At 40.9% G+C, this 66,619-nt stretch overlaps 2 protein-coding genes across 3 annotated transcripts; both read right to left on the reverse strand.

Moving 5' to 3' along the window:
* Positions 1 to 29,013: 29,013 nt before the first annotated feature.
* sult1st4 (sulfotransferase family 1, cytosolic sulfotransferase 4) lies at positions 29,014 to 56,565 on the reverse strand. The gene is made up of 8 exons (XM_056246951.1): positions 56,479 to 56,565; positions 38,444 to 38,582; positions 38,134 to 38,262; positions 33,490 to 33,596; positions 29,771 to 29,897; positions 29,523 to 29,620; positions 29,260 to 29,434; positions 29,014 to 29,170 (listed from the first exon to the last, which is right to left on the reverse strand). Exons 1-8 carry the CDS (start codon positions 56,500 to 56,502, stop codon positions 29,058 to 29,060), a joined length of 912 nt encoding a protein of 303 aa, XP_056102926.1. The 5' UTR covers positions 56,503 to 56,565; the 3' UTR covers positions 29,014 to 29,057.
* On the reverse strand, positions 51,438 to 56,565 carry LOC130082162 (cytosolic sulfotransferase 3-like). Of its 2 annotated transcripts, none has more exons than XM_056246953.1 (8): positions 56,479 to 56,565; positions 55,878 to 56,016; positions 55,564 to 55,692; positions 53,134 to 53,234; positions 52,446 to 52,572; positions 52,168 to 52,265; positions 51,905 to 52,079; positions 51,438 to 51,815 (listed from the first exon to the last, which is right to left on the reverse strand). In XM_056246953.1, exons 1-8 carry the CDS (start codon positions 56,500 to 56,502, stop codon positions 51,703 to 51,705), a joined length of 906 nt encoding a protein of 301 aa, XP_056102928.1. In that variant the 5' UTR covers positions 56,503 to 56,565; the 3' UTR covers positions 51,438 to 51,702. The 2 variants fall into 2 exon arrangements, with proteins under 2 accessions (XP_056102928.1, XP_056102927.1); XM_056246952.1 differs by having other exon boundaries at positions 53,134 to 53,240.
* Positions 56,566 to 66,619: the final 10,054 nt, after the last annotated feature.

The following is a 66,619-nucleotide window of genomic DNA, read 5'->3' on the forward strand; positions in this document are numbered from 1 at the left end:
TGTGTTGCTGTTTGGAGATGAAGTACGTCCTTCTGCCTGGTCACTATATCTTTTTAGATTTCTGTTGTGGCAAACAAAATGATATCACTGAATAAGAGACAAACATGTCCAATTGTCTTTAAAGATGATTTATTTCCTTGCAAGAAAAGGTCAGCAGTCATACAGAGTGGCACTGAAGAAAGGGCATCCTTTCTCCTTTATAGTTTGAAAATGGCACAATCTGGTGAAAAAAACATTAAAAAGTAAAAAAAAAATTTTTTAAGCCTTGCTAACAGAATGAAAGCCTATTAACTACGAATGCATCATTTTATAATTAAAAAAATTGCAGTTTTAATGGGAAAATGTTTGTCCAAAAGGTCTTGAGAGGAACTATTTTGTGTTACTAGTCTAAAACAGATTTTTCAAAGGAAATGGGGGTGAAATAGTAAAATTCCAATAAAAACACACACCTGTGCCAAAATGTATGCACTTGAACACAGGCAAAATTATAAAAAATAAACTGAAAAAGACAATGTCCATAAGGTTGCACAAGGGGCCGTAAGAATGTCCTCTAGCTCTCCTCTTCTCTGTACTGTGTCATTACACCAAGTAGAGTACGCATTCAAGGTTTTATTAAATCTTATGCCCTGACCTAACCCTGTCCAATCTTCAGACTCAACACAGCGCTTCACAAAAGTCGTGATATCAGGAGTCGTGATATCTGTGCTCTGTGGTTTAACCCGGTCCTTTTTCCCTTTGACACATAAATTAAGCCCGTTTTATGTCTTTAACACCCCATTCATAAGCCCATAGTGGAGTTTCTAACAAGCAACAGGGCTGGAAATCAATGTCAGGCCCAAAGTACACATTAAATCTCGTCCCATTAAGGGAGTAGGACATGACATCATGAATTCATGAGTTTACCCATTTAAGCCCACTGGCAACTATAGTTGCCGCAGTGTATAGTTGTCATTTTCCTTCTTTAAGAATTTTTTTTTATATTTTTTTTTATTGTTTTATTTCTCAATGACATGCAAGCAAACAACCAAATAAAGGATAAAAAAAAGTATTTATTTCCTTCCTGTCACATGAGCCTGTCGACTTCTTACCTCTTCTTCCAAGAAACATGGCGAAGGCTAACCCTCCCAAAGAAAGGTCATTTTCATTTTACGAAGAAGTATTTTTGGTTGACATATATATATATATACATAATCATGAAGGTCTTTAGAATCATCCAAACAAAACAAATCTTACAAGAGATTTATAGTTTTTTGTATACCTAGTCAAAAGTCCAAGCTGGGCAAATGCCTTGCAAGTACATACAGGTGAAACTCGAAAAAATGAGAATATCGTGCAACAGTTCATGTATTTCAGTAATTCAAATTAAAAGGTGAAACTAATATTTAGTATAACTATATACATATGCATGATTATACTTTTCAGAGGGCCGACATTTCTGTATTTAAAATCCTTTTTTTTATTGATTTCATGTAATATTCTAATTTTCTGAGATTTTGAATTTGGGGTTTTTATAAGCTGTAAGCCATAATCATCACAATCATAACTTTTGCACGATATTCTAATTTTTCGAGTTTCACCTGTATATCATGGGGAAATGGGGTATACTGTGTTAATAGGTTAATAAATCAAGGTTTAGTGCTATATCCTACCTAAAACCCTTTAACTAACATCTCTACTGTCCAGTAGACCTTAATTTGATACATTTTGATCATTTGAAAAAAAAAATTTTTGTTGTTTGTTATTTTATTTGTTTTTTTGTTATACATATAAAAGTAATTTTTTCTTCATTATATTTATTTTTATTGATTTATTTTCATATTTGTTTCATTAACTTTTTTTTATAGATATTTGATACACAATGCCCTGTTGGGGTAACGTAATCGCTGCACTTTGTTCTGCACTATGTTCCACCGCTTTAAGACAAATGTATTTGTTGTTTGTTTTGTTTATCATACACAAGAGATTATAAGCTAGATGCAGCTTTTTTTGGGTTCGCATCAAATATTCTTTGACTGTTATACATAATAAATGTGTTTATGAATAAAGATTGATCTACTGAAAGCAGTTATTTTGAGTTAGATGCCAAATGTTCTCCTCCTATTGAAATTTGACATTGAAGGGGGGCATACAACATATTTGCCCACCGGCAACACGTTCAAATACAATTTTCAAGAAAAGAAAAAAAAAACCTGGGGAAAATAAATGCAGAACATGTTCACAGAGGACACTATTAACACAACTATATGCATGAAACATTCAGAAAAATTTGGGCACAAATGGGTTAAAGTGTGCCGCACAATTTAGAGGTTCAGTGAAACTATCAGTAATTTGATGTCCTGAAGCAGAAATGGACAGATGAATATTACACTATTAGACATTGGCAGTAAACACTGCAAAACACATGGTTGTATATCACTTCTGCAGGCACCGCCATCTACGGTAACCAATACCATGAACCCTCTAGTAAAATAGGATACTTTTGTAATTTAAGAAAGGCTTCATCTTTATACAATTGCCATATGGCATCAGATATGAGAGAAACATAGCAAGCATTTTCGTCATTGCAGAGTGTAATGGAAATTCTACATTTAGATGTGTTTCTACTTTTAGATGTGTTCTTTTATCTCTTAGATGTGTGCAACTTTTATTAACGTTGAGGATTTATGTACTCATAAGCATTTAAAGAAAGATGTTCATATAAGCTAAAGGACGACATTATTAAAGATATAAATCATTATTAAAGATATAACCCATTATTAAAGATATAACCAATCTGTTAGAAGTGCATAAGTTAAGATAAGCTTTCTGGAACAAATTGTATGTTTGACAATAAAAACCAAGTGGCAAAGGAACTATGTGTACTCCAAGTGACCTATTGTGTACTTCAAGTGTGAAATGTATGTGTGCAGCTTTTGATTAAACCAGAGATAGGCAAAAGGTGTGAATTCGAACAGTAGCTGAAAACAGGAAACTTTAACGAAGATGTCATTGTTCTGTCTAGACAATTTATGTCCAACGAGAGATCTTGAACAAACACGCTTCCTTTTAAGGCAACAAAGGCAATCTTCTGAAACAGATGCAGCCTACTCAGGATGTGTTAGGGTATATAACCTGGCGAAAGGGATCAGCCCTTCGCCTTCTCATATAGATGCTGTCTATGTGTGAATGCCAATTCAATTTTACTTCTTGCAAGAAATAAAAACATTTGATACTTTGACTTTTCAAAGGTTTCCACTTGTCTCCTTCCTACTAACTTTTCGAGTAGAATTATTTCCACGACAAGAGTGCCAAATCAGTGTATGTGTGTGTTTAGTTATGGTGTTTTCCCTTATCTCTGATAGCTGTCTTCGCGCCCAGACCTCCTCCCTCCTGCGCTCCGTCTCCTCTCTCTCAGTTTGCTTCGGCACTGTTAGGACAGTCAGCCGCCCAGTGCCCGTCTTCTTTGCACAGTCTACACTTGGTGCAGTCTCTGCAGTTATGGTCTTGTGCTTTGCAAGTAAAGCATCCTTTGGGGGTAAAGTTTCCCCCTCCTCTTCTTCCAGACGGTTGACCCCTCTGATGATTGCTGTTGCCATATTGTGATAACGCCTGTATCAAGGCAAGATGCAGGTCTTTCTCTCGTTTCATCCTGCTTTTCTCCTCCATTGCCAGCTGTTGTTTTTCTGCGTGCAATGCATGAGCTAGAACAACATCAATTTTTCCGTACCTCCAATCAATGTACTTTGCTTTTACAGCTTGTGTGATCTCTTGTCTCATTCCATCCATGAAACGGATTATCAGGAAACATTCCCAGAGGCCTGTTCCGTCGCCTCTGTTTTGAGGCTCTTCAATCCCGCTATGTTTGTTGAAAACATCACGTAGTCGGACATAATAGTCCTGGACAGATTCCTCTCTGCCCTGGCAGCAGTTGTTTATCTTTGACATGTCTACTCTGACTGGGAACGCAGCTTTAAAAGCATTCGCCAAGTCTCCAATGGCTCCTCGATAGGCAGCGTTTGCTGGATTCTCCCACTCCGGGTGTTTACGCCTGATGTCCGCGGTGGACACTTTACCACTCACTTTATGCCAGTCAGTCGCTCCCAGTCTCACAGGCAACAGTCTCCTCAGTTCCAGCAAGGTGGGGCTGAATTCTTTACAGAAAATAGTCAGATGCTCAGAAAATCTTTCCCCGGAGTCACTGGGCCTGGGCAGATGGACCATTGCTTCTTTTATCTCAGTTATAGTCCATGGTCGAAAGACCATTATTGAGTCCTCTGGTCCAGCCACGTCTATCATTGGGCACTTTTTCAGTTTCAGGGGTTTCAGATTTGGAGGAGAGCAGTCGAGGTCTGGGTCCATGTTTAGCGCTTGCAGCTTAGCCACAGGATACAGATAGGCTGGTGGTGATGAAACAGACAGAACAAGCGAAGAGTTAATAGGTTTTTCTTCATTTTTAATTATTTCCCCAACTTTCCTACATGGCAGTTTCTTCTGCATCGACTTTCTCTGCGTTCTGCCTCTTCTAACCAGCACAATATTGTTGGCCTACAATCCACACACACACGTTTAGCACAACAACAGCCCTTCTGGTTTTCACTCCCCTCTACAACAGAGTCTTTCACTACTGTCAGCCTAGTGACACTTAAAGTTCCTTCTATAGGGAAACCATGGTATTTAATTAACCCTTCAATACCCCTCATACATTTGAACCCGTGCACTTTCCTCATAAGACAAAACACCGGTGTATCATATTGTTCATTTTTACTCTGGGACTTCCCCATGATGGTTGGTTATTCTCTGTGGTTATTTTATATAACTCTAGACGCCTCTCATCAAATTTTCACCTAAATTGGGCAGGGGAGCTCTAAGCTCGTTTGGTCCTAGACCTTGAGTTCACGAAGGCCAAATTCACACATAGCCGGGTGTTTAGAGAAACGAATATTTCCCCCCCCCTCCGTTTTCAATAATAACATTGTGCACACAACATCGTTTTCAAAAAAGTTGTCATTTACATCAACCCGCATAAAATACATCGAGCGCCATCATAACTCTGCCAAACTGGGCGCTCACATGACGCTAAGCATTTTTGGCGCATAATGTGACGTTTGAGAACCTAAAACCCCGTTTCTCCCAGTTGACACGGCAACACATAACCGGCGTTATCAGAAATCTCTACTTTGGCCGGAGTTTTTAGAAATAATAGTTTTCTGTGATAACAACAGGGTTTTCGTGTAAATGAGAGGCCAAACCGCAGGGAAATATCTGCGTCTTCCCTTCGTGTAAATGGGGCATAAAACCCACAACTCTCTGTAGTCCTGGATTAACCTGGATCCATTTGACTAGTATCCCTGTCACTACAGAGTTAATCCACCATTAATCACTCCCTCTCAGGTACCTATAAATTTTAGTTTTGTCTCTCACCAGTCTTAGTTTGTGCTACTTCAGTTCTTTTGAATACGAGGAAGGGCTGGAACTGCTCAGTTCAGGATAATCAGTCACAGTCCAAGTCTAGTCAGATCAGTCTAGTGTCCAAGAGGCACATCCAAGAAATCCTGCCGACTACGCCAAAATGTTGTGGCAAACAAAATTATATCACTGAATAAGAGACAAACATGTCCAATTGTCTTTAAAGATGATTTATTTCCTTGCAAGAAAAGGTCAGCATTCATACAGAGTGCCAGCAGAGTGTGACTGTGAAGGAAGGGCATTCTTCTCTTTTATAGTTGGGAGTCTCAGAATATTATCTCTCAAGGTCCCATATTTTCAACAATGCGTGGAACATTTTTAGACTTGTTCATCATATTCTATCCTTGAGTGAAGGCCCTCGTCATACCAACACTCTTCTATTGTCATATGATGGTCGCGCATTTCTTATTTTCTGCATTATAATGGTCATATACATCCATAAGATCAATAACTGTTTTTTGTTCTATTAAAACAGAAGGGAAGCATGTGACGCCTCATGCAGTCCTCGTGCAAATTATCAAATTGTCTAGTTGCCTTTCTGTTGTGGCAAAAATTAACAAACCATCATCACTGCGTAAGAGAGACTCTGAAACCAAACTGTCTTTTAAAAGGTATTTAGTCTTGCAAGAAGGACTCAGTCGCCACACAGAAGTTACGCTGTAAAGTGAGTGAGACAAACCCCTCGCCCCAAAGGACTTCTTTCTTATCGAATTCTTTAGATAAACAGAGCTATGGCTTCTGGCTACTTATTGGCCTAAATGGCCCCCCTTTACTTAATGACCTCTGCTCCCCAGGGGGCAAAAGTCTCCACTCAGCCGTTCCCGATGTGTCACTCTCCTGTATTTCAGATGTATATACAATTAGGGCTTGGTCAATCCTACTGCAGGATGGGTAAGATAGATTTTCAAGCTATCTCTTGTCAGCTGTTGTTTAGACAACATGATCAAAAGGAACTTTATGGCTCCACTCAGGATCTCTTCATCACTGGGGTCAGATTGCCCAACCATCTCCTTACTATCTTACCCAACTCTTAGGCCCCATCCACACTACGTTTTAGTTTAGAAACGGAGACCTTTTGCTACGTTTGCACCTCCCGTCCAGACTAAAACGGCAAAAACGAAGACCTAAAACGGAAAAGTTTAGAAACACTGCCGACCCCGTTTTGAGTTTTGAATCTCCGGAGGGCATTTCAGTAGCCTGGGTGCCAGCCCGAACCCCGCCCACAACATTTTTTGATCGGGAAGTTCGGTCTGGACTTGCTCCATTGAGGAGTAATTATGATCGGTTCAGAAATCGTCGGGCCAATCAAATTGCCAGGGCGGGCTTTATCCGATGATGGACAGATGATCTGCAGGGACGTAATCCTCACGTTATCAAAGAGCGCTTGGGTTGAACTGGTTTCCCTCAGAGATGACTGCAGCTGGAGAACTGAGATGTAGAGATTCCGCTATCGCGTCCGTTGTAAAAGAAATCGACAGCGCATTCATTTTAAAAGACGAACATAGAACTGCAATCAAGGCATTTGTTGATCGGAAAGATGTGTTTGCCGTCCTTCCTATGGGATTCGGCAAAAGTTTAATTTATCAGCTGGCTCCGATGGTAACTAAGAAGATGGGACGCAATGAAAACCCTGTGGTCGTTGTGGTTTCTCCTTTGGTCGCACTCATAGAGGACCAAGTAAAAGAAGCAACACTCGTTATTTTACTTCTTCCAGCGTGCGTGCATTTGAGTTCTGTAGTTGACAACTGTGCTATGCAAAGTAGTTGACTTACTGCGTTGCTCTCATTGGTTGTAGGTCTATCCAATTGAGAGCAGAGTTTTTTTTTTTTTCCTGGTTCGGTTAAGACACGCCTCATAATCAAAGCCCTATGAAGCAGTATCAGACTCACATTCTGACTAGAATATGAGTATGACGAAGTCAGGCTAGCATTTCAGTGAAGATGGGTCAAAACGGAGGACTTTAGAAACGATGACGCAGAGGGTCACGCTCGGCTCTCTGATTGGGTGTCATACAACTTAGGGCTGTGCAATTAATCAAATTTCGATTTCAATTTCGATTTTGGCTCCCAACAATCTCCAAAATAGTACAATCGAGTAAAAACGATTATTTTGCCATGTTCTGTTTTGCAAGAACACTCTTATTTTGTCTTGTGTTCTGAATGACTCTCGCACACGCACATCCGCCCCTCCCGAAGCCATAAACTCTCTCAGCCTATCCAGTCATAAATTGGAAGCACCATAAACTTCACAATAATAGTTGGCTTAATTAATATAGACTGGAGTGAGACCATAGACGTCTCTCGAGCTGTCGCGATCTCTTTCTGCTCGATCACTGTAGCGCCTCAGTTCAAGCGAACGGCACATGACCTGATAATCTGTTCCGCTTTACAGCGCGAAACAAATTGAGAATGAACAGTCACAGGGCGCGACATTAACACTTGTCTGCTTGTCCGGGAAAAGGGGATTTTTAAGTTTCAAGTGAAAGAGAGTTTTACTTGCCCGACCGATCGAAACGCGAGATGGTTTTTTTGATCTTATGCAGTCAGTGTAAACAGAGATTGGTAATGGATAGTTTCTGGAAGCTGTGCTGCTTGTCTATTTGTGAGAGAGACATTAGTGGAGAAATCAACACAAATGAGCCTAACAGCTCACACAAAAACTCACAGAAGAAACATATACTGAGGTAGAAATGTTGAGTTTTTTTAATATATGATATAGTTAAGTAACATAACACGACTAAGGGCTGTTCCATAATATCACGATTGCAAATGTTACATTGAACTTATAGTTTAATAAACAAGTAGCCTAGTTTATATGTAGTAACTTACATTTTAGACGCAATATTGACTGGTTTTGTTCTATTTCACAGACGAAAATAGTTACAAAAGAAAAGCAACACTAAGCGCTGTGTTTTGTTATCGAATGATTCATTATTTTGAACGAATGGTTTTAATGAATGACTCAATGATTCATGACTCAATAATTCGCCATCTATTGATTTGTTTAATTGATTTTAATTTTAATTGTATTATTTGTTTAAACATTAAAGCAACACCATGTGATTTTTCCTCAGCGGTCGCCCTACAGGTTGGAAGCAGAATTGTCCATTACTGCTGTCGTAAATAATTTAGCCTTCTGCAGCCTACTGTAGCACGCGCACGCTCGCTGTTTATCCAGCACCGGCTTTGGAATCAACAATGGCAGACATCCCAACCTGCAAGAAGTCATTTCAGGGAGGTATATCTTGGTGACTGGATTGTTGACGGGGGTGGGGGCTGGTGGCGGGTTGACTAGCTTTCGTGAGGCACACTCGCAAGGTCTCTCGCTCTCTCTCTCTCTGCCGTGCTCACGCTATGTATGTTATGCGCGCAGTATGTTCTGTCTCGCATGCGCGCTCTAGATTCCGGCAGATCTGAACTAATTTGCGGGCATCAGGGAGACGCAGGAGACTCCCGGGAGACTTGGGATGTCTGCAATGGCCACAGACAATTTGAGGAAGTGGTGGGGGAAGTGACGTATGCCGTAAAGCAGTCGAATTTTGTAGTTCTTTTTGTGCACGGGTTCCTACCCGAAACCCGAAGTTACATAGTGCCAGTAAAAGCGATACAGACCACGTCAGGCTATGGCAGACGTGTCATTTAACTTATTTTAAGTCGATGTACCATCACAAGGGTCTTGGAAATATATTATGAAGGTTGAAAAACTACATAGTGTTACTTTAATCTCATAATATTTTTACAGTTGTAATTTCGCAGTGTAAATTAATTTGATTGATGACAGCCCTTTTTATTAAAACTGAATTTGATCAAATGTAAGAATTAGGCCTAAGGTTTAATTAATTGTCCTTTATAAAGGTAAATAACGCCCTGGTGACCCCCTACAACAAATTACTTTGTAAACATGTCACCTTTTTCACCACTTGTGAGTTTGCAGGTCTGTTTAATCGTTCAAAAAGTACAATAAATGTTCAAATTTCGATTTTTTAAGAATTGTTGAAAGCTGTTTTTTAATAAATGCAACACGTTCCCAAAGTCATGTGAAATAATCGTGTTGCATGATCGTGATTTCAATACTGACCAAAATATTCGTGATTATGATTTTTTCCATATTCGAGCAGCCCTAATACAACGGAAGAAAACATACAACAACAGCCTGGACTACCAGTTACGTTAATGCAAGTAAATTCTGCATTTTACAATGCTATAACTGCCTACATGCGCCGGAGGCAAGCTTTTATTCCAGCGATCTGTGACAATTCCCGTGTACAGTGGCGGTATCGACCGTACATGGAGTGTCCGTTTTGGGTTAAGCCGGGAAGAACCAGCGCATGGTTGGATAATTTTATCAATGAATTTGTAGTTCCTGTAGCCTGACTACGTCAGACTTCCTACTTCCGCTAATTTCATTTCGCTCCTGTAGTCAGTCTGAGATAGCAGCCTATCTTTCTGTTTTCCACCGGCCTGAAAACAGCCTGGCCAATCAACGAACAGAGGGCGGGCTGAAAGCCGTGACATAGTCGGTAAGCGCCGTGTTTAAGATTAGGTCAGGGAAATCGAAAACGACCGCTGATATGGAGACGCGGATGCAATTCGCTCTGTTGTGGAGAATATTCCCGGCATTAGCAAACTGAAGCCCGAACACGAAGAGTGTGTATTAAACATTTTGAATGGAGGTGATGTTGTGGCCCTACTCCCTTTGGGAAAAGTTTAATTTATCAACTATTACCGATCGTCAGCGAGAAACTGGGGAGCCTTTTGACAGGTCAGTGTCTCTTTTCTTTTCCAGGTCTTAAATACCGTAAAACTTCAAATAATAGCCCGGGCTTTTATTTGCCCAAATCGTCGAACTGCACCGGCTTGTACTTGAGATAGGCGTCTAACTTATATGAGACAGGCCTTTATAGTTGAGATGTTGTTCATTGAGATGTTGTTCCTAGAGTCTATAATCTCTAAAAATCTCCAAATGCTCCATGTGAAACCGCGGTCTTCCGACCTCTTACTATCTTGTCGATTGATTTTTATGAATATGCGCGAGGGAGAGAGAGCAAGACAGCGCTCGTGTTGTTTGTAGACGTGGGAGTGCGCGCGCGCGGCCGGGGCTCTCTCTCTCTCTGCTCGTTTGTGCATATTCATTCTATTGTGTCATTGTGTCATTCTATTACATCACTCACAGATCAAAAAAGTCGTTTACAGCCATGTTCACTCGGGTATTTCGCTCGCATCATCAAGTGTTTACAGTGGAAGTTCGATCATAGATTTGAGTTCGATGCATGATGTCTGTGGTTCGATGGCTTGTGTCGGCGCTTAACATACGTCATAAACAAACTTATCTGATTGGCTTACGGGTAACCAATGATTTTAAACTTCAGTACGCGCCCCCTAGCGAGAGAGAAAACACTTCTCTATTATGCTATCCCAGACTCTGTGTACGAAGCAAAGTGAAGTAGCAGAGTCTGGTATTACCAGGCTATAGTTCCTGAGGAATGGTGCGAAAACATTCGAATGTCCAGATCGGCACTTATCAACCTCAGCGAAATATGAGGAATAGTCAATCTGTGTCCTGTTTACACCGGCACGCGCACGCCCAGTGTAGGAGAATGGTGACGTGATCCGCGTTTTCAGTCGTTTTAATGTGGACGGAGATCAGTTCTAATACGCAGCTAAAACGCTGGTGTGGACGGAGATCATATTCGTTTAAATTCTCCGTTTCTATACTAAAACGCAGTAGTGTGGATGGGGCCTTAGACTGTAAACACAATATCAGAACAACATTTCAATGCAATGTCTATTATTGATCAGTAAATATTAAAATTTCCACTACATGAGCAACACAGTAGATGCAAACATAAGCATTTTATATCAATAAAACATTATACTAATAACATTTCTTCCACATTTCCCAGAAAAAAACATGCTCTAAAGCCAGTGGATTCTGGAATCTACTGCTGCTTCAATGTATATCTAATGAGTGATTATATCAAGGTATTAATCAATATGTTTCCTTCTAAATATCAAATGAGTTGAATGACTTCTCTATGAGATTTTCTTAGCCTAGAGACAGCTATAGGTCACTGGAATCAATAGTTTAAGTGACCATTTCTTAGTTAAAGCATTTACTTTACTGTGTTATATTAAAGTGTCCTCTCACTGAGAGAAAGAACATGTTATCTGGGTGTTTTGGCCAGAGTCTCCTGTTGATAGTTAGAGCCCGACCAAATCCAACCTTGAAGAATCTGTGTGTATGTGTGTGTGTTAGCATAGCATGCAGTCTAGCATGGATAAGAGCAGGAGAGCAGCAATAAAAAACCCGTAGGGTAAACAGAACAGAACCAACATGAATGTATTGCAGATATCATTAATTCAAGATTTTAATGTACAATATAATTCGAGAATTTAGTTTGATTTAAAGGGGAAATGCCAAATCCTGATTGAACGAGAGGAGGAGCTTGGGATGGAGGAGGGTAATTCGCTCCTGAGAAACACGATAGCTGTTGCTAATATTGAACAAGCTTATATATGTATGTTGATAGGTGTTGTATTCCAATAGGTAGACGTGGATCAGCTGAGTCACAGATGCGAGCATGACTAACGTGACCTGCCAGAACTGAAGCTACGCTTGCTCTATTATATACATAGGCGTCACTAGGCCCTCTTTAGGGGCCCTAAACTTCTGCCCAGCCCCCCTAAAAAAAATATTATTAACTCCGTAATCTGTAGGCCTACAGTGTAGACTGCTACACTAATTTGTGATCGCTTCAGCATCCTTTAAAACTCATATGAAACGGCGGCAAGCTGCGTCAAGCTCCGGCTCCTCCCCTTATGAGTCTGCATGGATTCAGCGCGTTTTTCAATCCGCGGGGCGCCAAGCAAGCGAACGTCAGAAGCAGTGTACAAGGTAGGGCTGGGTAAAAAAAAAATTGATTTCTCGATTTTAATCGATTCTCATTTTTACGAATCAATATCGATTCTTAAATCCCAAGAATCGATTAGGCTAGTCATCCTGTTTTCAGTTGATGAATCAATAGAACATTGTAGCGCGCATCCCATCCAATAAATCACAATAATCTTTGTGTTTTGTTACTATTGATATGAAAGTTAAACAAAGTCTCAGATTAAGGGATATAAGCGAATAACCTTTCATTTAGACCAACTAAAATCAGTATCTTTTCTTATATAAAATTGAACAGTTCTCTTTGCATGCGTCTCTCTCCATCACGCTGCTATGTTCTTGTTTGTATTTTGCTCTGTGGTAAAAAAAAAAAGAAAAGAAAAAAAAAGAAGTACTTTTAAATACCTTTGTTAACTGCCACCCTGCTGAGAGCGCCAAGATGAATGTGCTGCGCTTTTCTCTCAATAGCAAGACACACAACAAACCAACAAATATGACAGCGGACAGAAAAAAAATTGTAAGAAAGTGTTTGATCTGATCATATATGGGTGTTTGCACCAGCTCTGCGATTCAGCACTCCTGTCACATCATGTTTATTTATACCACTTACAATATAGCATAGCATAGCCTATTGCTTTAAAGGTGCAGTGTGTAACTTTTAGCGACATCTAGCGGTTCGGTTGCGAGTTTACACTAAGGGCTCAGCCCACTGCTCACCCCTCCCTTTCGAAGAAGCTACGGTGGCTAAAACGGGACAAACATCGTCGTCTGAGACAGCAGAGAATAGCCAGCGTAAACCAAGCTTCTGTACCACAGTCCATTATAAACCACATCATGGATAAAGTTTCAGGTGAGGATCAAGGGTCTTAATACATAATAATAGTAATCAGCTGATTGTCTCACGAACGTAACCAGCGCATTCTCCCCACAATACAGCGAGGGAGAAGAACCACATGAAAATATGCAACTATATATTTTTTCTAACAGGGTAGTAAAAGTTTAGCTGGCTAATATGAGCTGTTACTGTGGCTGAGCTGGTTAAAGCGTTAAGCCTTGTTTAAACTCGACGCGTCCGCATGAGCCCAAAGGTGCGCGCGGCAGAAATGACGTAATTGTAACAGCACGCGTGCCTCCGCATCCCTAGACACACTTACTACACAAACAATAGGCTTTTTTTATCTGATTTTGGAAACTCGATCGACTAAAAATGCTTCCAAGATCGACGGGTTGGTGATTCCTGTAACTGTTTTACAGCCAATGACAAGAGTAATCAGCTGTCTCACGAACTTAACCAGCACATTTATCCCCACATAGCAAAGCCATAACACAGCGAGGGAGAAGATTTAAGTTACATGAAACAATCCAACTACATATTTACACCACTGACAAGGGAAAAGTCACTACTCACGGTGTTTATGACTAGCTTCTTCTAGCTTCCTGCGGCTTCTCTTTCAAGGTAGTGACGAAACGCGCTCTGTAAAGCTGTTTGTTCGCGTTCGGCTACGGTAGAAACATGACGTCACAATATGGCGACCTTCATAGAAGGGGATTCCCGGGCCTATGTAGATATAAATGCCTCATTCTAAGGTAATAAAAACATTACGGTTTATTAAGTAAGTAAGTATACACCACTGAACACATAGTTATGGAGTTATGGATGTCATATTGCATTTCTGTTAATAGATACTCAAAAATGTTACACATTGCACCTTTAAAGCCACAACAAACATCATAATAGGCCTATACTGCAATTAAAACATATTCAAGAAAGATGTGGGCTATTGTTTTAGCATATCAAAGGTCTCAGAGCATGGCCATGGGTTAATTTGTTACTCACTTCAATCCTTCCCAAACCCGACGTTCTAGGTTTGCTTCTTATTTATTAAATCCAGGCAATTGGATGATGAAACATTGATTAATATTAAGATACAATTTATGCAAAACGAAATTCACTTTAAAGAAATGCTTTCTACAAAATAAATCTCAATGGCTGTGTCAGAAATCTCCACTCAAACCACTACTCCCTAACCCCTATGTAGGGGGTAGAGCACTATATATAGTGAGCTCACCAGCATAATAGAAACACCACTTTCGGACACTACTCGATCGTCTCTCGGCGCCGTTGATTACGTCATGACTGTCGCACTATTTAAACGCGCCATCATCTGTCAGCTGGTGCTGAGCCAGCTCTGGGCTAATTCGATTTTTTTTTTTTTATAAATACATTACATTATATTGAGCTTCTTTCTCCAAAATTGTAAAATTAAAAGTAATTTCTGGCCGTTTCTGTTATAATGTGTTACTCCACACATGGTTATAACTTATAAACAAATAAAATTAATACACATATTTGATATATTTTCATTTTCGCGCCACACCGTTTTCTCTTGCCTGTCGACATTAGGGAAAAAAAACAGATCTATGTTATCAAATACCTTGCTCATAATACTCTTAATAAAACAGCCTTTAGACTCCGTGGAGATGCCACTCAATATTTATCTTTTTTTGTTTGTTTGTTCTCGTGATTACAAACAATTTATACATGTCTGACAAAATTGTAGAACTACTACATATCATAAGTTAAACGAGAAAGAACATAACTTACATTTGTATGACAAATTCGTATTGTCGCGCTGCTCTCCTTGACGTTTATCCGCCATTTTTACGATCAGCGCAATGCATGATGGTATGTAGGGCTTGGGTTTGTGACCATTGGTTGTACACTACTTTTCAAAATGCATTCTGGGATACATTGAGTGGACTATATAGGGTATAATAATCATCACTATACATTCAGACAGCACTACAAAATGGCGAGCTCACAATATAGTCCACTATATAGTGAGTAGTGGGAGATTTCGGACACAGCCAAATGAAGTGGTCACAATCATGCCTGAACCACTCCATGTCCCCCGACATATTTCGCCTTTAATGCCGTTCACTTTTCATAATCAACATAGATGAAATAAAAAAAAAAATATTATAGGCTAATATTAAACATAAATATGAAACTAAATAGGTTACGTTTTCTTTAAATTGCAATTTAAATAAAAAATATTTACATTTAGATTCTGCAAAGGCAAACTTAAAAGCTAAATTGCTAAATGATGTTGTGATGTCATTGCCTGATAAGGGAGTTCAGGGGCTCAAATGTAAAAAAGCTGTATATATACTGTATGTATATATATATATATATATATATTAGGGCTGGGCGATAAATCGATTTTATCGATTAACTCAATTTACGTCGATTTGTTTGAATGCAAATCGGTTTTCACTTTAACATCCGCCGACGCTCCCGTCTGGGCTCCCGTAGTTCCCAACGGCTCAGCGCTTGCCATAGGCTGCGTTCCAGTCCAAAATTGTCATGCCCTTCACTCGCTAACTTCCCTCCGCCTCGTTCACTCGGATGTACGTCATTGCTTACGTTGCACGAGTGCCCACTACTGGCGGAAACTGCAATGGGCTGAACTGGAACGTCCTAAGCCCTTGATCACTTGGAATCAGCTATGGAGTTGATTTATTATTTATATTTGTTTTCCCTATAAGAATTTGTTTAATGCAGCATCCAAATGTATGTAGGTGTGTTTGGGCTGTTTTAAATTAAAAAATATATAATTAATATTATATCATAGAGTTGTTTTTGGTGGTGGTGATTTGACGAGATCTGCGGTGATGTCACAATCGTGTTGCATTGTGGTATATGGCGCTCTCTGAAGTGTATATATGAAGTAGACTTGCTTCCTCGGTCAAAATCGAGGGAACGAGGGTCTGTCCATATAAACTTCCCTCGTCCACTTCATGAAGTGGAACGCACTTCAAAATGGCGGCAGGGATTCCCCCGAGAGGAAGTGCTTAGGGAAGTTCGCAAGTGTGTGTCTAAAAGTGGACTGGAACGCAGCCATAGAGAGAGATACACAAACAACATGGGACATGAACAAGACCGCAGCAGCACAAGCACACCCGCCGAAAACATTTACAAACTGAATCTGCAGGGCTGCCAACTCTCACAAATTCACTGTGAGAGACACGCAATTGTCACTTTTTACACGCTCTCACGCCACACATCCATTTTCTCACGCAGAGAAAAGTCACGAAAAAGCAAAGAGGACACTGACACCGACAGAAAAGAGAGAGAAAGTTACTATTGATATGAAACAGATTCTCAGCTATCAGATTCTGTCAATTTAATTACAAAATTCAAACAATAAATACCGTTTTGGCACTTGTAAATGTGACGTGACAGATCTCAGTCAGTGGCGTATCCAGGACATTTTTACTGGGGTGGCCAAGATGGGACACAAAGCTAGTGTGGGGTGGCCATGACATAGCAAAGTTTAATGCGTATGCGTACGCAGCCGACCGCGGTTCGAATCCCGGTCCTTTGCTGCATGTCACATCCCCTCTCTCTCCCATGATTTCCTGTCTCATAACTGTCAAATAAAGGTGTATATGCTGTTAAAAAAAAAATATTTTTAAAAAAGGCATTTTTTTTATTCCATGTCCACCTATCACAGTCCTCAAGTGTCTATTTTTAATCAGTAATTATGTTCAGGATAGGGTACACATTTTCTAAGAGCTATTTCCTTGTAGTGGATTAAAGTCCTCGTCTCTTCACACGTGTGTTTGTTTGTTTGTGTTATGTATTATGCACATTTTATTATTGTTCTTCTGTCTTTTACAACTGTTTTAACTTTTGTTCTTGTGTAGTGATGTTTCAGACAGTTGTAACTGTATAACTGGAGTGACAAACAACTTGAATGTGAGCCTACATGGTAAATTCAAACTATCCAAGCATGACTTACCCTCCAGTGCAGGAGGAGCTGACTGCTCGGCATCACTGCTGTATCTATGCTGACTCGACTGAGCTTTTTCACTGCTGCTGGTAGAAGCTGTGGCTGGCTCGGGCTCTTTTCTTTTTTTGAAGAAGCTCTGAATATCTCTGCTTCTCTTCATAACTATTCTCTTAACACTAACCCTGGGGGAAATGTAATTCAATCAATCAATCAGTCAGTCAATTCACTTTGAAGTATTAGCTATAACTACAAACGTAAAGCAGGATCCTTGTCAAATTGGGTTAGAATCATAGAATAGAATAGAGGTGTCAATATTGTGCCTAATTATATCTATTTATAGGATCTACAAAGGTTTATTTTTACATAACTAAACTATTTTTATAACTACTCTACCACTCACTTATAATAACACAATTAACGCATATTGCATCTCGAGCATTTGTGGCATTTGAATGCAATTTGCTCTGCCTCTGCCTATTTAAACGTCTAAAAATATGTGAACTGGGAAGATGAGCTAATTGATATAAACCAAAAGTCCTTTAACTCCGAGAGAAAAAAGTATTTAAACAGCCCTTAAAGGATTAGTTCACTTTTAGAAAAACTTTTGCTGATAATTTACTCTCCCCCATGTCATCCAAGATGTCCATGTCTTTCTTTCTTCAGTCGAAAAGAAATTAAGGTTTTTGATGAAAACATTCCAGGATTTTTCTCTATAATGGACTTCAGTGGGGTCCAAACGGTTCAAGGTCCAAATGACAGTTTCAGTGCAGCTTCAAAGGGCTTTAAACGATACCAGACGAAGAATAAGGGTCTTATCTAGCGAAACCATCGGTCATTTCACAAATTAATAAAAAAAGTTTAAGTTTTATAAGCACAAATGCTCGCCTTGCTCTGTTCTGTGATGCGCGTTCGTGACGGCACGTAATATGCAATTACGTTGAAAAGTTCACGCTTGACGTAGGCGGAAGTACCGAGTCAGTGTTTACAAATGTGAGGAAGGAGGACCGTACACATATTCAAATGTCTTTAGTTTACCGCTTAAAATGCCCATTTCGTGTGCGTATCCTGGGTGTTTTAATATTAAAAGGGCTAAAAGTATACATTTGTAAACACTGACTCGGTACTTCCGCCTACGTCAAGCGTGACCTTCTCAACGTAATTGCGTATTACGTGCCGTCACGAACGCGCATCACAGAACAGAGCAAGGCGAGCATTTGTGCTTATAAAACTTAAACTTTTTTTATTTATTTTTGAAATGACCGATCGTTTCTCTAGATAAGACCCTTATTCATCGTCTGGTATCGTTTAAAGCCCGTTGAAGCTGCACTGAAACTGTCATTTGGACCTTGAACCGTTTGGACCCCATTGAAGTCCATTATCTGGAGAAAAATCCTGGAATGTTTTCATCAAAAACCTTAATTTCTTTTCGACTGAAGAAAGAAAGACATGGACATCTTGGATGACATGGGGGTGAGTAAATTATCAGCAAAAGTTTTTTAAAAGTGAACTACTCCTTTAAATCACAGAGCAAATAAATAAGTCACAGCTTGTTCTTGTTATAGCTACTTAAATCTAGACTGTCACACTATATTTCACACACTGGTTGGCCAAAAATATATAACATTAGCTCTATTGAACACACACATCTGCAAAAAACTCCCTCAGTCTTCAGTCCAGAAAATAACGTTTCATATTTCATGGCGGTATCCAAATAACAATTAAAAAAACAAAATGCTAACGTTCAATGCTTAACTTGGTTTGCAGGCTGTTAAGCTAGCTATCTTAGTGCAGTGTAGTTCGACTTTTAGCTGCTACTTTTAGTGCTAGATAAAGTTTTCTACACATTTTGAAGGAACTACGATATACAGGGTTCGTACACATTTTTACCATTAAATTTCCATGACTTTTCCATGACTTAAGGTAAATATTCATGACTTAATGTTCCATAAAACATCTGTGTATACATGTGAAATAAGAATAAAATTTATGTTCAAATTTACCACACAATATCTTGAATAAAATAAATGAACAAGCAATGCGGTTCCATACAAAATAAATATTTATTTAAAAAATGCTGACACAGTAACACAATAAAAAATAAATAATGTCAAACCCTGACAACTCCTTAGAAATTTATTAACAAAAATCCATAGGAGGCTATTAACAAATCAATGGGAGACAACAATGTAAAACAGAAACAATAAATAAATTAAAGTGTCCAGCAACTTTGTCATTAACTTTAACTGAAGAAAATTTAACTTCACTGGATAACCATTTTTAACAAGTTAGCATCTGTATTTGAATTCTCCATTCCCCAAAAACAATCAACAGCATTTATTTTTTCATCGATCTGTTTTCCAATTTTCTGGAGAGATGCTTTCTTTTCTTTTGCAGTTCTGCGGAAACTGTTGGATTTGGTGATAAAGGTGAGATTGCTTGAGGATTCTGCCTTTTCAGCATATTCATCTGCTGATTTCTCAAGAGCACAAATATCTGCCTCCATTCTAGCCCTCTTCTTTTTCAAATCATCTAGATCATCTGTGAGGGCCTTCCTCTTCAAGTCAACAGCTTGCTGTTCTTTCTTTTTCTTCTCCTCTTCCAAGTAGCCATGGTACTTCTGCCTGGCTCCTGCAGCCGAAAGAAGCAGCTCTTTTGTGATCTCCACCTTGGTTATGCCCCCTACAGATCTGACATGGTCAACAATGAGCCTTTGAGCCACCAGAGACCTCTCCCTCTGATTCTCAACGATTAACTCTTTGTTGATTGAAAAGCCTCTTTCAACACTGGCCTGTCCATGTGACAATACAAGCAGAATCTTCACAACATCCCACACTTTGGAAAATGATGGTTTTGTCCCCATTGTCTCATGCAACAGTGTGTCCACTCGAGTGTTTTTCGGGTCAAATTCCCTGAACTTTGCCTGAAGAGCAGCCAAATCACAAAACTCCCTAAATTCTCGAAGGATGTCATCACACATAGCCTCATTTACATGTTTAGCTTCTACAAGTATGTGCAGCATTCTTCTCATTTGACTTGCGCACAGTTCTTTACATTCAGCCATACGTCTCGGGTCAAGGCACTGCATGCTTCTCACTAATGTGTGATGCACTGGAGCCTTTTTCAGCAACTTCTCAAGGCGTGCAATCAAGAGTTTCTTGCAGTCCATCCTAATCTCTAGTCTTTGCCTTTCTGAAATGTTTTTGGAAGACTTGAGTTGGTTGAGAGTGACTTGTGCTGCAAATCCAATATCAATCTGAGAACTATCCTTGTGCAGACCGCTGTCCTGAAAAGGGACCTGGAGGAGCTTTAAAGTAGATGTGGCCTCTTGCAAGTGCTTTTCCTTCAGAAATCGTCCCATGAGGCCTGCAAAAAAAAAAAAGTTTTTTCTTTTTTAAATTAGGGGTTTTATTATTCAGTTTGATCAATTGCAAATTTACAAACAAATAAAATGTTCTAAATTATCTTTTGAGCTTAACACTTATTTTGTAAACATTTAAATATCAATTAATCTATTGGACTTCAAGAAGGAACATTACAATAACTGTGTAACAGACAAATGAAATATAGTCTAAACAATTACCATTCACATTACTTTAAATAGTCATATATTTGATATTTCTTTTTTTTTTTTATTTCTATGACCGAGTATTTAAAGTAATTTTTGCTGTTATAAGGGAAAAAGCGACAAAAAATTAAAACACTTTTAGTAGGTGTCGCTCAAGTAAAAAAAATAATAAAAAAACTTCACTAGACTTTACGTTTAATTCATTACATTGTCCCGGGCCGTGTAGCGCATTTCTATACACAAAAACGTGCTATTCTTTTTTTCACCTAATTAAACTTATGCAATATCTTGCACTAGAAAAGAAAAACTAGTGACATGAAAAACGACAGAAAAAAATGCCATTTTATATAATTGTGTGCGTTTCTAATTACTGCAATGTGCACAATAAAACATTAGCAATCACACAATCCATGTTTATCCTTACCTTTAATCAGTTTGTACATGTCATCAGAAAGGAAAGGCAGCATGGGCTGGTCTGACTGATACATGGTGAGGAAGGGCTCGATTTCTCTCGCAATGCTGTTAAATATCTCCACTTTCACTGGAAAGAGAGGATCAGCACATCGCATCTTCACCTCATCAAACGACTTCACTTTTGGATTGAGAAGTTCACCTCTCTCTACCATGTCAATGTATTTTTTGACATGTGGCCAGAGCAGCAATCCTCTTTCTGACACATTGACATTTTCAATCCACCGATGCTTGCAAAACTTGAGCATGGGTGTGTCACATCCGGTTGCTGTCACAAAATCTTCATGACGAGCAGGGCAATCATGAAACAGCCAATACAGGCTAGAGAGTCCGTGTTCGACTTCCCATCCAGCGGATTTACATCCATGTCTGAACGCGTTGTGTAGTATGTGCAACCCGCACGAACCTATGTTGATTAGTGACTTTCCCACATCATTCTGCACTTGCTTCTGGAGAGTTTCAAATACTTTCCAATTCACGTTCGGCCCGTCCATTGAGATTTGGACAAGATTTTTGATTCCGATCTCAGAAAGCAAGTTGTTGATTTTTTCAGCGATGTCTTGAGCTGACGAATGGCCCAAAAACTCTGAGCCGATGTATTTAGTCTTCACCTCGGACCCATCCCATAGCCTGACATGCATGTCTAATAGGGGTGGAACGGTACACAGAAGTCACGGTTCGGTTCATACCTCGGTTCAGACGTCACGGTTCGCTACGATTTCGGTACAATGGAGGGAAAAGCAAAACAAAAATGCAGAAGGCATTGTATTTTTAAAATAAGTTTTATTAATAAAGGCATAGAACCAGTTTATGCACTGACAATAGTTTTATATAATTAGTTTATTAATTAAATTAATAAAAAGACCTTGCGATATGTTAATTGTACTATTAATTAAAAATTATTTTGCTATATTTCAGATCAATATATTTGTTTTCCTTAATTTTAATTAATATTATGAATTGACAATGTAACATTATTCTCATCTGAATTATAAATAATTGATTTCTCCATGTATAAAATAATACTACTATTAAAAACATTCCATTTTCTTTTTTTAATCAATGTAGAATGTGTAAGATTAGTGCTCCGAGGACAAGAAATGAAAACCAATGCAATATGACGAATGTCCAAAAGATGATGGAACACACAGACTGTTTTGAAATGGAGTTGGATAAATATATTTTGCTTTTAAAACAGTGTGTGTGTGTGTGTGTGTGTGTGTGTGATTTTGGTTGGGTGACAGTTGTAGGTTACAGTTTGACAAGAGTTTACAGTGTGACAAAAGCACAATGTTGTGTTTTATTGCGAGTGTACACAAATATAAGTGAACACTTTGCAGGTTTAATGATCTGAACAAAATGACGGAGTAGGCCTATCTTTTTTATGTTTCCACTGTTCGATCTCGCGCCTCTCTCTCTCTCTCTCTCTCTCTCTCACACTCACACAGTTCGATCGCGCCCGCGCACCTCTCTCTCTCTCACACACACACAAACACACACACACTCCACCATTGCAATCTTGACATCGTAGCCTGTTCATTATGCGGTCACGGTCACACCAAACGCGAATAGAGCGTCAAATTCGCGTCTAGTTCGACGCTAGTCCAAAGCGAATAGGACGCGCGTATAAAGCCAACGTTTGAAGTGAACGCGCGTTCAGAGCTAAGCCGATGCTACAGATTATGTGTCCCTAAAGAACCCGCGTATCTAACAGTAGTTCCGCATTACATTAATTAATGTGCACGCGAGTTTTATTTATTTTTATACCGTGTATTCTCCGTGTAAATTTGTGCACCGAACCGTGACGCCCGTACCGATTCGGTTCGATACGAATACATGTACCGTTCCACCCCTAATGTCTAACTGTTTCGCCTGTAAATAGTGATTCAGGCTTTCATCAAATAACATGACATATACTCGTTGCTTTGATAAACTAGCCAAAGTCAGTTTCTTAAAATAAGGAGCCAGTCCAAAAGTACACATATACGAGCACTTGCGTTCACCGCATGTAAATCTTGCAGCTATCTGACTGTCGGGGAACATGACCTGAAAAAGCTGGCTGATGTCTTCACAAGACTTGTAAGAATAGTGCGAATTAGCCACTTTTAGCGCCCACAGTACCTCTGCAGTTAGGGTTTCGTTTCTGGACACAGCACTCAAAATCGTCCCTTGCTTTGTGGTGGAGGAGAGGGAAGCAGTGCAGCTGGCAGAGGGTGTCACGTCAGTCACCTGGGTGAAAAAGCCAGCGATCGGGTTGGAAGCTGACTGGCGCGCAGCTGCAGCGGCAGACTGTGTGATCGAAATTTTACATTTACATTTACATAGATGTGTTCTTCTATTTTCTTTACTTCTTTATTAACATTTAGATTAACTTAGTTTAACCTTTTATTAAACTAAAAAGACTTACATAATCAATAAGTATAAGGAAGAGATGTTCGTATAAGTTAGAGAACATTATTGAAGAATGTAACCAAGCTGATAGAAATGCATAAGTTAAGATAGGCTTCTGGAACAACATGTTCTGTCACGTAGTCTGAGTGGTCTGTTATATCTCAAGTGTGAATTATATGTGGGTAGTTTTCGGACAGAAATAAATATAGGCAAAGAGTGTATGTCAAACTGACAGGAAACTTTAAACTTAGATGGTCTGTCTGAATAAATTTATGTGTGACCAAGAGCTTGAGCAAATTTCTGTGAGACAAAGAACTTGAGTACATTTCTGAGAGACCAGAAACTTGGAAACAACATTTCCTTTTAAGGGTTTTTTTAAAACAGATGCAAGCCTACACAGGATGTGTAAGAGTATATAATCTGAGGTGAAAGCGACCAGACCTTCACCTTCACATTTAGACTCTGTCTGTATGTGAACGTCAATTTTACTTCTTTGCAAAGAATTAAACTTTTGATACTTTGAATTTTGAAAGGTTTCCACTGTTGTCTTTCTTCCTAACTTTTCGAATAGAATTATTTCCACAACAACTGGTGCTTTGCACCTTTAGCATGGCTAGATAGCGCTGCTTCTCCCATGTTCGAAATGTCAAACGTTTTATGACAAAGTCTACATTTTGCACGTCCCAGGTCCTGGTCTTTCTCAAGCCATGCATTATACTTTTCAGATTGAAGCCAAACATTATTAAATCGACATTTTCCCGGCATTGCTGATTTTTGCTCAGCTGTAACTGAGTTGCCGTAACCGTTACGCAGAGAACATAGCGTCACGTGATGTGACTGATCGCACGAATGAAAAAAGAATTGCAATTTGTTTAACCAATATTATCAATTAAACAAATTCAAGAACACACAAAAAAAATTTCCATGACTTTTCCAAAACTTTCTGAGTTTATTTATTTTCCAAAACTTTTCCAGGCCTGGAAATTGCCATTTTAAAATTCCATGACTTTTCCAGGTTTTTCATGACCGTACGAACCCTGGATATAACTAAATATTAAGGCCACATTTACACATAGCTGGGTATTTTGAGATACGAATATTTCACCACTTTGGCCGGAGTTTTTAGAAATAATCGTTTTCTGTGATAAAAACGGGGTTTTCGTGTAAATGAGAGGCCAAAACGCAGGGAAATATCCAGCCCGATCTCACGGCAATTCGTGCGAATTTTACGAGGTGGCTAATTCGTACGAATTCATACGACCTCACTCGTACGAATTACGGTAGTAAGATTTTTGCTAAATCGTACATATTTTACGAGTTGCCCAATTCGTATGAATTTGTACGAATGACCTACCCCTGACCCCGCCCCTAAACCTACCCATCACGTGGGTTTAGACAAATCGTACAAATTCGTACGAGTGAGGTCGTACGAATTCATACGAATTAGCCACTTTTTAATCACTCGTACAAATTCGTACGAATTGGTCGTGAGATAGCGTTGAAATATCTGCGTCTTCCCTTCGTGTAAACGGGGCATAAATTACCATACCTCTCAATCGACAGATTCCAGCGTTTTTATCGTTGTTGTATTGTTGCTATTGTAACTCACTCATACGAATTAGTAAGATTTTTGCTAAATCGTACATATTTTACGAGTTGCCCAATTCGTATGAATTTGTACGAATGACCTACCCCTGACCCCGCCCCTAAACCTACCCATCACGTGGGTTTAGACAAATCGTACAAATTCGTACGAGTGAGGTCGTACTCGCACAAATAATTAAATTTGCGTTCGGTGTGAACAGCCTATGATACATTGATGTTCGCTGATTTTAATCCCATACTGTATTTGTAGCGATGTCGTGATGCGGTTTGACTAGATATGATGTTTAGCTTTGATGTTTTTAAGTAGTAAACGTATTCACGTTCAATTGCAAGAGAGTATAGCCTAAAAAAAGAACCCCTTCACACACACACACACACACACACGCATGCACCCTCGTCTCTCTCACGCGTCAGTCAGATCAATTGCGGCAATGCATCACATATGCTTAAACTTTTATGTAGCCACGCAACAATAATTTCAGCATGCATTCACTGTATACACCGAGACGTGATGGAGGAACAAATATTGTATTGCAGTCTTTGCGAGACCTTGTTTGTGTCACGTCTTCCAAATAGTTACAGACAACAACAAAAAATGAAATTCCCCAGCCTGCTTCTCCAAATCCACTCGTACTTTTGGGGAAGACATTTTAATCGGCTACCAAAGTAATTGAGCATAGAACATTGTTGGCACTTATACTAAATGGGTAAAAAATTCAATAAATAGGCTTAGTTTTGGAGCCAAATGTTGGAGTTGGAATAAATACCAGTTTTTTTTTGTTGTTGTTGATAAATAAAAGCAAGCAAATAAATGCTTGATCATTTTACAGCCACATCATTTTCATTATGCATTATTTGTTTTGGTTGTTTAAAAATTTTTTTTTTAAAATCCGATTACTCGATTAATCGATCGATTAAGTGCTAGATTAATCGATTACAAAAATAATCGATAGCTGCAGCCCTGCTTTTGCGCGCTCAAAATGTGAACTTGCGCGCGCAGAATTGTGACCGAAATCTAATCCCATACCTGCATGGCTAAACGTCCGCTGAGCAGAAATTAGCTCTCACAGCCTCATTACGACCATTACTGTGTTAGTTAAAAATGTAAAACTGGCCCTAAATCAGTTGAACAGCTGTCACCATTGATTGACAGCATTTCTCTTGTTTCTTGTGTTGACGAACTTGACCAACGACATATCAGATCTGGGGTGGCCAATGAGCTTTTAGGGGTGGAATCGCCACTGATGATCTCAGTTCAAGCGGCACATGAACCGATCATCCGTTACGCTTTACAAGTCTACCAGTTAATAGTAGATAAACACGAATACAGCCAGGTAATTTGAAAGATACAGTTCAACTTACCGAATGTAATAAAAATCGATCGATCAGTGTTTTTCAACCGTGGAAAGAGATCCATAAAACAGCTGGAGAACAATGTCACAAGTTACATTTACCTCAGGAAAGCCATCATACCGGATGTTTGCTATAAAAAATTGCTATAGAGGGGAGTATTTTGCTAAATGTTATAAACTAAATATAAACTATTTTACATACTTATTATATTTTTGCCTAGGCCTTTATCATTAAAATATTATAACGTTGTTATTATAAAAACGCATATTTCATTTCAGATGTTATTTTTAACCTTTAATAATAATACCAGTTGACAGGGCTCTGTATGTTTACAGAATTAGGTGAGAATTTTTTTTAATACAGATTAACATAACACAACGTATCTACTGTATCTAATATTTATCCAAATGAAATGAATCAAGATCTGAATCAAATCACAAGAATTGAATTGAAATTGTGAAATCTGTGTCAAGCAATAATGAACACCGTAGCATACCAGTCATTGTACCATGTAAACGTGTTGTCACTAAACTTAATAAAATTCAGTTTATTTACCAAATGTTTTGACAATCACAATACACTTAATGTGATGCAAGTTGTTTTTGTTTGTTTTTTTTACATTCCCCAAAATTCCATTTTACGTTATATTACGTTATGTTATGTTATGTTACATTTTCAGTTTACAAAGGCAGGGCCTGCCATCTTGTCTTTTTGGCTTGTTGTTTCTGATTGCACTTTACCCAAGGGGGAAATCCAGATCAAATCCCAGAAGTGAAAATCAAAACAGAAATTGTTCAAAACAAGTTTTAACTTGATTTTTTTGTCATCTGCAGATTGATTTTAAGTAGGGGGGAAAAACGATTTAAATCGTAAATCGGACTTTTTTTGAAAAAACAATCGGGGATTATTTTTATATTTATATCCTATATATATATATAGGATATAAAGCCTATATATATAATCTATATAAAACCATTATTTTACATTGTAATCATTTTTTCTGTATTTTTGATTAAATAAATGCAGGCTTGATGCAAATAAGAAGAAAAAAAATAGTAATGTGTGTGCAATTTTCTCTGCGAGTGCAAAAGCCCTGAAAAGGGGAATAGTTGAATGAAAGCTGCACGGACACAAACTTTCCTCAGATCATGTGTGTAATGACTGAATATCAAAAACCGTCAGTACTCATTATATTTTAGAACCGTATACAGAACAAAACTATGACAAGTACAATACGCGGTTAACATTGCGAAAGGCTCATTTGGCTAGCTTACTCGTCGTCATGTAATAACGTCCTCCTAACTTCACAATGTTCGACAAACTGTGCTAAAAACACTCTCCTCGACACATGTACACATTCACATAATACTCTGGTATCAATAACACATATTATATAAGATTCATACCTGAAAAGGGGAATAGTTGAATGAAAGATGGTAACGGACACAAACTTTGTCCAGATCGTGTGTGTGTGTATGATGATGACTTACTGAAGGGAGGATTAAGCGAGGTACGATTTAATGATGTTATTTCGCAGTATATCCCCCTACTGGACGCATCAGGAACAACAGGGGTGTAAAACTGCATGGGCGTATATCTATGTATGTATGTCTAGTATTATATCTACTCCCTATATAGGGCAATGGAGTAAGAAAAATCAACTTAATTCAAAGGGAGAACGAGATAATTTTTCCATCCATTGACAGAAATTTAGACACCTGACAAAAAAAAAAAAAGAAGCTTTTAGATGACTATGGAGGATTTCCGGACAATAAGATCAAGGAAACCGTAAATTGAGCACAACAACATAACATCTGTTATGTAAGGTTTTTTTTCAAGAAAAGATATGATTTGACTAACAAATTATATTTTATGACATTGCTTGTTTTGTCCACTAGAGGCCATCATTGTTTCATTTTCAATTTTCCCGCCATTGTATTATTTCATTTTCTTCACTTGTGCCTTGATTCCTGTGAGGATATTCAAGTTTCTCTGTTCCATAGTTCTTTGTTCCATGTTTATTGTGTGTTTTTGTCTCTAGTTTTTGTGGATTATTTGCCCTGTTTGGATTTAGAGTAGAGCCTGTGGTTAGATTTATATAATGTGCTTTATATAATACAGATTCACAGTAATAAATAGGAAAATAATTAAACTAATTCAAATTCTGATTTAAAGCAGCACTAAAAAGACAATAGTGGCATTATTCAGCTCAATTCAGTTCAGTCTTTATTCAGTCAAGTTCAATAACTGTAAAGATCATTAGTTATGAAACATGTGCACTATTGCTTATATTTTTAGTGGATTCAAATGAAGTAAGATCACATTACTCATAAATATTTTTTATTTGATTAATTAAAAAAAAATGTAGTTACTTTAACTCAATGGGTGTGCTCAGTTTTATTTATCATCATGGTACCAAAAAGATAACTAAGTTAGCTTTAAATCCTAACTTAAGTTTTTAGAATCTTAAATCTTAACATCTTTAATATCCTCAGAAGAGCAGCGATTAACCTGATTCTGGTGCAAGATCTAGAACTGAAATATTAAATCTCGGTGCGGAATCTGACAGTGGTTTTCTTCATCTTCTGTTTGTAGACCTCGTCAAACTGTTCATTTTGTGCCACTGTGAAGTGACATTTCCAGTCTCCGACTTTACCTTTTGGAACACAAATAACAAGAAGAGAAAGGCAAGTCAAAGGTCAGAACTCAGAAGGAGATAATTAGATGATTCAGCGATTTATTAACCTTTCCTCATGAAGGGTGAGATCTTGAAGTCCATGAAAGGGAGGTTGACATGGTTGGTCATGTTGTTCTGTTTCATGGCATCAAACTGAACCCCTTTTGTTATTTTCTCCCTTTCTTCGACTGAGGTGGACAAACCTAAGAAGGAGCTCAAACGTTCCACCTCACGTCCAGTGTCCTGAAAAGACCAGGAAAATACACACTTTAGACACATTTAACACCGATTTTACACTTGATAAAATTGTCACTTTGTGAATTTAACTTACTTCAACCAAATCCTCATAGAACAAGTACAGTAGGTTTGAATATGTCTGTTTTTTCTCCCACCATCCGCTGACATGATCATACCAAGGCCCAAACACATCTGGCGGGACATTACTGGTGTTAAAACAAAACCTCCAAGACAAAGCTCTTGATTGATAATGTAGGGGTTGTAATTAAGAAATGAAATATATGTACATTCTCAATTTGAAATCATGACATTAAAATTATAAATTGCACCCAATCTACTTACTTTTCCCTTTCATGAATTTCTCTATAAAGCTGTTCCAATCTCCCGGGTCAGGCTGTACCATGTTCATTCGATCAAAATGAAAATAGGAAACGGCATTGTCTTTTGCATTACGTGCTACATACACAATCTGGAATAAGTGAAAGAAAATATATATTATGACATAACACAGGACTTGCTATGATATAGGCCTATGTTGTTTTATGCAAAACTATCCAGAGAGTTACAATTTCATTACATTAATTTCAGAACTAGAATACTTCACTTTATTAAAGCTGCAGTGAGTAATTTCTGTTCCACCTGTGGTACCAAACGTAATTCCTTGCATAGTGATTATTTCCAAACAGGTTTCACAAACACCTCCCATTTGTCAATTTGTCTATAGAGTAGATAGTATTTAAAGTGTCCCACTGGTTAAGGCTTTGTTGACAATCATCAAAACAGAGCAATATTTGATAGCCATACAGAACAGCATTTACACTATTCCCTTATGAAAAAGACGCGTACTTTCATGTCTCGATTCTCCCTCATCACAGACAATTCCTGGGGCATATGGGAGTGTATGGCATATGGCATCCGCAGTAACGCCGCACGGATTGCTTCATATGAAGCCGCTTTAGCACTTCGTCAGGGTGGCCTAAGCTCCCGTCGCATGTGGCAACTCGCCTGCCATCTCCTTCTATGGAGTCAGAAGCATCTGAGGTCGCTTCGTGCCATTCACATGAATTAATCGTGCCGCCGACGAGCTCTCATGTCAGCCAGTGCTTCCCGGAGAGTGGCGACTCCATCCCCAGGCTGTCCAGCTGATATGGAAACGCTTCGGGACCGCACAGATAGAAGTATTCGCCGCCGCGGACACATCACATTGCCACTTCAGAGTGCCCCATTTGAACTGCTACAGTCAGCAGAGTTGAAAATCATGTCCATGAAGACAGCACTCCTGACTGTGCTGGCTTCTATCAAGAGGGTGGGTGACCTGCACGCATTTTCAGTCAACGAATCGAGCCTGGAATTTGGCCCGCCTTACTCTCACGTGATCCTGAGACCCCAGCCCGAATTTGTGCTCAAGGTTCCCACCATCCCCTTCAGGGACCAAGTGGTGAACCTGCATGCACTGCCCATGGAGGAGGCAGACCCAGTCCGTGCTTTGTGCTTGTATGTGAACCGAATGCAGAGCTTTAGGACCTCAGACCAGCTCTTCGTCTGTTTCGAAGGCCAGCAGAAGGAAAAGGCTGTCTCTAAGCAGAGGATAGCACACTGGATAGGCATGCCTTGCCCACTCGGGTTGAGAGCTCCACTTGGGCGTTGGCACATCCGGGATCTTCCCGTGTACTCGCTTCCCATAGCCAGTAAACACCGGAGACCCAGGTCAGTGTCGGCTTGCTGCGCCATTCCCCTCCTATGGACCAGGTACGTGCGCTTATTTGGTCCAGTGAGTCCCTGGTTTTGCAAACCCTTTTGAGCGCCTGATGCCAGGCCTGACACTCGTATGCGTTTTCCCAGTGTTATCCAATTGTCGAACTGATTGGGTCATGCGGTCAAGCAGTGATCGACACTCTCTGCGTAAGCCCTCTTCCATCTTCTGCCCCAAGTGTTGCCGGGGATTATTACACTCTAAACAATGCTGGGTTGTTTTAACCCAAATTTGGGTCAAATATGGACAAACCCAAATGTTGGGTTAAAAATGTAATTTAAAATGTTAACCCAACTTCAACTTTCACTTTCAACTGTAAATTTTTGAATTACATTTTTAACCCAACATTTGGGTTTGTCCATATTTGACCCAAATTTGGGTTGAAACAACCCAGCATTTTTTAGAGTGTAGTCTTACGCAGGGCACTGCATGGGGCAGCAATGGTGGCGTAACGTAATGTCCATGTTCCCTCCTTCAGGGAACGGGGGTTACTTAAGTAACCAAGACATTTTCTTTATAAATCAATATTTTCAAACAATTTAAGTTTATAAGACAGTATGTAAACTATGTGGGAAAAAGTATAAACACAACTACAAGCCAAGTATACTTAGTATACTTGATTATACTTTTAAGTATGTCTCAATCAAAAGATAGGTAGAAGTAGGCCAAATATACTCATACCTTTCTCTCAGTATAAGTCAAGTATAGTTTAGTGCAATTTAAAGTATATTTTCTGAGAAATACATGAAGTATACACTCACCGGCCACTTTATTAGGTACACCTGTCCAACTGCTCGTTAACACTTAATTTCTAAGCAGCCAATCACATGGCGGCAACTCAGTGCATTTAGGCATGTAGACATGGTCAAGACAATCTCCTGCAGTTCAAACCAAGCATCAGTATGGGGAAGAAAGTTGATTTGAGTGACTTTGAACGTGGCATGATTGTTGGTCCCAGAAGGGCTGGTCTGAGTATTTCAGAAACTGCTAATCTACTGGGATTTTCACGCACAACCATCTCTAGGGTTTACAGAGAATGGTCCGAAAAAGAAAAAACATCCAGTGAGCGGCAGTTCTGTGGGCGGAAATGCCTTGTTGATGCCAGAGGTCAGATGAGAATGGCCAGACTGGTTCGAGCTGATAGAAGGGCAACAGTGACTGAAATAACCACTCGTTACAACCGAGGTATGCAGCAAAGCATTTGTGAAGCCACAACACGCACAACCTTGAGGCGGATGGGCTACAACAGCAGAAGACTCCACCGGGTACCACTCATCTCCACTACAAATAGGAAAAAGAGGCTACAATTTGCAAGAGCTCACCAAAATTGAACAGTTGAAGACTGGAAAAATGTTGCCTGGTCTGATGAGTCTCGATTTCTGTTGAGACATTCAGATGTTAGAGTCAGAATTTGGCGTAAACAGAATGAGAACATGGAACCATCATGCCTTGTTACCACTGTGCAGGCTGGTGGTGGTGGTGTAATGGTGTGGGGGATGTTTTCCTGGCACACTTTAGGCCCATTAGTGCCAATTGGGCATCGTTTAAATGCCACGGCCTACCTGAGCATTGTTTCTGACCATGTCCATCCCTTTATGGCCACCATGTACCCATCCTCTGATGGCTACTTCCACCATGTCACAAAGCTCTAATCATTTCAAATTGGTTTCTTGAACATGACAATGAGTTCACTGTACTAAAATGGCCTCCACAGTCACCAGATCTCAACCCAATAGAGCATCTTTGGGATGTGGTGGAACGGGAGATTCGCATCATGGATGTGCAGCCGACAAATCTGCGGCAACTGTGTGATGCCATCATGTCAATATGGACCAAACTCCCTGAGGAATGCTTCCAGCACCTTGTTGAATCTATGCCACGAAGAATTGAGGCAGTTCTGAAGGCAAAAGGGGGTCCAACCCGTTACTAGCATGGGGTACCTAATTAAGTGGCCGGTGAGTGTATTTCTGAGAAGTTTATAACAAGTAGACTGAGAGTATACTTTCTTATTTTTAGTTCAAAAGAAGTATTCTAATAGCACACTTCAATAAACTTCTTTTTCGTAAGGGTTTTCAGAGAACTCAGGCTTCAAATTAGTTGCTTGGAAATATTAGGGATTATTAGAAAGCTCAAGATGCAAGCAAGCCTCTCATTGGTCACATGTATTGAAAAGGCAGTTTCAAAAGATCATCTTTTAAATATAAATTAGAAAACTATGAAGACAATATCCAAATAAAATGTCAGATTTTGGCAGATATGATTACATGTATCATCTATTCTAGCAGTCAAAAGACCCGCAGTACTTTACCCTTGAGTTCTGCTCCCAGAAGGACTTGGGTACAAACTGAACAGGTAAGTGAGTTTTGATGAGACGAGGAGAGGTGGGAAGATTATCAGCCATTTCTGTCCCTGTAACTGATAATTAATTGTTGTTTAAAGTTTCATTATCATTGTGGTTATGCCCAAGCCCATTTGAGGCCTTGGAACACTTTATAATTTACATTCCAACAATGAAGGAATAGATGAATAGGTGATATGTTTAAATAATTTGGGCTACACTTTATTCCGATGGTTTACTTTAGACGTGCACTATAACTTTGCAATGCCAACTACCTCTCATTGGAGTATTAGTAGACTGTAGTATCAAAATAAGGTGTTAGCAGATATTAAGCAGACAGTCTACTAATACTCTGACTGATACTTGACACGTAGATACAAAGTTACTTATAGTTAGTAGGATGTCAAAAGTGAACCATTTAATTAAAGTGTTACCAGAATTTGTAATGATATGAGTATATGGTGAGTATGTCAAGCTGGATTCTTGGACAATGGTGAAGATCTAACCTGGGGGCCAAGAGGCAAGGCATTGATTAGGGATGTAACGATATCAAAATCTCACGGTACGATACAATTTCGATATTGACCTCACGGTACGATATTTATTGCGATATTGTGGAAAAGCTCACGGTATTGTTAAATAGCTCACGATAGTGTTTGTGATGATAATCTAAATAATAGGGCTAAGGGGAAGGGGTAGACACCCCTTAAAACCAAGAATTTTCGCGAGCTTACTTGAAACCAAGGGGTACCCAGAATGCACTGCGCAACCGGCAACAATGGCAGGCATCCAGAGAGTCCCATAAATGTAAGTATTTTTGGCTTAAATGATTGATTAAAAAATTATGACAGTCTTGTTTTGTGCTCTACACAGTTATGTACATATATATTTGCAACTATGTTGTTTATTGAAATGTTTTTAACGTTTTTAAAAATCGCTAGTTTGCTACGCTAGGCTATCGTTACATTGCTGATTTGCACAATCAGTCCCACATTTCGAGATCACCCAAAATGTCCGGGATTCAGCTTTTACTTTCTACAGTCGCCATTCATTATGTGTACATTATTTGACACTGACACGTAACGTTACGTGCCAGCTTTTCAGGTGATGCATTCAGCTTCAAACGGATCCCGAACGAGACGAAAACACAGGAATATTAGCAATGCTAAAATGCACATCAACATATCACTTGTTTAGCGTTCATGTACGTCAGGAAAAAAAAAACATCTTGTCGATTTATTTTGATTAATATGTGCGAGCCTGCGAGGGAGAGAGAGCAATACAGCGCTTAGTTTTGAGACCTTTTGAGCCTTTCGCTTGCTTGGCTCCGAAGAGAGAGAGAGAGCGAGAGTGCGCGCGCGCGACCGGGGCTCGCTCTCTCGCTCTCTCTCTGCTCGTTCAGGTAAACATGCGCCCTGTCACAAGCGCAGCAGTTCATCTACATTTCTCTTCTCCCTTGATTTCTGCGATTTGTTGCAGACAATAAACACACTTGCAGACGGCATCTTGGAAGTTTGTGATCCGCGGGACTGTGTTTATTCCTCTTGCTTTGTGACGGACACCTGTCCTTTTAATATTGTAACCCAACCACGACGATATCGAGACACGTTTACCACCGCGATAGCGCGATATCGTCAATATCGTTACATCCCTAGCATTGATGTAGGGTCGTATGTTACAAAAACAACCTTCTACAAGCTACAATAAGTCCAAAATGCTAGAGTTCTTACAAGGTCACGAACATATAATCAATATAACTTTATCATCTATACACTGTTACCTTTTAAGTTCCGTATCAATTACAAAGTATTGCAGTTTTGGTACTGACTTATAAGGCCCTAAATGGTTTAGCTCCTGTGTTTTTAACTAATCTTCTATCGCCCTTCAATCCATGATGTTCTTTAAGATCACAAAATTCTGGACTTCTGGTTGTACCTGGGATATCTAAGTCCACTAATGGAGGGAGAGCGTTTTTACATTTGGCTCCTAAACTCTGGAACAGCCTTTTATTAGGGGCCAAGCACCGAAGGTGCGGGTATCTATTGTAATTGTTCCGGTTCTTCTTCTTCTTCTTCTTCTTCTTCCGACTGGGCGTCTATGGCAGCCCATAGAACCGCTTGCGGGAAAGTTATGAAATTAGTTATGAAATTTGGCACGCAGATAGAACACAGTCTGAACTGTCACCATAGCAAATTTGGAGTCTCTAAATCAATCCCACTAGCGCCACCAACTGTCCAAAGTTTCACTCATGTTTATACTAATAACTTTATAATCATAAGGGCTAGAAACAAAATTCTTTTTCCACTGATTCCTTTGCTCAAGCTGATTCGATTGCATACTATGACGTCATTTTAAGTCATGAAAATGTGTCCGCCATTTTGAATTTTTTGAAAAACTTACTTTTTCAAACTCCCCCTAGGCCGATGCTCCGATTTTCACGAAAATTGATCCAGAACATCTCCAGACCATGCCAGTTATGGAATTCATGTCAATTCGTCAAACGTTTCTCGAATACCGCGGAAACTAATTTTACGTAGCGCTTCCGAAAACAGACGAAAGGCTGTATGTCCGCAACGCTTTATCGTATTCAGACCAAACTTGGTACGTTATCACAAGCATGATCTGAGTCTACATGCAGCGTTTCGGCGCAGCGCCACCTATTGGTCAGGAGATATGAAAAATTGCTATTTTTAATTATAACTCCTGAACGGTTTGTCCAAAAGTCATAAAAGTGGTCTCGTTAGATTCAGGACGTCATGCCGAGTCGACTGATATCCATTTTTTCCATATCGACCATTTTAGGCGTTGGCCATTTTGAATTTTGTACCAAAATGCTGTTTTTTACGAATGTATGAACGTATCGTTACGAAACTCGGTATGGGTCATCAGTATGATGCCCTTAAGGAACCTGAGAAGTTTCGAACCAGCGCCACCTATTGGTAAAGTTACATTTTCAAATGCTTATAACTCTGGGTGTGGTTGACTGATTTTCATGGGAGTCATCTCCTTGGGTTCCTGAATCCTTGCCGAGTCCAACGATACCACCCATGCTTGGTTTCGCCTTACGGTTTGTGTAGCGTTGTGATTTAGCGCTTAAAAAACATTTGCCAATATCTTCAAAACCGTTTGACTGATCGAGACGAAACCACCGTCAGAAGTTTGGAAACATAGGTCATTGGCTATGCACCAATGCCCAAATGTCAAAATATTAATAGTAAGTGGCATGAAAAAAATGAAAAACAGTCATGTATGGGTCATTTTTTACGCGTTTATGCATATAAATGTCTATAACTCCAAAACAAAATGAGATAATTTCACCAAATTTGACACACACGTGTATGGGCTCACTCCGAGGACACATGAAAAAAACTGTGGGATTGTGTCAATTCTTGGTGCTTTAATAGAACAAAACGTGAAATTGCCATTGAATTCAATACAGTTTTGTGATTAAAATTAGCCTGACGTCGTCATACTCAGATTCTAGTCAAAATGTGAGTCTGATACTGCTCCATTGGGCTGTGATTATGGGGCGTGTGTCAACCGAACCAGGAAATAAAAGGCCTCTGCACTCAATTTGATAGACATAGAACCAATCAGAGCAACGGAGTAAGTGACGTATGTTGAGCGATAGATTAAAGTTGATAGATTAAACTTTTTCCGAATCCCGTAGGAAGGATGGCAAACACATCTTTCCCATCGACAAATGCCTTGATCGCGGTTATCTGTTCCTCTTTTAAAATTAATGCGCAAAATTAATGCGCTGTCTATATCTTCTATAACACACACGATAGCAGAATATACACAACTAAATTCTCCAGCGGCAGCCATGAATTCAACCCAAGCTGCTTGCAGCTATATTTTATACATTTATCTGTACAGAGGTAAAGGGAAGGAGGCCTTCAAAGGGGAGAGACTAGTTGACACTTTAGGACTGCGTTGTCGTCATGTCCAGGCGCTTATACTCCAGTTATATATGATCAATTGCTCTGCAGTAGACATGTACCAATTCTAAATTTGGTAGCCTTGAAGGGTACATAAAAGCTACCCTAGGTTGTTGTCTGTAACATTGTAAGTTTTGTTTCTTATTTTAATTGTGAAGACTTTAAGCTCTCCCGTTGTCTGTCCTCCTTTTGTTTCTTGTACTGCCTTGATTTCTGTATTAATGTATTGCATGATCTCCATCATTGAGGACTATGACTGCCTTCAACTTCACTTTAAACACACATTTGTTAACTTCCCTAAGCTCTAACCATTTTGGAAGTCTGTTTCACTTCATTTCTGCTGACAGACCCTCAACCCATTGATTTTGATCAAGGGAGCAAATGTAGTTTAGCCTTCAAACATTCACCATGTCCCAAAATGCAAATGCTTGACATTACATCAAATCAAGCCTAACTTACCCTCAACTCACACAAAGATTGAACAATCTTTAAACAATCAAATACACTATGATACGTATAAATAACCTGTACCAGTAAACATCTAAAAAATATTTTAGTGTTTCATAACTTCATGATTTTACATTTATTTTTTCATAAAATAATCAAATAATTTCATTTAAGTTTAAAATGTAGCAATAAAATGATTGACGTCACTGAATTGTAAGTTTCTGACCTGTTGAAAACTCTTGAAAGCATGCTTCCAGGCATGGGATTCTCATATAGATGGGCTTGGAAGTCTGACGCTCTAGATCATCATTACCAAAATACAGAAGGTCCAGTATATAAGAAACCCATGTGGTACCTAGTAATACAATGGAAAGGGAGTTTTAAAATAAGTGTTTTAAAGGTCAGTAAGGAAAGACAATACATGGTCCTGTTTCATAGTGTTATCTAATGGTTAAGTTAACAGTAAGCAATTAAGGATCAAGTCAGCATGCTATAGCCAAATTAAATTAAAGTAAAACTTCATGCATTAGTCTCACCTGCTTTGGGATAAGTGGCGATAAGAATGTCATCAGGTCTTGCTTGAAAATTTTTCAACTTTTCCCAGTTGTCAGTGAAAAAGTGAGTCATAGAAATACCCTCAAAATCAAACATCTCTGGTCGACTCTGCAGTTTCAGCTGCAGAATAGAAAACGTTTGAGTTTAATGCTGAAGTTTCACTGCACTAACTGAGCAATCATAAGAGATTCATCACTGGCGATATAAAAACAATGTAAAATCCTGTTCACAGCAAGATTTCAGATACATTTGCACCACCAGTAGAGTATGTTTTTAGGAACTTTTAGGAGTATTTTTTTATTTATTTAATGCAATACATATAATTTTGAATATTGGTTAGGGTATTCCACTGATAAGCCATTATAATTGGATAAATTAGTAAATACTTGTTGTGTGTCTACAGTGGTCTACTCTATGTTACAGTGCACCTGCAATTGTTCTTTTTAAAACTACAATGTGCTAATGTATATGAATTCTAATTTATAACTTGCCAATACTTTAACTGGTATTAAACAGACAATTTCATTTTTATACTATCATAAAATACTTCAAAGAGAATTATTCATACTCACTGACCATTATGGGGGAAAAAAGTGTTTTAATTTTCTTAAGTCTTAATCCTGTCTTGTCTTCCACTCTCCTAGACAGCTTTCTTGTGTTCCTCTAAATGCAAACAGGACTTCTATTTAAATACTATTCAGCGCTGTCATTGATATTCTCTTGAGTTTATCCCCACCCTTTTCTCTGTGCTTTGCATTCAGCCTTAAAAAACATGTTACACATGTTCAAACTGCCCTCCCCAAAGGAAAGAAACGTCCCTGAGAAGAAGAAAAAACCCCTAGTAATATTAAATGTGTCTTCTTTAGCATTCCAGAAGAGAACTCAACATTGCCTCAAACCCTATTTGGTCATTTTTTTTAGTATTTTTTAACTAACTGTGGTTTGTCAGTGTGCACTTTGTCTTTACTGAGGGAACATCTTGTATGCTGTGGTAACACTGTGTTCCTCTGACAGGGATGTCTAATCCTGCAGCTGGTGGGTCAATGTCCTGCAGAGTTTAGCTCCAACCTGCTAAAACACACTTGCCTGGAGGTTTCTAGCAGTTGTTACCGAGATTATTCCCTTTTAAGGGGATTCCTTTTCTAAATCCTAATGTGAATCCCTCGGAGCACAGTTTAAGACACAAACACTCGAGACCCTGGAATAGAGTCTAAATCCAGTCCGCCGCAGCACACACCTTTTGGAGAAAAACTCCTGACAGTAAAACCTTAGATGCTGCCATACTTCTAGTAGAGTGGGCCTTTACAACCAGAGGCTAAGAAAGGTCAGACACCTCTTATGCCACAGAGATAGCCTCAACATTTGCTTATTCTTTACTTGGAAGCCTAGGAGAAATGTACATAGACATAGCCTCGGCCACATTTGCAACATGGCATTCAATCCCAGTGGAGCTGGATGGGTGAGGGAAAACCAAACATCTTCTCTGACGCGAACTCCACAGTCTCTAGGCTCTCAGTGCTGCAACGAACCCAAGTACACACTTAAGCAATGAGCTCGCTGGAAACCACTGCACCCAAAAACACACGGGGATAGCAGATCTATAAATGGGTAAGCACATGCCCGCATTAACCTGCCGTTAGGCCCTGGGGCTGAGAGGTTTTGTAGGCCCACAATAAAAAAAAAAGTCTAATGATCACGTTTGTCAATACAACAAAAGCAGAAATAAGTTTCTCTCGGGGAGATATAGCCTAACGAAAACAGTATTCCATAAAAAAATCCACAACAACAGCAATGTAAAACCTCCACAGCACAGGCTATACTGGAAAGCAGTAAATAGTCTAGTTTTAGTCGACGAAATACAATAAGATTTTAGTCGACTAAATTTACAGTAGATTTAGTCTACTAAAATCGAATGGGTTTAGTGAAATCCTAATGCATTAATTTAGAATTTCTCTAAAATTTCCAAACCCATTATATATTCCCATAGAAAACATCTATTAACCTGTTAATATAAATAATTTTTAAAGTTTGAACATGCAATACTGTACAGACACAGATTTAGCACGGTGACATAACATAATATCTTAAAATTAAATAAAAACACTTCTTCTCCTAAAGTAGAACAGTCCCTTTTTTTTTCAATTAATGATTATGCAGTCTTTAACTTACATACATCATTCTTTATTCTTTCAAGCAGACATATTTATTTGTATAATTTAAGTATAATTAATCCATATTAAAGCTATTAAAGAGCAGTGAATGATTTTCTCTTTTTATTTTGTTGTTTGATTAATATTAAGTGTATAGACGGCATTAGGTTTATTACGCACTGTCACTTTAAGACCGAGTGCGCAGATCCAATTACACTGATGCACATCCAATATAGAGGGTATGCGCATGACGTCACCGTCGGCCGGAGTGAATGCGGTCACGCCCACAAGTGGCAAAAAGACTGAGCGGCAGCATTTGTTTTCAGCGTGAACGCCGTGAAAATCACACAAAACACATCTAAAACGGGAAAGAGCTTTGCGATTGACTGTACAACTAGATTTGACCAGAAATCTGAGGTACTGTATATTTTTACAGACTGCAAAAAGCTACAGAACAGACTATATTCTGCATAATTGGATGTTTTTAAATAAACACTGACAAAAAACTATACAAGTTTTAGGGCTGGACGATATGATGATATACAGTATAACATTAATGTAAGTGATCACTCGGATTTAGACCTATATATATTGTATTTATATAAAACGTTTACAGGCAAATTGTCTTCATTTATTTCCCCGGCGTCGAAATCAGGCACATATAAATGTCAGGAAACACGATTCCTGGCTGCATGTCAATATCCATGGATCACTGGATCTTTGATAAGTTGTAAGGAACACTATATCGAGTCCAACTTTTAGTTTAAACTGATAATAGTTTGTTTTACTCGCGTTAACGCAGTTTCCCCTATTAACTCCAGTCACGCAGCAGCTCTTCTGCCACTCAGTCCCGCTGAGGGGGGCGTGTTCCGGCGGGGAAGTGACGTTAATGCATTCCCTCTATTCTCACAACTGTACATTCTGTAAAGACATAACCGACTGTGTTTACGTGAATACTCTCTAAAACGGACATTTAGACATAATGTTGTGTGTATTTGTCCATTCAGACGCGAAAGAGAGCTCAATTCAGTCCTCGCGCGCTGTCTGTCTATATGTGCAGGCCAGGGCTGCACGCTTCGGGTCGGGACCTTTTTTTACAGTCTATGGTCGGGACCGTATCGTCTCGTTTTCGTCTGTGAAAAAATTTTGTTGACGAAAATAATTACGCAAATTATTCGTCAACGAAATTAACACTGCCCGCCTGTTTGCTTGTCCTCTCCACTGTTCATCGATCGGTGCTCCGCTTAATGAGCTCGACTCACCTTCATTTGCAGGTTTAAAAAATCCTGTTAGCTTTGGAATCTTTTTTAACAATTCCTTCACACTGTTTTCTTTTTGTCGCGATATTTATCGTTTATGAGCACCACTCTCAAACTTTTGTTCCTCAACATTTTGATAGCTATCATCAGCCTCTGTGACTAGCATAAATTTGAATAGACTAGAGAAGATGACGCAACTGTTTCTCTACATTCTGATAGGCTGTCATATCATGCTTCCCACGTGGGTCACTTGTAAATTGGATCAATCAGCAGCCAAAAACATGAATATCAAGTGATTGACAGAAAATTCGACAAATTACAAAACAATGTGATTTTTTTTTTGGCTTATGATAGGCCCCTTGTCTTCATAGGCCCTGGGGCAGCCCCAGTAAGCCTGTGCATTAATGCGGGCCTGGGGCATGGTGGTGTCCAGTAAGCGACCAACTATGGCAGCGATCCAACGTGTCCTTGTATTGAATCAAAGACGGCGCCGGCCGCGTTTAATCCATGTCAATTTTTTAATTCGGCAAAACTTAAGCCCTTTTGACATTTTGCCTGACGTGGCTATATTAAAAAAATTTCGCCTCCCAAGACAACTCATTATGGAGCTAACGCGGCGGGATTTTGCTTTAAGCCCTTAAGCCTTTAAGCAATGGCAATCAATACCGCATTAAACAGAAGTAACTGCAGCTGCTTGCCAATCATTTCTGATTGTAAAGTACCTTACCATTAATATAAAAGTGTATTACATAATTTGATTGTCGTTAAACCCATGTCAAGAAGCGGCACAAGTGGCACAACGGGATAAGGAGGGTGGATGATTAGCGAGGGATACCCGGTTCGTCTACCCGTCACAACATATCGTGTGAACATATTACTGACAGTTTGACAATTTAATTAATAGTCTACATTTTTCTGATAACTTAAACTATGTTAAAATAAATGTTACTGGAATAATTTGAGGAATGTTTCATTTGCATAGACCGTGTTGTCTTTCTTAACGCCGTAATGCACCTTCGCGTGAAGTGGAAAATCGATTCCTGAGCAATCGATGCCAACTAATTCAGCACGGTCACTTGGGAGAGCGCCTTTGTAACGTCGAACGTAAGAGGCAGCGTGTTAAGAAGCTTCCGAAGGGACACTTCGGGGAACACACTTAGGAACATAAACAACTTTGGTAAGATATATCTTTCGAGTCTTCTTAGCGCACTAAAAGTGAGCGTTATAGGGGAACCGGGCCCAGATCATTACAATCACATCAGCTAGAAATACCAAGGGTTTACTCAAAGCATAGTGAGTCTGCTTTTAGCTATTATGCCAGCCGCAGCTGGAACTACCTACCAGAGGATATAAGATGTGCTCCTACAGTCAAAATTCAAATCCAGACTCAAAACACATCTGTTTAGCTGTGCATTTACTGAATGAGCACTGTGCCACTGTTCGTCCGACTGTTTGCAATGTATTTTATTTCCTTTTTATTCTAAACTGTTCTTATTTCTTTTGATTATTTTAATTACTTCTATGTAAAGCACTTTAAATTACCATTGTGTATGAAATGTGCTGTATAAATAAACTTGCCTTGCCTTGGTAGCCCGGTCTGTGGCTCGACACAACTCTTTTACTACGTCGAGTCCCACACCCTCGCCTTCATCCAGGTCCCGGTCTCAGACGGTCAGCATGTTATGCCTGCAAGATCCCTATTGTATGCAGACATGCACCCGCCTGACCTGCCACCTCATAAGTTTTGACCACCAAAGACGTTGTTCTGCAGGGCTTCATGGGCAATGTCCGGGGCCTTAAGGGACAAAGCATCCTCAGGGGTGAGATTACTCGTAAGCGTCTCTTCAACCTTGGGCATTGCCCGATTCCCGTGCTCATTCAGCCCCATGATCAAAGACTAGTTAGAGACCATGGGACTAAAGACACTAGCAGAAAATGGCCTATTCCAGAACCTTGACACCTTGCTGTGGAGGTCTGGAAAAATGGTAGGCCCGACTGTGATTTACTTGGCAGGAAACACTCGTCTAGCTTCTCTGATGCACTTTCTGCTTTTCGGCTGGCCAGTCGATGTTAAATCTGGCAATGGCATGAGTCACAACCTCCACTAGCTTCTCATCAGCAGGGGATAGAGTTGACGACTCCTCAAGTTCCCCTGCCTTGATGGTGACGATACCCACTTCCTCAGAACTGGAGAAAGCCAACATCAGGCCTTCACTCGGGGCGGAAGAAACCGCAGAACGTGCTTCCAGGTCCAGAGTGAAAGTGCTGAAGCCAGCAGATGAAAGCTGAGAAATGGGCATACCCGTCTCAAGCTCCTCTGCCAGCTCCATCTGTGACCCCCATGATGTGAACCACCAAGGGACCCGAACCACGAGGGGCGCAGACCGGACCACTCTCCTCAAAGAGGGCCAGGCAGTTCTTCATCGGAAGACAATCATAATGTATACAGTCAACCCGCTCGAGATCTGACTGTCCATGCTCTGATCCCATGTGTGTATCCCCGTCCGTGATGTAGCAAGGGCAAGGAGGAACACATGATCTAAACTGCTTAGCCACTGAGATCTAATATATATATATATTTATATATATATATATATATATATATATTATTGATGTATGCGAAATTGTTCGTATTTGAATTTATTAAAAATGTATTCCTTTTATTGATGTCTTTAGTTCATTTATTTAAATTTTCCTAGTTATGAATCTTATTCTTTTCTTTATAAATTCTAGATCCATTTCATGCCTTGTCACATGATTTTCCCTGTACATGTTATTAATTTCTTTTGAGTTTATTTTCCTTCAGACTTGCTTGCAAAATATGCCATGGTATCAAAGTACAACTATTTTCCCCTCTGCAGACATGAGATAACGCAAGATCGCTATTACAAGAACATTGTGAGCTAATCAGATATGCTAGGTACATCTTGTCTTGAGTGCATCCTTAAATGATTGCAAAAGTACCAAGAATTTGAATAAGTACTTTCCCTAGTTCCTTCCTGTCACATAAACACAGCATATACAATTGGTTGTTTCAGAAGACTTGGGGCTTCTTTCTTGTCTGTCTCTTTGCATTCTGCAAATATCTTCCCAGATAGCAAGCCAGGAAATCATTGAAACAATGTTGTCACCATAAAAAAATGTTGCCATCTGATGCACCAAGTAAATGTTGAAACATTAATATTTCTTCCACACTTCAAAGGTACATCAACAAATTCCTGACCATTTCAAAATTTAGGGAAAACCTTTTAAAATATACATGACACCTTTCCAGCAGTTGAGTCAATTTATTTTATTTGACAGTTTAACACAATCAAATAATGAAAACCAAGACCTAAAATACACAGAATAAATAACTGCAGGAGTGTTCAATGACGGTAACTATAACAACTAATATGACAACAAGGAGAGACAGAAAACAAACTGGAAGAGAACACAGAAACAATGAGAACAGAGAAGGCACTTCAACATAGCTAGTACGCCCTAATTATTATTGAATTCAACATAAACACAGCTTTTGTGTCTTAATTAGCTTTTCCATATATATCCTCGCCCTGGTATCAATGCAAATACTTACCGCTTGCTCCATTTCTGTAATCCATTTTTTGTAAATGAAATGAATGACTCTGATATCCAGATCAGATGGTGGACCTAATCCTAGACACGACCACAACGCAGCCCTGAAGTGTCAGCAGAGATTGTGTGAAGACTCTCCCCTGTACGGCCTCATCGACACGACAGCCATCGGCACTGATCCTCAACAAACCCTTCTCCATACCGGCGTGACTCCGATCTTAAACCAGATGGAACGGGATAATATTCTGATTGTTTCAAATCAATCTGAGCTCTGACCTATAATGCTGCCTGAATCATGTACACTGTTCGCTCGTTGGCCAGAGGAGAACTGAGCGACTCAGCCTGGGTTCTCCCAAGGTTTTTTCCCCCATTCTGTCACTGATGGAGTTGTCCCTTTTTCGGCTTTGTCGCCATCAGCTTTTGGCTTGCTTAGTTGGGGACATTTTATATTTAACAATATTATTGATCTGCCTGCATTGACACCATTATGAGAGAACTGAACTGAGCTGGACGATGACATCACGGTTTTCTCCAGAACAGCTAGATAGGCTATACAAATGAACTAAATTAATCACGTTTTTACAACAAAAATTAACCATCACTGAACTTACTTAAGATGGACTATGAATCTGGTTTCTTCTAGAAACAAACTTTGTTGCATTATTTTCCTGTTATCTCAGTAAAGCATCTTTGAAACAATCTGTATTGTAAAAAGCGCTATATATAAATAAAGGTGACTTGACTTGATTCTCTCTACTCGTTGCTCAGGTCTTCAACAGCCGCTTGTACCTCCTGCTGGTGAGCTCGGCTAACAGCTGATGGAGATTATGAATCGGTAATCTACTGCTATTCCTGCAGTTCCCAGGTGTGAAGTGTCGAATTTTCTGTCGAATTTGAACCACTGAATTTGTGGAAAAGAATTTGTAAAGCGAAATAAAGTTTTCTTGTCGAATATTATAGGTTTTAAACAGAATTAATATTTTGGAAGTGAAATCTGAAAGGTGAATATGGATTATTGAATTGAAAATGTGTGTGAAATGTTTTGAATTGAAATATTCACAGCTTAAATATACAACCATTTTGAATTTCAACCCCGAAAAATGCAAGCCCTAAAAATACAATGCAAGCACGGTTAATGCAATGCATATATTTTTTTTTCAATTAGTGCAATTCAACAAGCTTTTTTGTTTTGGTTTGGTTTTGATCCCTTCTGCACGAGGCGGACGGGCACACGGAGTGCGCCATGTGCCTGGGAGCCGCCCACGCTGAAGCTGCACTCTCTGCCGGAAGCTGCTTTTGGTGCGAGAGTTTGCCCATCTCCATGCTGCGGACGCGGTTAAGACGGCAACACTGCTTCACCCGCTCTTCCTTTCCCCGCCCTACTTCAGCCGCGGAAGAAACGCCGCAGCCAATGGCAGCCCGAGCACATGGAAATAAGCGAGCCCACGCCGGCCACGTCCCTGCGTGCCTCGCTTTCTCCGTCACAATCCCCTTCACCGGTCCTGTTCACTCAGGCGGACCAGCGCCCCTCCCAACGAGCGGCGGGTCTCGTCTCCTTCGGTGGATCGGACGAATGGCACGTCGACAGCCTCTCCATTGCTGCGTCCGAAGAAGAGTGGTCGGGCTCAGTTGACCCCGCCCTCCTCTCCCAGTCGAGTGCTAGTGTGGCCAGGACTTACTCGGACTCGGGGATGCTTCGCACCTCACCGCGGCCGTGTCGGACCTTGGGCTCGAGTGGGCCTCACCCGAGGAGCCTACTAGAAGCCGACTGGACGGAGGGTTTGTGGCAGCTAGGCCCCATCCACACCCACAGCACAAGGGCCCCCGACCCAGGATTGTGTTTAACCCTGAGCCTCCGAAGACCTCCTAGCAACAGGAGAAAACAGAGAGGGTCTAAGTCTCGCCGCGGCCGGACCAGCCTCGAAAAGAGCTCACTTAAATCTCCCAGCTCCCTGTTTAGCCCAAGCAGCTGGAGATTTTTTTATTTTAGTCAATGGGCCCGTTGCACTGCACGCGCCCCTACAAACAAACGCTGTTTTTACAGCGACCCAAATAAAGCACAAAAAGAGTATGTTTCAAACACACAACACCCACAACACCCGGGTAACCGGTCCCCCTTCACTAGGCGGCCCACCCCCAGTTGTCACTCTATCTCTGTCCAGTTGGGGCGAGGCCTGGCGAGCCAGCCCAGTAGAGAGTACAAAACACAACACACGGGAAATAGTTCCCCCTATGCTAGGCAACCCATCCCTGATTTTCATTCAACCCTTAGCAACACGAGCCGAGGCCTGGCAAGCCATCCCCGAAGTGTCAAATTGGGTAATGAACACTATAAAGCGTGGTTACTCGCTCCAATTCGCTCGCAGACCCCCGCGCTTTCAGGCGGTCGTCAAGACTTCGGTGAGAAGCAACGTGATGCACGTGCTTCGCACTGAAATGCTAAACCTGCTAGCAAAAGGGGCGATAGAGAAAGTTCCCCCCGCGCTGAAAAAGCAAAATCAGGTTTTTACAGTTGTTACTTCCTTGTACCAAAGAAGGATGGCGGCACCAGGCCAATTTTAGACCTGAGACATCTGAAAAGAGCCCTCATGAGATGGCCATTCAGAATGCTAACTACCAAACAAATCCTCGCGCAAGTTCGCCCAGGTGATTGGTTTTTCACAGTGGATCTGAAAGACGCCTATTTTCATATTCAGATAATGCCCCATCACAGGCCATTCTTGAGATTCGCCTTCGAGGGGCAGGCTTATCAATACACGGTCCTACCATTTGGCCTGTCTCTAGCACCCCATACATTTACGAAGTACATGGACGCAGCGCTTTCTCCCCTGAGACAACAGGGAGTGCGCGTGCTGAATCTCGACGACTGGCTCATCATGGCCCAGTCGAAGACTAAATTATTGACACACAGATCCTGGCTCCTCTGTCATTTGGAATGCCTCGGGCTCAGGATCAAATTTTCCAAGCGCAGACTGTCACCCAGACAGAACGTAACCTTTCTGAGCACAGTTATCGACTCGACACAGATGAGAGCCCGGCTCACGCCAGAGCTAGCTCTCTCTATCCAACGGCTAGTAGCTTCCTTCAGGGCATGTGCGCACACACCCCTCAAAAAGTTTCAGAGGCTTTTGGGCCTCATGGCCGCGGCATCGTCGGTACTCCAACTGGGATTACTGCATATGCGCCCCCTACAGCACTGACTGAAACGCCGTTTCAGCACTGGCTGAAACGTCTTGGTCCGCACGGACAACATGTCGTTCCCTGAGAGCTGCTCACATCCCGGGCATCCAAAATCTGGGTGCGGACATGCTGACTCGAGACAACACTCCCCCCGGCAAGTGGTCTCTCAACCCACAGATGGTCCGTCTGATCTGGATTGTGTTCGGCAGGGCAGAGGTCGACCTTTTTGCCTCAGAGAGCAACTCTCACTGCACAATGTTCTTTTCAAAGAACAGGGACACACTGGCCCATCCCTGGCCCAGACGCCCGCTCTATGCGTTCCCTCCTGTCTTGATGATTCCTCAGGTCATTGAGTGGATCAGGGACAGCAGATGCTCAGTCCTCCTAGTAGCCCCCCTCTGGAAGACCCAGGTATGGTTCCCAGAGCTGGTGCAGATGCTGAACAAAGCCCCCTGGCATATGCCAATGAGGAAGGATCTCTTCACGCACGCAAACGGGTCGATTTGGCATCCTCGCCCCGACTTGTGGGCCCTTCATGTGTGGCCCCTCATTGGGTATCCTGGGTCCTCCCAGAGAGGGTCTTCAATACTATCACTGAGGCTAGAGCACCGTCTACGAGGCGCCTCTATGCTCTGAAGTGGTCGGTGTTCACCAGCTGGTGCACAGCTAGAGACCTCGAACCCCAGTCATGCAAGGTATCAGTGGTACTCTCCTACCTGCAAGAGCTTTTGGACATGGGACGCACCCCATCCACGCTCAAAGTGTATGTGGCGGCCATAGCAGCCTACCTTGCTCCTGTGGCTGGCCAGTCATTAGGGAAAAGCGACCTCGTTGTTAGCTTCCTCAAGGGGCCTAGGAGGATGAATCCCCCTCGGGCATGGGACCTCTCCACGGTCCTTGGGGCCCTGAAGCGTGCCCCATTTGAACCGCTTCAGTCGGTTGACCTTAAGCCACTTTCACTGAAAACTGCTCTCCTATTGGCCCTGGCATCAGTAAAGTGAGTGGGCGGCTTGCAGGTACTCTCCATGAGCCATTCCTGCCTGGAGTTTGGGGTTGGTGATTCCAGAGTCACCCTAAAACCAAGACATGGCTACGTACCCAAAGTGCTGCCAACTCCGTTCAGAGCGCAGGATATCACATTATCAGCACTTCCCCCCTTGGAGAACGACAGGGAAGCTAATTTGCTCTGTTCCATCAGAGCCCTTAAAATCGTACACCGTACAGGCAGTCGGAACAGCTCTTTGTATGCTTCAGCGGCCGCACCAAGGGGTTACCGATCACAAAGCAGAGACTATCGAGATGGATAGTGGATGCTATCTCTCTGGCATACGCATCGGTGGGCCAGGTTTGTCCCATAGGCGCTAGGGCCCACTCCACAAGAGGCATGGTTCTTCGTGGGCCTGGTCTAGTAGTGTACCAATTGAAGACATATGTGCAGCGGCCGGCTGGTCCTCGCGTCCACATTTGTTAGGTTCTACGACATGGAAGTACCTCGAGTCCTCTCCATATGATAAGTAGACCCGATGGTCGTCCGGTCTTTCAGTCTAACACGATTTACTGTCCATAAGCACAAGTCTGTCCTAGGAAGTAATACTGTTTATAAGAGCGAACCTGACCTCAGGTGCTCCTCAGGTCCCAACTCAGGTCCGGTCCCCATTCATATTCTTGTTGGGAGCTTTTATAATGGCTTGTGTCTTACTGTGAACCTCGGGTTGTTGCCCTAGGCTCCAGTTGGGACAGAGTCAGTCGCTATTAGTGCAGAGTTTTACATTGGGTCCCCACTGCGTTTTAGCTATGCAATACAAAGTGACCATTCTCGTAAGGGAACGTACTCAGTTGCTAACGTTACCTCGGTTCCCTGCGAGTAGGGAATGAGTATTGCGTAGACTGCCACACTATTGCAATCTGTCAGGGTTTTTTTTTTTTGCTTCAGTCGATTTAACCTGATGCTAGTGGTGGGTTTATACAGCCATAAGCCGAGCCCATTCTGGCGGTCTCTGACGTGCTTAGGCGCGAAGCTGCCTTATTGGTTTGCGCATCTGAGCCGCTTCGCCATAGGATGTGCAGTTGCTGCAGCACAGCCAATGGGCGAGCTAGACACTCTACTGTGCTTGCTGTGCAGCTGCACTGCATTTTAAAATATAGGCTTCAATATTCTCGAGGATAGGAGTTTCCCCACTGCATATTAGCTACGCAATAATTGTTCCCTACTCTCAGGGAACCGAGGTTACGTTAGTAACTGAGTACGTTTTGAGAAAACGACTCGTTGCACTGCTGATAACGACGGAACTTGCAAACATAGTTGGCTAATGATGCTTTCGGGAAACACACCCCAGGTCTGGACTCGGAGTGTGCGCCTGGAGAAGAACTCTCACTCAAAAGTAGAAGTAGGAGAAGGAGAGGCAGGGGTTGGTTGAGGTGATGTCTGTAGGGAGAGCGGTAGGGGAGGTGTGTCAATGTGATAGTTTCCCACCAACATTACCATGTTCACGAGGTAAGACAACTGGGGATTCAATATAGTCTTAAAAAACAGGACATCTTCTAAAACTAAGGGATAATAGTATATTGGAAGAGTATTAGGAAAGGAAGAACAAACTGAAAACGTATCTGTAAAACTTCCATATGGATATATCCGAAACAGAAAAAGTCTTTTTAACCTTTGGGGCAGCAGTGTATGTCAGATAAGATTTTAAAGGAAACTCAACATTGCCAAAGGCCACAGCACCGAAAAATCACCAACGATTCTTAAAAAAAACTTTGTAAATCCAATTATTACATTTATTATTGAATCAACTTAAGGAATCCTTGCGGAATGAGTATCAGTATCAGTTTAATATGAAAATAAAAAGAATTGTACTGACCCTAAATATTTGAATGATAGTGTAAATATAATAATAGGCTTAATTATAATAAACACAGAATAATAAATCAACATTAAAATTCAGGGAAGACAATTAAACTACATTTAAACTACAATTAAACTACATACCAAAAAAGGTTGAGAACCACTGCTCTAAGTTAAAACAGAAGAGCAGAGATTAACCTGATTCTGGTGCAAGATCTAGAACTGAAATATTAAATCTCGGTGCGGAATCTGACAGTGGTTTTCTTCATCTTCTGTTTGTAGACCTCGTCAAACTGTTCATTTTGTGCCACTGTGAAGTGACATTTCCAGTCTCCGACTTTACCTTTTGGAACACAAATAACAAGAAGAGAAAAGCAAGTCAAAGGTCAGAACTCAGAAGGAGATAATTAGATGATTCAGCGATTTATTAACCTTTCCTCATGAAGGGTGAGATCTTGAAGTCCATGAAAGGGAGGTTGACATGGTTGGTCATGTTGTTCTGTTTCATGGCATCAAACTGAACCCCTTTTGTTATTTTCTCCCTTTCTTCGACTGAGGTGGACAAACCCAAGAAGGAGCTCAAACGTTCCACCTCACGTCCAGTGTCCTGAAAAGACCAGGAAAATACACACTTTAGACACATTTAACACTGATTTTACACTTTATAAAATTGTCACTTTGTGAATTTAACTTACTTCAACCAAATCTTCATAGAACAAGTACAGTAGTTTTGAATATGTCTGTTTTTTCTCCCACCATCCGCTGACATGATCATACCAAGGCCCAAACACATCTGGCGGGACATTACTGATGTTAAAAACAAAATCTCCAAGACAAAGTTCTTGATTAATAATGTAGGGGTTGTAATTAAGAAATGAAACATATGTACATTCTCAATGTTAGATTCATAACATCCTTTTTAATCAAGATATTAAAATGATAGATTGCACCCAAGCCGTGATTGATTACTTACTTTTCCCTTTCATGAATTTCTCTATAAAGCTGTTCCAATCTCCCGGGTCAGGCTGTACCCTGTTCATTCGATCAAAATGAAAATAGGAAACGGCATTGTCTTTTGCATTACGTGCTACATACACAATCTGGAATAAGTGAAAGAAAAAAATATATATATTATAGCATAGCACAAGACTTGCTATGTTGTATTATGCAATACTTTTCAGAGAGTTACAATTTCATTACATTCATTACAGCTACTTCACTTTATTAAAGCTGCAGTGAGTAATTTCTGTTCCACCAGCGGGACCAAACGTAATTCCTTGCATAGTGACTATTTACAAACAGGTTTCACACACACCTGCCATTTGTCAATTTGTCTATAGAGTGGATAGTATTTAAAGTGGCCCACTGGTTAAGGCTTTGTTGACACTCACCAAAACAGAGTAATATTTTGATAGCACTACATAGCAACATTTCTTCTTTACAGAGAACTCAAGTTTTAAATTAGTTGCTTGAAAATATAAATGATTAGAAACCTCAAGGCGTAATCAAGCCTCTCATTGATCAGATTTATTGAAAATGCAGTTTCAAAATCTCATCTTTTAAATCTAAATGAAGACAATATCCAAATAAAATGTCAGATTTTGGCAGATATGATTATATTTATCATCTATTCTAGCAGTCAAAAGACCCGCAGTATTTACCCTTGAGTTCTGCTCCCAGAAGGACTTGGGTACAAACTGAACAGGTAAGTGAGTTTTGATGAGACGAGGAGAGGTGGGAAGATTATCAGCCATTTCTGTCCCTGTAACTGATAATTACATGTTGTATTAAGTGTCATTATCATTTAGGTTATGCCAAAACCCATTTGAGGCCTTTTATAAACAATTTATAATTTACATTCCAACATTTTACATTCCAGCAATCAAGGAACAGATGAAAAGGTGCAAAGTTGAAAGAATCTAACTATACCGGTATTTAACTTTGCAACTACATGTCAACTAACTCCCATTAGTGTATGGACTGTAGTAGACTGTTAGGCTTAGACAGTCTACTAATTCTCTAATGATTGCTTGACATGTAGGTGCAAAGTTACTTATATAATAATAATAAGTTACTTTTCTCTGCACTCAAAGCAGGGCTTTACATGGAAGGGGGGAAAATACTCAACCACCCCCAATGTGCAGCACCACCTGGATGATGCGACGGCAGCCATATCGCACCAGAACACACACACACACACACACACACACACACACACACACACACACACACACACACACACACACACACACACACACACCAGCTTACTGGTGAAGAGGAGACAGAGTTATGAAGCCCATCAGTATATGGGGATGATTAGGAGGCCATGATGGATAGAGGCCAATTGGCAAATTTGGCCAGGATGCCGGGGTTAAACCCCTACTCTTTTTTTCAAGGATATCCTGGGATTTTTTATGACCACAGAGAGTCAGGACCTCGGTTTAACGTCTTACCTAAAGGACAGTGCTTGTTACAGTAGGCTATAAGGGGCACCGGAGGAACCTTTTCATAGTTCCTAGAACTATTGGCGGAAGTTCCCGGATTTTGGCGTGTTCGCACCACAGGAACTAGGAACGATTGAAGTTCTAGGAACTCTTTTTGGAGGAACTAATTTACTCCTACTTTCAGAGTCAGGTCTAAATATGTACAAATGTAATTTACGTCTTTTAGCTTGTCAAGAGATTTAAAGCACCGTTTTTGAAGAGTGCGCATGTGCGAAAGTGCTCTACTGTAAGAACGAGCATATGAGTGAATCTGGAAATAAAGCAAAATAACCCTCAGATGCCGTGTCTGTAATTTATATCAAAACATCTAGCGTTAATTCGATCTCAAACAGTTTCATTAAAAGAAGTTATTACTCCAACACGTGTGTGACGCCATAAACCAACGTGGTTGAATGACCACTTTGCGACAATATGGTTTGGGGAAACAGTCGTGACTAGCTAGTTGATTTCTTCAACGATGCATCGTACTGTGATAGTGAAGCAGCGAGTTACGGCGTTGTACGGGAAACACACCCCAGGTACTGAACAGTCCAGCTACAGGGTGATATGGCTGCTGCTTTAGTAGAATGTCTAAAGTGGACAATCAAATTAAAGTATTTGGAGTTTTTACTTATTCAAAGGTCAAAAGCCCATGGATCAGGAAATTTGGCTAAAATGCCAATAAAATAAACATTATCTAAGAAACCGGGATAATTGCGAAGATCTAACTTGGGGGCCAAGAGGCAAGGAATTGAAAGGCACATTGAAAGACAACACACAACTGTTATAGCCTTCCCTGTAGTCCATCATTTAATCCCTTAAAACTCATCTTTGATCACCAAAATGACATATTTAAGCTTTTTTTTCCTTGAAAAAAATGTCTTCATGCCTTAAAATAGCTTGAATGTAACTCTACACCCTTGCCTCATTTAGTATACCCGGTTCTATGAATATGCAAATGAGCCCCGCCTCCACTCACTCCCTCAGCTCAGAGATCCACTGGTTGACGATCACACGTTGATCTGATTGGTTACAAGGTCTTTTGTGACGTCAGAAACACCAGCGATTTCAAACCGTGTTTTTGAGACTGTCTTTGGTTCACTGCAGTTTTAAGGAGAAAATACTCAGCAATGCTGTCGACTTATGAACTTACACATTGTTTGTCTTAAAGCATATTAAATACACCACATAGACATATAAACAACATTAAAAGCTGGATTTTCACCACCGGGGGACTTTAAGGGTTAGTTAAGGTTAGGGTTGGCTCTGTATAGCACACCACTTTTCAACTACAGTAACCAAACTTCTTACACTTATGGATCTCATCGGGCCAAACAACTTTCGCACACTAACACACCGGCCCAACAGGAAGTCGGCTATTATGGATTGTTTGAAAAACGATTGTCACTTAAAAAATGCTTTTGTTTATATAAACCTTGTGGTTCACAGTTATGGTGGCACCAGTTGGCTGCAGTAAATCAGCATAGTGTAAACCGGGGGGGTTGCGCTGGGGCTTGAGCCTGTCATCGCTGCTTGCAGCTATATTTTCACTTGTTTAAAATGTAGTTAAATAAAATGATTGACTTTACTGAATAGTAAGTTTCTGACCTGTTGAGAACTCTTGAAAGCATGACTCCAGGAATGGGATTCTCATATAGATGGGCTGGGAAGTCTGACGCTCTAGATCATCATTACCAAAATACAGAAGGTCCAGTATATAAGAAACCCATGTGGTACCTGGTAATACAATGGAAATAGAGTTTTAAAATAAGTGTTTTAAAGACCAGTTTGGATAGACAATACATGATCCTGTTTCATAGTGTTAACTAATGGTTAACTTAATAGTAATAGTAAGCTATTAGGAGTCAAGTCAGCATACTGGCCAAATTAAATTAAAGAAAAACTTCATGCATTAGTCTCACCTGCTTTGGGATAAGTGGCGATAAGAATGTCATCAGGTCTTGCTTGAAAGTTTTTCAACTTTTCCCAGTTGTCAGTGAAAAAGTGTGTCATAGAAATACCCTCAAAATCAAACATCTCTGGACGACTCTGCAGTTTCAGCTGCAGAATAGAAAACGTTTGAGTTTAATGCTAAAGTTTCACTGCACTGACTGAGCAATCATTAGAGATTCATCATTGGCAATAAACAAACAATGTAAAATCCTGTTAGCAGCAAGATTTCAGATACATCTGCATTACCAGTAGAGAATGTTTTTATTTTCATCTACTGTATTCACTTTTAGGAATTAAAAAAAAAAGTTATTTAATGCAATACATATAATGTTGAATATTGGTATGTTAAGAAATGTGGATACATTTGCAAATACTTGTGTGTGGTCTACTGTATGTGCACCTGCAATTGTGTATCAAGCCCTCAAAATTGTTCTTAAAAACTACAATATGCTAATGTTTATGAATTCTAATTTATAACTGTTCACATCTGTAATACCTAACTGGTATTAAACAGACACATTCATTTCTTATACTATCGTAAAACACTTGAAAGAAAAATTATTAACTCACCGAAGCCATATCAGGGATTTCCATTATGGGGAAAAGTGTTTAATTTTCTTAAGTCTTAATCCTGTCTTGTCTTCCGCTCTCCTAGAATGTTTCTGACAGCTTTCTTGTGTTCCTCAAAATGCAAACAGGACTTCTACTCAATGCTATTCATTGCTGTCATTGCTATTCTGTTCACCCTTTCCCCTGTGCTTTGCACTCAGCCATAAAGCAACACGTTACGTAAGTTCAAACAGCCACAGGAAGGTTAAACTAACATTTACTTACTAACCTGTTCCTATATCATGAATGTGGGATTTCTAGCCTAGTCTATAGCATTTCACAAATTAGCAATTTAAAATGGAAAAATTCCTGTGAAATTCTAGTCAATATGTTCTATTATTGTCAGGATCTGGGTTACTTATCTGCTCTTTCTCACTCTCATACCACCACACACACTCATTTACACACCCATTTCTCTCACTCTCCAGCGCACACACATACTGTCATGTTTGCGCTCTGCCTTCACCTGTTGATCATCAGTATCAGCGCTCTCCGCTCACACTTGTGTCTTGTCTTGTCTAATTACTCAGTCTACTTCTAGTGTTTGTTCTCTCTGTTCTGTGTCGGATTATTGTGTGAGTATGTTTTCTCATTTTGTCAGTTAAAGGAGTCTTACCTATGTCTTGTCTTGTGTAGCAGTATTCGCCTTGTTGTCTCCTGTCTCCTGTGACCTGCTTCGGTGAGATTCATCCGTTGTTCTCTCTGCTCAGCTGCCAGCTTCAAGGACCATTTACTCTGAGAGTATTTTCTGTTCTTCGTTATCTCTCCCGACAAAGTATCCACTGAGAAGCTGTCTTTCTGGAGAGCACCTTTTTCTGTTCTAGTTCTGAGCGGTTATTCTTAAAGCTGTTTTTGTTGGACATTAAAGACTTTGCATTGAACTTCCTTTGCTTTTGGATCCTTTTGTATCAACCCTGACAGAATAATCTGAAGGGTTGGTCAAAATCCCTTGCCTCTTCAAATACATATATAATCATATATCATTTTGAATGGTTATATACTTCCTTTATAAAAATCAATAATCAAATATATTCATTATCACATAATAATTTTTATATTCTTGTGCTTGTGAAATTATATTTTCTTAAATGCATGGATGCAAGTAACCAGTTTCTTTTAGATGCCTTCCAATCTTACTTTGAGATTGCACGTAGTACACGCAGGACACGAAGGCCACGTAACCCACAAGGCCATTTGTCTCTTTCTCTGGGATCAGTAGAAAGGTTAGAGGGTCCTAAAGGCAGCGTGGGCACATATGATTCTTCGCTGGACATATGGTCAAGCTATATTGAGCGTTACTATCAAACTTTAATTGTATATTTCCTTCCTTGGGAGTAAATGCCAGTGATCTGTTTTTCTCCCAAACGAGTGAATGTTTTAGCAGTATGTTTTGGTATACTTAACTGATAATAAGGAGCTCAGACTCTCTTCAGCCTTGATGGGAGCTGTTATTTGCTAGTGTCTGTTATTTGTGTGTGTGTGCGTATGACATTCTATGTAGGTTCTGGACGGTCGGACCAGACACCCCGGCGCCCTTCTCTAACCTGCGAGGCCACCACAGACCTAAATCCAATGAGTGGACGACAACTATCTTGACTAATGGCGATAGGCACCCCTATCTCCTCACATGTGTTAAATTGTTTAGGCTCTTAATGTTTCTTAGCCAATGAGAATCATTCAACCTGTAAGCAATGACGTAGCTTAGACCTTGGAAATGGTATAACTGCTGTGATCTTTGTAACTGTAAGGGGGGGCGGCCTACGAACTCCTGTGTGAGTCTTGAAGCTGACTTCTGCTGATGAAAATGCAAACTATCTTCAGTAAAACTTTTCTTTAATTTTTTATAATTCTGACTCCGGGTCTTCATTCTTCATATCTGGTTCTGAGTCTTTGACTGTATACCCCTTACAAATCCGACCAGGATGGATCCAGCAAAGGAGGAATCTTTTTTTTCTGCTGTAGAGATCCAAGGAGCTATGCTGGGTCGTCACGAGGAGGAATTATCTGCTGCCAGAAATGCGGTGGAATGTTTGGCCGCACAGGTTAATGATTTGTCTGCACGCCTCCTTCATGCTCACCAGGAATCACCGGTTGTTCAGAGTCGTCCTTCTCTTCCCAAACCTCGTGTGAACAATCCTCCATGTTATGCAGGTGAGCCTACGGAATGTAGAGCCTTTTTGACTCAGTGTGAGGTAGCTTTTTCCCTGCAACCACAGACTTATGCGCAGGATCGTGCCCGCATCGCCTATGTGATTTCGTTATTGACTGGACGCGCTCGTGAGTGGGGAACCTCCGTTTGGGAGGCTGGGACTTCCTGCTGTCACTGTTTTGATCTCTTTAAGGACGAGATGATTAAAGTTTTCGACCAGTCAGTTTTCGGACGCGAGGCTTCGCGTCTTCTCACCACGATTCGCCAGGGGAGGAGAACAGTGGCTGATTTCGCGATTGAATTCCGCACCCTTTCCACCACAGCTGAATGGAATGAACCTGCTCTGGTCGCGCGCTTCCTGGAGGGTTTGAATGTGGATTTAAAGGAGGAGATTCATGCTCGCGGTTCTTCGGCCCAGCTTGACCAACTGATAGAGCTGGCGATTCGCCTCGATAGATGCTTTGAGCAACGGCGACGTGCCCGTGCAGCTTCCTCCACTCCTCGCGAACCTCCTTTTCCAGTCTCTGCTAGACCTGATCCAGAGCCCATGCAGTTGGGTGGCATTCGTCTTCTGCCAGAGAAGAAACAACGTCGCATCTCCAACAGACTGTGTCTTTATTGCGGCTCGGCTGGCCACTTCGCAGCTTCGTGTCCAGTAAAAGCCAGAGCTCGCCAGTAGACAGGAGTACTGGCGAGCGCGACTGTTTTGTCCTCTTCATCCAGATCCTGCACCACCCTGCCCGCCGTCCTTCGTTGGGCCGGTTCCACCGTTTCATGTCCCGCGTTGATCGACTCAGGGGCTGAGGGGAACTTTATTGATGAGAGATGGGCTCGGGAACATAACATCCCCCTGGTGGACTTAAAGGGGAACACCACCGTCTTTGCCCTGGATGGTAGTATTCTCTCTAATGTTCACCGTGTCACCAGTCCGGTGAGTCTCACCGTCTCAGGAAACCATCAAGAGACTATTTCTTTTCTCATTTTTCAGTCCCCCTATACCCCCGTTGTGTTAGGACATCCCTGGCTAGTCCATCATAGCCCTCATATTGACTGGGTCAAGAATACCATTTTGTCTTGGAGTCTTTCATGTCATGTTAATTGTTTAGTGTCTGCTATTCCTGTGGTTTCTTCTGTGTCTGTTTTTCAGGAGGAACCTGGTGATCTGTCTGGGGTCCCGGAGGAGTACCACGATTTGCGGGTGGTTTTCAGTCTTTCCCGGGCCGTTTCTCTACCGCCTCACCGCCCCTACGATTGTTGCATCTATCTCCTTCCTGGCACCATGCCGCCTCGAGGTAGATTGTATTCTCTCTCGGCGCCCGAACGAGAGGCTTTAGAGAAGTATCTCTCTGAATACCTTGACGCTGGAATTATTGTTCCGTCCTCCTCGCCAGCTGGTGCTGGTTTCTTCTTTAAGAAGGATGGATCTTTGCGTCCTTGCATTGATTATCGGGGGTTGAACGACATAACGGTCAAGAACCGCTATCCCTTGCCCCTTATGTCGTCAGCCTTCGAGATCTTGCAGGGCGCAAAGATCTTTACTAAATTGGATTTGCGAAATGCTTACCATCTTGTTCGTATAAAGCAGGGAGACGAATGGAAGACCGCGTTTAACACCCCTATAGGTCACTTTGAGTATCGCGTTCTTCCTTTCGGGCTGGTCAACGCTCCCGCTGCTTTTCAGGCGTTGGTCAACGACGTTTTGCGTGACATGTTAAATGTCTTTGTTTTCGTTTATCTGGACGACATCCTCATTTTCTCACCCTCACTCGAAGTACACGTTCAACACGTTCGTCGGGTTTTGCAACGTCTACTTGAGAACCGTCTCTTCGCTAAGTCTGAGAAATGTGTTTCATTCTCAATCTGTCACCTTCCTTGGTTCGGTGGTCTCTGCTGAGGGAATCAGCATGGATCCCGAGAAGGTGCGGGCGGTCCTCGATTGGCCCGTTCCTAATTCTCGTGTTGCCCTCCAGCGATTTTTAGGTTTTGCTAATTTTTACAGACGATTCATTCGTAACTTCAGTCAGGTTGCCGCTCCTCTCTCTGCTCTCACCTCGACTAAGTCTCAGTTTGTTTGGTCAGAGATGGCACAAGATGCGTTCGATCGATTCAAGAGGCTGTTCACCTCCGCGCCCATTTTGGTTACCCCTGATCCTGAGAGACAATTTATAGTCGAGGTCGACGCTTCCGATGTAGGGGTTGGGGCTATTTTGTCGCAGCGTTCTTCTCTTGATGACAAGGTTCACCCGTGTGCCTTTTCCCATCGCCTTTCACCGGCAGAGCGCAATTATGATGTTGGTAACCGGGAGCTTTTGGCGGTTCGGTTAGCCTTGGGGGAGTGGCGGCACTGGTTAGAGGGGACCAGTATTCCATTTATCGTTTGGACTGACCACCGTAACCTCGAATACATCCGCTCCGCCAAGAGACTTAACGCTCGTCAGGCCCGCTGGGCATTATTTTTTGGTCGTTTTGATTTTTCGATCTCTTTTAGGCCAGGTTCCAAGAACGTTAAGCCCGATGCCCTCTCGCGGCTGTTCGGCTCCACAGAGGCAGCTTTGACCAAGGAGGTTATCTTACCCCAGCACTGCGTGGTCGGAGCTGCCGTCTGGGGAGTTGAGCAGACTGTTAAGAGGGCTCTCTCACTCGCTGTCAGACCTCCTCGTGACCCGACAGGGACGTTATTTGTTCCTCCCACCGTTCGTTCATCCGTCCTCCAGTGGGGCCACGCCTCTAAGTTAGTCGCCCATCCTGGTGTTAAGGGTACCTTGGCCACTATTCGTCGGAGATTTTGGTGGCCCACTAGAGAACGTGACATACGTCAGTTTGTAGCTTCTTGTCCTGTCTGTGCCCAAACTAAGTCTAGCAATACCCCGCCTGCGGGTCTCCTCAGACCACTCCCTATTCCGTCACGCCCCTGGTCGCACATTGCTTTGGATTTTGTTACCGGTCTTCCTTCGTCCGCCGGCAACACAGTGATTCTCACTGTAGTCGACCGTTTTTCTAAGACTGCTCGTTTTATCCCTCTTCCTAAGCTTCCGTCTGCCCGAGAGACCGCCCAGATCATGGTAGATCACGTTTTTAAGATTCATGGTCTTCCTTCGGACATTGTGTCTGACAGAGGGCCCCAATTCGCGCCTCAGTTCTGGAGGGAGTTCTGCCGACTGATTGGGGTGTCCCCCAGTCTGTCGTCAGGATTTCATCCTCAGACCAATGGACAAGCCGAACGGACCAATCAGATTCTCGGCCGTATGTTGCGCAGCTTGACTTCACAGACCCCTGCATCCTGGTGCGATCAGCTTGCCTGGGCCGAATATGCCTATAATTCGCTTCCTTCGTCCGCTACTGGGTTATCCCCGTTTGAGAGTTGTCTCGGTTACCAACCCCCACTTTTTGCCTCTCAAGAGTCTGAGACTTCCGTGCCATCCGTTCAGGCTTTTATTCTTCGGTGCAAGCGTACTTGGAGGAGAGTGAGATCTGCGTTATGTCGTACTAGGGCGCGCACTCGTAGAGCTGCTAATCGTCGTCGGGTTAGGGCCCCTCGTTACGTTTGTGGGCAGAAGGTTTGGCTTTCCACCCAGAATCTTCCTGTTCACGAGGGCTCTAAGAAACTTATGCCCCGTTTTGTTGGTCCTTTTGCTATTTTGAAGGTCCTAAGTCCGGCAGCTGTCAAGCTCAGATTGTCTCGTCAGTTACGTCGGGTGCACCCTGTTTTTCATGTGTCCTGTATCAAGCCTGTCATTCGAGGTCCCGCCCTTCCTCCTCCGCCTCTCGACGAGGTGGATCCCATTTACAGAGTTCGCAGGCTGCTTGACGTTCGTCCTCGGGGGCGTGGCCACCAGTTCCTGGTGGACTGGGAGGGCTATGGGCCTGAGGAGAGGCAGTGGATTCCGGCCCGGGACATCCTGGACCGCTCGCTCATTGAGGATTTCTCTGAGAGACGACTCGACGCCTGTGAAGAGACGACTCAACGCCGGCGATATGTTATGCCCTAAATTAATACATGATGATTAACTAACTATATTCTTATATGTACATTTCTGAAATGCACTTTCTGTAAAGCTGCTTTGAAACAATATGTATTGTGAAAAGCGCTATACAAATAAATTTGAATTGAATTGAATTTCTATCGGTCTCGCCAGACCTCTTCCTTGGGAGCGCCTGGTGGCGCTCGTTGAGGGAGGGGTACTGTCAGGATCTGGGTTACTTATCTGCTCTTTCTCACTCTCATACCACCACACACACTCATTTACACACCCATTTCTCTCACTCTCCAGCGCACACACATACTGTCATGTTTGCGCTCTGCCTTCACCTGTTGATCATCAGTATCAGCGCTCTTGCTGCTGTCCGCTCACACCTGTGTCTTGTCTTGTCTAATTACTCAGTCTACTTCTAGTGTTTGTTCTCTCTGTTCTGTGTCGGATTATTGTGAGTACGTTCTCTCATTTTGTCAGTTAAAGGAGTCTTACCTATGTCTTGTGTAACAGTATTCGCCTTGTTGTCTCCTGTCTCCTGTGACCTGCTTCGGTGAGATTCATCCGTTGTTCTCTCTGCTCAGCTGCCAGCTTCAAGGACCATTTACTCTGAGAGTATTTTCTGTTCTTCGTTATCTCTCCCGACAAAGTATCCACTGAGAAGCTGTCTTTCTGGAGAGCACCTTTTTCTGTTCTAGTTCTGAGCGGTTATTCTTAAAGCTGTTTTTCTTGGACATTAAAGACTTTGCATTGAACTTCCTTTGCTTTTAGATCCTTTTGTATCAACCCTGACAATTATGCAGGCTAAATAACACACCATGCAAACACACCATACTCAGCAGTCTGAAATTATGATAAATAATACCTAATAGTTAATATTTTCCACAGACAAGAACTTGTCCCATTTGTACCCATGTCAGGTACAGTAGAACCATGGTACAGTTGAAACACTCATATTTAATGCTCTAAAGTAGCCTAACCAAATCATTTTGAATGTTCGAATGTCTTAAAAGATATAATTCAACAAAAATCATTTTATTTTTGAAAATTAGAATATTTTGCTATTCAATGGCAAAACATTTAAGAGTTAAACAGCCCAAAGTAAATCATTAAACAATTAAGATTCACATTAGGAATTGTTAATGGTATCCCTTTATTGTCAAGTCATCTTCATTTATACAGCGCTTTTAACAATGTAGATTGTTCCAAAGCGGCTTTACTGCGATAATAGGAAATTAAAGTAACAGAGATTGTTTTGGCTTTATGGCAGCTCTATAATAAAGTTATTTTAATAGAGTTACTTTTGATTGATTCACTTCCGTCTCAACGATCATTAGTTATTAACTTATGGGCCGCTAACCCGACACCGTTTTAACAGAAAACTCTGAAGTTCTCTGTGAGAATGCTGAAGCGTCCTTCCCTAAAAACCAACCCTCAACAAACTACTTGTCTGGCCTTAAAATTTATAATACAGAATTTGATCGCTTCGACGTAGCCACGCGAACCGGAATTATCCCGGCAATGCTTATCTGTACAGAGGTAAAGGGAAGGAGGCCTTCACAGGGAGGGACTAGTGACACTTCAGGACTGCGTTGTCGTCGCGTCCAGGCGCAGGTCCTTCATCAGATCTGGATACGGCCTGGTGGACTGCGGTAAACCTCGGGATAAACAAAGAGACTAATATTAGCGTAGATGCCATTCTTCTTATGATTTAACGAGTACATTTAAGAGAAGTGTTCCCGGTTCCGGCTGACCTAATCTATACAGCCTAACATTGAATTATAGAAGTCTATAATGTGTTGTGTATGCTAGTTTAAAGAGATGTGTTTTTAGTCTAGCTTTGAACTGACAGAGTGTGTCTGCTTCCCGGAAAATGGTAGGAAGACTGTTCCAGAGTTTTGGTGCTAAATAGGAAAAGGATCTACCGCCTGCAGTCGATTTTGATATTCTAGGTATTTTCAACTGGCCAGAGTTTTGAGATTGCAATAGACATGAAGGACTATAATGCGTTAAGAGCTCGCTCAAGTACTGCGGAGCTAAACCATTTAGTGCTTTGTAAGTAATCAGCAATATTTTAAAATGTATACGATGTTTAATAGGCAGCCAATGCAGTGTTGACAGAACCGGGCTAATATGGTCATACTTCCTGGTTCTGGTAAGAACTCGAGCTGCTGCGTTTTGGACCAGCTGGAGTTTGTTTATTAAGCGTGCAGGGCAACCACCCATAATAGCATTACAATAATCTAGCCTTGAGGTCATGAACGCATGAACTAACTGTTCATGTACTGTACTGAACCAACAGGGCAGAGAACTGGATTCAAGTTGCGCATCCTGCACCAGGACACAAACAGCCTTCAGTCTCTTCATAGAGAGAGCTCTCACATTCAGGATGGTCTGTAACCTTTGATGAGAGACCAGAATCCATCAGAAGGCCTTGCTCAAAGGACATACCAAAAAAAATATAGAGCTGAGTATCAGAGAAAACTAATCCCAGGCTTCCTAATGATATCTCCCAAAGGTAGCATGTACAGAGTGAAAAGCAGCGGTCCTAGTACTGAGCCTTGAGGTACTCCATACTGGACCAGCTGGAGTTTGTTTATTAAGCGTGCAGGGCAACCACCCAGTAGAGCATTACAATAATCTAGCCTTGAGGTCATGAACGCATGAACTGTTCCGCATTTTTCATTGAGAGAATATGACGTAATTTAGATATATTTTTAAGATGGAAGAATGCGGCTTTACAGATGCTAGAAACATGACTTTCAAATGAAAGATTGGTATCAAAGAGCACACCCAGGTTCCTAACTGACGACGAAGACTTGACAGAGCAGCCATCAAGTGTTAGACAGTATTCTAGGTTATTACATACAGAGGTTTTTGGTCCAATAATATAAAACCTCTTTTTTTTTTTTCGGAATTAAGTAGTTGCAAATTATTAGTCATCCAATTTTTTTTTATCAGCTATGCATTCCTTTAAATTTGTGAATTGGTATATTTCGTCAGGGCACAAAGAAATATAGAGCTGAATATCATCAGCGTAACAGTGGAAGCTAAATTATGTTGGCATTAGTGGAATTGCATTGGCATGGTTCAAATCATACTTATCTGACCATTATCAGTTTGTAGCAGGCAATGAAGAGATGTCTTGAAGAGTTCAGTATTGGAGTACTTCCCATAACACCCGATGTACTTGTTACATCGTAAAAAGAATAGCATCTACGCTAATAATAGTTTGTCTGTCTCATCCTTATCCCGAGGTTACTGTAGTCGGCCAGATCCGGGTCGTATCAGATCAGATGGTGGACCTGAGCCTATACACGACCTCATCGCAGCCCTGAATGCCAACAGAGACCAGCTACCTTTTTCTCCATTTCTTCTCAGTTTTGGTTCCTTGCCACTGTCGCCTCTGGCTTGCTGAGTTGGGGACACTTAATATTCAGCAATATTACTGATTTGACCGCAATGACACTATTGGATGAGAACAACTTAGCTGGAGGATGACGTCACTGTTTTCTACAGAGCTGAATTGAACTCCTTTCATAATTGATGCACTTTACACAGTTATTGAACTGAAATGAATCAACACTGAACTGATTTCAATTGAATAATGACTGTTTAATCTTGTCTTTTTTTTTTAGAGCTGCTTTACAGCAGAGTTGAATTCGGTTTGCATCATTGAATCGTTATTTTTTTGTTTATCACTGTAAAGGTGCTTTATTGTATAAAGCGCTAAAGGTGACGACTTCTAATAGTAATCAAACACACTTGCCTGTAATAATCAAGTAATCCTGATAACCTTGATTAGCTGGTTCTGGTGTTTTTAATTAGGGTAAGAACTAAATTCTCTGGGTCGGATGTGATATCAGAGACACCACACTAGTTGTAGTTTTCACGTGACGTCACACCCTTATAGAGGCAAAACAAGGCTTTCCTCCATTTCCCTCCAGTCATTTTTACCTGGTTGGTAAACTAAGACAGTGAT

This window comes from Rhinichthys klamathensis, unplaced genomic scaffold (genome assembly GCF_029890125.1).
Source record: "Rhinichthys klamathensis goyatoka isolate OS25496 unplaced genomic scaffold, OSU_Roscu_1.1 h1tg000040l_1, whole genome shotgun sequence".
In the NCBI taxonomy this organism is placed as follows: Eukaryota; Metazoa; Chordata; class Actinopteri; order Cypriniformes; family Leuciscidae; genus Rhinichthys; species Rhinichthys klamathensis.

Excerpts from the sequence above, each read along its gene's own strand:
- LOC130082162 (XM_056246952.1), bottom strand. The coding sequence starts at position 56,502 with ATGGAAATCCCTGATATGGCTTCG. Across the intron at positions 55,693-55,877 it reads CGCCACTTATCCCAAAGCAG|GTACCACATGGGTTTCTTAT; the intron begins GTGAGACTAATG and ends TTGTATTACCAG. Across the intron at positions 52,573-53,133 it reads TCTGGGAGCAGAACTCAAGG|ATTGTGTATGTAGCACGTAA; the intron begins GTAAATACTGCG and ends CACTTATTCCAG.
- sult1st4 (XM_056246951.1), bottom strand. The coding sequence starts at position 56,502 with ATGGAAATCCCTGATATGGCTTCG. Across the intron at positions 38,263-38,443 it reads CGCCACTTATCCCAAAGCAG|GTACCACATGGGTTTCTTAT; the intron begins GTGAGACTAATG and ends TTGTATTACTAG. Across the intron at positions 29,435-29,522 it reads TCTATGAGGATTTGGTTGAA|GACACTGGACGTGAGGTGGA; the intron begins GTAAGTTAAATT and ends TGGTCTTTTCAG.